Source organism: Rhinatrema bivittatum, chromosome 2 (assembly GCF_901001135.1).
Source record: "Rhinatrema bivittatum chromosome 2, aRhiBiv1.1, whole genome shotgun sequence".
Classification (NCBI taxonomy): domain Eukaryota; kingdom Metazoa; phylum Chordata; class Amphibia; order Gymnophiona; family Rhinatrematidae; genus Rhinatrema; species Rhinatrema bivittatum.
In genome coordinates, this window is record NC_042616.1 from 566,028,143 (window position 1) to 566,100,231 (window position 72,089).

Consider the following 72,089-nt stretch of genomic DNA (forward strand, 5'->3'; position numbering starts at 1 on the left):
TGCTAGCAACGTTAGGCTTATCTGGAGAACTGCATTGCTGGAGGGACACAGTGGCAGCATGTTGCTGAGAGATGGGAGGGGGTGTGGGGGGTTGCAGGACAGAGGCCTCTTTAGCCACCTCTCTGTAGATCATAACATGTACATTTGGCCCAGAGGGTGGCTCAGCAGGCCACATCATTTGACACATACTCACCATCTGTACACACTGGCAGGGTATGCTTCCCTGGAATCAGGCATATGTAGCTTAATTTTTTTACTCTGCAGACATAGAGGTGGTGGCATCTATCTGCTGTATAATGTAGGGGCCAGTTTTGGCTTTAAATCTTTGGCATTTAACTTTGCAAATAAGTCATCTTACCATTATGCACTGCTGTTTTGTTGCAGGCTGCTGGAACATAGTGCCATCTGCTATGTGACAACTGAGGAGGAGTAAGGGAGTTGTGTCGTGTAAAGAATGGCCACAGGCCAAGAGCAGATGGTCTAGAGTGCTGTAGATGCAGCTGTTTAGGACCAGACAGACTGGCACAGACTGGCTGCCAACCATGTATTGGTTTGTCATGTGAATCAGTCTAATCCCTGTTATCTCATCCTTAGCTAACAGGTATTAGAGAGATCCACAGGCAAGACCAGTACAGGGGTGGCAGCTGGTCTGTGCCAATCCGCCTAGTCCCAAACAGCAGCAGCTGCAGCCCTCTAGACCATCTGCTCTTCTTCTGTGCCCATTCTGTAAACGACATAACTTTCTCGCTCCTCCTCAGTTGTCACATGGCAGATGATACAGCCTGCAAACTGCTGACCTATTTGGTGTAGTGTGAACCATAAAAGAGTAGGGGACACATAGCATTTTTATTGTACTGAGGATACAAGGAGGGGTGTCCAAGGTAAACTTACACCACACAAGCTTGACATGCTCAGAATGTACTCTCTGGCCCTGGCCCCTGCAGCTGCACCTTTCAGCTTGCTACTGAAAAACCAAACCTCGGACCTCTGATAAAAAAAGAGATGTCATGAGAGCATTCAGGCCCAGAGCCAGAGAGAAGGCCTATCATTAGGTCATAGGTGATATATCTTGACAATGGAAGAAGGCACTTATTTGTTGAAGCTGCACTATGACAAGCATATTAGGGATGTGCAGAGGGATGCCATACGTTGCATTCGGGATTTGTAATGTCGGGGGGCAGATACATTGCATTCTGCAAGGGGGGCCCCCGATACATACATGCGTTAATTCTTATTTGTTTCCCAGCTAAAATTGAATTAAGTACAACCCCCCACCCTCCTGACCTCCCCCCAAGACTTACCATTGCCGGCACCATCCATCCATTGCTGGTGCCATCCATTGCTCCTACCATGTGACAGGGGCTGACCAATGGCACCGGTAGCCCCTGTGACATAGTAGGTCAAAGGCTATTGGCGCCATTTTGAATACCAGCAGCCGAGGGTGTGAGTGCAGGAGATGGCTCCTGGACCCCCCGCTAGACCACCAGGGAGTTTTGGTAAGTCTTGGGGGGGTCAGGAAAGTGGGGGGAGGGGTTGTTTAAATTGGCTCCTTTAGACGGCCGAATAATTCGGAGAAGATTCGTTGTATTCATGGGGAATCGAGATACGTTTCGCTTCCCCACGAATACAACGAATATGGCCCTATACGTTGCGGATTACAAATATGTAGGAAATGAATGCACACCCCTAAAGCATATAACTCCACCACTAATTGGGTCCCCACAGAGTGAAGACATAGCAACTGCACCTGTAGCCAAACATTTTGACACCAATTGTACCTGATGGTATATTGAGCTGATCGCTAGCTACCTAGAAGCCATTTCACATACAGGCCCATGTACCCAATACTTAGCTAACAGTATAAGTGAAGAAGGAAACAGGAGCCATGAGTGAAGTTCCACAGTAAGAAGCTTCAGGTTTAGCTCTTGCCATCTTCCTTGGGAACATACACTGAGCTTTGAGTTGTATGGTGAAGGCCTTATGTAATATGTAGTGCCTGTCAGATATGTGCCTACTTACATTGTGCAACGGCACATTAGTATGCAAGGTCATGTGGAGGCCACATCTTTGACCGCCTCAACCCTTAAGACAAAACCACACAATGACAAGACACAACCATAAAATATATATTTCTAACCTGTGACCAGATTATTACTGAACAAATCTAATCAACAAATTCAAAGCAAGTCAACATATTTGGTAATCACATTCTGCAAGGACAAGACAGTAAATAGCACATGACATTGTAAATTAAGTGAACAGTACATTGCATGTAGACCTGTACATACATTGGTAGATATGCATCATTACATATACAGGCTTTGCATCTTATCCTTTTTGCACAATCATGATTACAGCAAAGAACATAGAAAGCGGAAGTAGTACCCCAATAACTACAGTAAAGCTCGAATCTTAGTGCTAATAAAAGCACAACTATGTTCTGTTAAACCAAAGGCCCCAGACAGTCCATATTGAAATAGTGCACTCAAGGGGATAGCCTAAAGGCCAAGGCAGCAGAGTTCAAGTGAAGGCCCGTAAGTCCATGTTTAAAGAGTGCACTCAAGTGAATAGCCTAAGGACCAAGGCAGGAGAGCACAGCATGGAGGCAGACAACCAGGAACAAAGAGCACAGTAGTATGGAGGCAGGAGCCCCAAGAGAAGAACAGCAGCATGGAGGCAGGAACACCAGGGGAAGACCAGCAGCATGGACACATTAGACCCAGGAGAAGACACAGCATGAGGAAGTGGAAGCAGGCTGAGATGAGATGAGACACCAGCATCAGAAGCAGCATATGAGACATGATAAGGCAGCGGCAGCAGCTGAACCGTGACTGGAGATGGCATCAATTAGGCTAGAGTATGGGCAAAGCATAGAGGAGGGTAATAGAAATAAACTGCAGGACTATAGTAGCACGCATTAGACCATTGACATCATCTAGTTGCGAGAGGAACTCTGTAGTGAGGATGGGACCAGCAGTCTTCTTCCATCTAGTCGGTACATGAACTCTAATGCAGGCTTCTTCCATGAAGCTAGAACTGTAACTCTGTAGTGAGGATGGTCCCAGCAGTCTTCTTCTATCTAGCTGGCACTGGAACTGTGTAGTAAGGATGGGCCCAGCAATCTTCTTCCATATACCTGGCACAAGAACTCTTTACTGAGGCTTGGCCAGGCTTGTCTTTTGTCTTATTCTTCAGTCTTAGAGGCCAAGTGTTTGGGTGGGTTCATGGGCCTTTTCCAAGCCTTGGCTTGCCACTTGGGGGTGGCATGTTCTTGGGGGGCATCCCCCTCAGTCATCTCTCTGAATGAGGGCTGCTGCGTAGGGTTGAGTCATGTGAGGCAGGGAAAGGCACAGATGCTGCCTCTGGTATTCTTTGCAGAATCTGGGTCATGACAGCAGTGAGATTGTTTATTGATGGCACTGTAGTGAAACCCTGTGTCTGTATTGTCATCTGGGCACACATGGCTTGGGCTTTCCCATTAACAGCCCTCCTCTGGCGTACTAGCTCTGCCCATATTTGGTGTAGCTGCACACGGTGGCTCCTTTCTAGTAAAATGATGCTGCTATGCTGCTGCTCCTCCTCCTCCTCCTCACTAAACTGGGTCTCAACATTCATAACCAAGGGTGCAGTTAACATTGCAGCTATGCTGCTGGTCCCTGGGGCTTGACTGCTGGTCTCTGGGGCTTGATGGCTGGATTTTTCAAAGGCCTGGGCGAGAACTGTGGAAACAAAGAAGAAAACATAAGTGCCAAAGTTAAAAGGTGCACACACATGGAACATTTGTCATGACATGTACACTTAGCATCTCAAACAATGTGAGCACTCAGCACGTTATTGCAAATGATGTGCACAAATGTAGCAGCCTTACCATTAACAAGTGAAGTGAACTTACCGGCTCTGGCTTGAGTTGTGTCTAGCTGTTCAGCCATGCTCTCGAACATGTCTGGTCCCAGCCGCTGGTTGAGGCGGTCCTCCATGGGCTTGAGCACAATTGGGTATGGGGCTCCTCCACGGGCCTACCGGAAGTACTTGTTGTGGCTGCTGAACTTCATCTTTGTGCCTTTATGTCCTGGTACCTGTGGGTCACCTGTTCAGCACTGTACTGGACACCACTCCACCTGGATTTTGCCTGTGTAATGTTGTGCCATAATGGTTCTTCAATGCCTTTGAGGTCCTGGATGCATAGTTTTCAAAGAGGAAGGGATAATGTTCAAGAGCACCAGCAATAATCTTCTCATTGTCCTCGATGCTGAATTTGAGATCCCTCAGCTGATGGTGTCCTGTTGCCTGGCCGGCAGAATGGGGTGCGCCACTCCCCCTTCCGGAGAGGTGTCCTCCCTTTCCTTGCTATCATTCTCACTCCCATCTCCCCTTCCTTCCTCCCCCCTCCTATCCCTGGCCTGCAAACTCCCTTCCCCTCTGCCTCTCTCTCTCTATCCCTAGCCTGCCATCCTCCTCCCCTGCCTCCTCCTATCCCTTCTCTCTTGCCTATCTCTACACATGGCCCTGGCTCTACTCCTACTCCTACTCCTCCTTACCCTAGTACTCCTCATCCTCTTCTCTCTATTCCTACCTCCTCCCCTTCCTCTCCTCATGCCTCTTCTCTCCTCTCTACCCTTGCTTCTCACGTTTATCCTCTCCACAACCTCCACTCTTCCACTCACCTCCTCGGTCCTCCACTCCTCCTCCACACACCTCTTTATTCCTCCACTCACTTCATCCACACACTTTCTCACTCCTCCACTCCTCTTCCACATATCTCCTCACTCCTCCACTCACCTCCTCCACACACCACCTCTTGCCTCCACTACTCCTTCACTCACCTCTTCCACTCACTTCCTCACTCCTCCACTCTTCCTCCACACCTCCTCACTCCTTCACTTATCTACTCCACACACCACCTCACCACCACACCACCACTCCTCCACAGAAAAAGACAGACAAATGTGACAAACAATCAAAAACTTTCACACACAGATAAACAAAAGACAAAGGTCAAGGTAAACAAAAAGAAAAACAGTCAAGAACAGGACGACACCCTCAGAAATTGCTATAAGAACTCCTAATTTACTAAACCACAACTCACCTCTTCTCTAACCAATGCTTTTACACACCCACAAAGAGGCAGCTGCAAGAAGTGGGTATATATATAACAGAAATATTGCACAATTTGCATAACACAATGTGAGATGCTGCTAATAGCACATAACTTGGCTAATAACGTGTGACGTGCCAACACATCACAAAACACACTGACGTAGCACACGACACGAAAATATTGCTCTTGATGAAATAAATAGCTGTGTGATGCGGGAGCTGGGAAATTTCCCTATGCCCTTTTTTATTGTGGGTGCTATTTCTGCTATATGTATAGCATTTTGATAAATCTAGGGGTTACGTTTTTAGCCTGATAACTTTTGGGCAGGTAGTGGGTTTAATGGGGTGGTGCTACTTAGCCAGATAAGTTATCCAGCTAAGTAGCAATATTGAGACTTAGCCGGATAGGTTATCCATCTAAGTCAGACATGCTCAACAGCAAATCTAAACGTAGATGGATAAGCAGTGCAGCTGAATATCCTATGAAAGCTGGTTGAATCTATCTGGCTAACTTAGATAAACAGTTATGGCTCGAATATCTACCACCATGTGTATATGTGTAGGATGTCTATAAAAATATCCATTTTGGGATTTTTGTTGATTTGCTTATTATGTAAATCTATTTTTGAAATTGCAATTAAAACATTTTTGTGTTAGCATTGGAGGCAAGAATAACATGCTCTTTACCAGGAACATGCTATAGTTTCTTTTGCATGTGTCATCTTTTATTCACATGTGTAGTATCCTTTTTTTTTTTTGCATGGTCATGCTAATGTTTTCTAATCCTGGTTTACTGGTCATAGTAAAATTTTATTACATAGTAGAGATGTGAATCGTTTTCCATATCGTCTTAACGATAGAAATTGTGTGGCAGGAGAAGAAAATCGTGTTTGGCACGATTATTTCGTTGAAAAATCGTTAAAAATCGTTTTTTTCCGATTAGTGCGCACTAACTTGAGTTAGTGCGCACTAACTCCCCGTTAGTGCGCACTAACTCGAGTTAGTGCGCACTAACTCAAAATGATACAAATAGACACTTTCCAGGTCACTGAAGGTCAGTTAGGAATGAATATGTGTTCCTATTGGCTGGCAGCCCTCTTATCTATTGATGTTACCAAGGTTACCACTGAGGTGATGGTTGGGGGGATGGGAAATGGAACTGGAAACTCATGAACACCAACAGAAAATGAAACAAAGTGTTCACACTTCCCAGGTCAGTAAAGGTCACTTAGGAATGTATATGTATTCCTATTGGCTGGCTGTGCTCTTATCTATTGATGTTACCAAGGTTACCACTGAGGTAATGGTTGGGGGGATGTGAAATGGAAACAGTTGGAAGCTTGACATGTGATGATCAGCACTCACGTGACTAGAACTTCTTTGTTTATTATTTTTGTTAGCAGACACGTGCATGTTGAATTTGCCAATCACTGTGCATTTTAGAAAGGTGGTCCTGGCTGGAACTGTACACAATTCAAATATATGTAATTGATTGTTGGTAAGTGTATTTTTTAAGTAGCCACACTGGCACAAGTATGTTTACTTTTCCTCCTACTTAACTCAGTAGCTCAGCTTTGTAAGAAGGGCTTCTCTGCTTGAGTGAGGGTCAGGCAGCTCCCCCCTGTCTGTGAAGCCAGCCTCTCACTAGTAATGCAGGGAGGGAGCTGTCTCAGACTTCACCATCCTCCCCCCCCCCCCCCTCACCCACATACCATTCACTAGCTGGGACATGGGGGAAGTCAGGAGTGAGGGTCAGGCAGCTCCCCCCTGTCTGTGAAGCCAGCCTCTCACTAGTAATGCAGGGAGGGAGCTGTCTCAGACTTCACCATCCTCCTCCCCCCCCCCTCACCCACACACCATTCACTAGCTGGGACATGGGGGAAGTCAGGAGTGAGGGTCAGGCAGCTCCCCCCTGTCTGTGAAGCCAGCCTCTCACTAGTAATGCAGGGAGGGAGCTGTCTCAGACTTCACCATCCTCCCCCCCCCCCCTCACCCACACAGCATTCACTAGCTGGGACATGGGGGAAGTCAGGAGTGAGGGTCAGGCAGCTCCCCCCTGTCTGTGAAGCCAGCCTCTCACTAGTAATGCAGGGAGGGAGCTGTCTCAGACTTCACCATCCTCCCCCCCCCCCCTCACCCACCCACCATTCACTAGCTGGGACATGGGGGAAGTCAGGAGTGAGGGTCAGGCAGCTCCCCCCTGTCTGTGAAGCCAGCCTCTCACTAGTAATGCAGGGAGGGAGCTGTCTCAGACTTCACCATCCTCCTCCCCCCCCCCCTCACCCACACACCATTCACTAGCTGGGACATGGGGAAAGTCAGGAGTGAGGGTCAGGCAGCTCCCCCCTGTCTGTGAAGCCAGCCTCTCACTAGTAATGCAGGGAGGGAACTGTCTCAGACTTCACCATCCTCCCCCCCCCTCACCCACACACCATTCACTAGCTGGGACATGGGGGAAGTCAGGAGTGAGGGTCAGGCAGCTCCCCCCTGTCTGTGAAGCCAGCCTCTCACTAGTAATGCAGGGAGGGAGCTGTCTCAGACTTCACCATCCTCCCCCCCCCCCCCCCCCACCCACACACCATTCACTAGCTGGGACATGGGGGAAGTCAGGAGTGAGGGTCAGGCAGCTCCCCCCTGTCTGTGAAGCCAGCCTCTCACTAGTAATGCAGGGAGGGAGCTGTCTCAGACTGGTATCAGGGTTAGGGCACTGTGTGCAGGAAGATCACAACACTCCTGGTATTAATAGGGATAGGGCACTGTAAGAGATGACTGTAGTAGATTGAATAAAGATCTGATGTTTCTGCTCTCCTCACACCAAACAAAAACAACACACAAGCAGAGAAGCCCTTCTTACAAAGCTGAGCTAGTGAGTTAAGTAGGAGGAAAAGTAAACATACTTGTGCCAGTGTGGCTACTTAAAAAATACACTTACCAACAATCAATTACATATATTTGAACTGTGTACAGTTCCAGCCAGGACCACCTTTCTAAAATGCACAGTGATTGGCAAATTCAACATGCACTAGCATTTCAGGTGCCTGCTAACAAAAATAATAAACAAACAAGTTCTAGTCACGTGAGTGCTGATCATTACATTACTTTTTTTGTCAAGCTTCCAACTGTTTCCATTTCACATCCCCCCAACCATTACCTCAGTGTTAGCCTTGGTAACATCAATAGATAAGAGCACAGCCAGCCAATAGGAATACATACATACATATTCATTCCTAAGTGACCTTTACTGACCTGGGAAGTGTGAACACTTTGTTTCATTTTCTGTTGGTGTTCGTTAGTTTCCAGTTCCATTTCCCATCCCCCCAACCATCACCTCAGTGGTAACCTTGGTAACATCAATAGATAAGAGGGCAGCCAGCCAATAGGAACACATATTCATTCCTAACTGACCTTCAGTGACCTGGAAAGTGTTTATTTGTATCATTTTCAGTTAGTGCGCACTAAATCGAGTTAGTGCGCACTAACGGGGAGTTAGTGCGCTAACTCCCGTTAGTGCGCACTAACACGATTTAACGATTTTTAACGATAAATCATTAGAATTTCTATTGTATCGTGTTCTATAACGATTTAAGACGATATTAACATTATCGGACGATAATTTTAATCGTTGAAAAACGATTCACATCCCTATTACATAGCTTACTATTAGTGCATGCTGAATGAACTTAACATTACTCTCTTCTTATCCTGGTTTAGTAGTCATAGTAAAATATTAAGGCATAATTCACTATTTCAGCATGTGCTAAATGAACTTAACATTCATACTAAACTTTAGTGCATAAGCCCCAAAACTTCCAGCAATCATTTTTTGATTCTGAATACCAAAATATCTCATCTTAATTGGGTGCTTCAATTCTATGCGAATAAATATATCAGAATGGAATGCAATCATAGTAAAATAAATATAGTGCATGAAAATATAAATGAAAAAATTGCCATAATGAATTTGGATAAAGTTGGGATCATTTTGCTTAGATGAGCTGGAAATGTCAGTCTACTGGCTGTGACCCTTTAAATAAAAAAAAAGTACAGCAATAAGTCAGACCAAGGAACAAGATAAAAAGAAAACCTTGAGAGGCTTCAGTGGTCTTATTTGGGAGCAAGTTCAGTACATGAAAAAGAAGATCTGTAAAATTATAAATGCTTTTCATACTAATAACCTTGACATTTTGGGGTCCTTTACCCTATAATATTTTAATGACCCTTCTTCTCTGAAAATAACACCTTACTCTTATTTATGGTCTGAGCTGCTACATGCCATAGAGCTTGGATAGATATATGACAAACTGTGTAGATAACATGAATAAAAGATGTACTGTTTCCTGTTCTAAAGGTAAGAGAATCTTTGAAGAAAGATTACACAGTGAGAAATATTTTTCCCAAGTAGCTGAGTATCAAAACTTCAAAGCAATCTCTTTGAAGATCATGAAAGAAATGTGCCTTCCCTTGTTAATTCCTGCTGCTCACACAGGGTACATGTGGTTACATCTGCAATATACCTATGTTGCATTATAAAGTGATATGTGATATTTTAAAATGATATAGGAAAATTATACTTGATTCAAGAATTATATTGATTCTTTTTTTCAATATTCTATTATGGGTTTTTACTTGCATTTTCTTCAATGTTGTCTTTTGTGTCAGTATTTATTGTCATATAACACTGCTTTTTACTTTAGAGGGCAATGTTCAAAGCCATTTAACTGGGTAAACTGGCTACCTGAATATTTCCATCACTCAGTCCAGCTAATAGTAACCATAAGGTTCCATAGCACTTGTAGTATTATTTGGATTGCAGGGAGGGGTTTCTGGGAGTGTTTTGGGTGGGATTGAAAAATAATGCAAATGATCAAATATTGTATGATCAAATCTATGCCTGTTGTTTTCCATAGAAAGTTTATTGAAAGAAAAAGCAGGTATAAATTCCACAGGTCCATCGAAACCATGGATAAAAATTCTGTGCATATTTTCTCTTTGAAATTGGAGGTGTAATGCTTCTGGGTACTCTTGCACTTTGCCCTAGTTTGACAATATAAAAATTTTCCCCTTCATGCCATATAAATAAATGGAACTTAATATTGAAGAAACATATCTTACACAAGGAATATTTTTTTTTTCAATTACAATTGCTATAATTATCTTGCAGGTCATTCTCTATGTATTCATGGTATATTACTGCGTCTAAGCTAGTGAATTTATGCAATATATGTAATTATAATTATTTGTGCTAGATTAAAATATTGTAGGGTGAACACTTTGTAATAACACCTGCAAAAACTGAGATGACATTTATTTTTACTGCCTGGAATAATTTTGGCCAATACAACAATTAAATTGTCTGTAATCGTTGCTATTCATTGCTAATACTTAGGTCTTTCACAGTCAGTTATTATTGTGCAATAAATAGAGAAAAGTTGTTGGCAGACAGAGCAGTATCTGATCTTCCAGAGTATAGAAAGGATAGAGACAAAGACTACCTCCACCAAGAAAAGAAGAATAAAAAATCTTGGAACTACACTTCATTGGTACAGAAAGAAAAAAAAAGACATGAGCCGAAGAACATTCCTCAAAAGTCTGCACTGAAGTACACCTGGCACAAAATCCATATTCAGAGCCAATAATATCAGTGCTGATTTGAATGATGTTGACAAAAATGGTGCCATCAGCCTGAAACAATTGTGATGAAGCTGTCCACATCAAAACCATAGATGAGGATGCAGTCAACCGATGAGTATGGGACTGAAAAGTTTTTGTATCTAAGGACATCTGCACAGACGAATCATCTTGGTGCCCAAAAATAAGCTTGGCTTCTTCAAAAGGAGGTTTTCCAATGAATTCATCTTCTGAGAAAGACCACTCAGAGCTCCCTCTATCTCCTCTTCACGAATGCCATTATTTAATTTTAAAATTGTGGTCAGATAGTGTAAAATCATATTTTTCTAGTCTTTCTGCTCTATCTAAGCAGCATTCTCCTGAGCAACCCCTTCTAGAAAAACCTTATACACATATGGAAGGTGTTTCTCCCTTACCTCACTCTTAAAATGCTCAGGAATAGAAGTTGCTTGCTTCATCATTAACATTTTGTGAAATAAAAAGAACCCCAATTCCTCTGTCAGATTACAAAGAATTAATTGACTCTCACAGTTCATATTTGCATAGACAATATTTCCTATTTCGTCACGGTTCGGGGGGTCCCAGAAATGATAGGAAAACCCACAAAATTCCGTGTGGTTTTCTTATAGTTTTCAGGGGGGGGGGGGGAGAAAGGGCATATATATATATAAAAAAAACCCACCCCAACCCTTAGATTTAATTAATTACAATCCCTCAGCCTCCTGACCCCCCCAAAACTTGTCTAAAGTCCCTGGTGGTCCAGCAGGAGTCCCAGGAGCAATGTCCCCATCTTGGGCCATCAGCTGCCTCTAATCAAAATGGCACTGATGGCCCTTTGCCCTTACTATGTGACAGGGGCTATTGGTGCCATTGGCCGGCCCCTGTCACTTGGTAGGAGTAATGGATGGCCCATGCCATTTTTTAAGATGGCGCCGGCAATCCATTGCTCCTACCATGTGATAGAGGCCAGCCAATGGCACCGATAGCCCCTGTCACATAGTAAGGGCAAAGGGCCACCGGCACCATTTTGCTTACTGGCAGTTGACAGCCCGAGAGTGGGAGATCACTCCTGGGACCCCCGCTGGACCACCAGGGACTTTAGGCAAGTTTTTTGGGGGTCGGGAGGGCTGGGGATTGTAATTAATTAAATCTGAAGGGTTGGGGTGTTTTGTTTTGTTTTTTCAGTTTGAGACAGCCGGAAAAAATCGGCCCAAACCGCGGGAAATGAAATTTCCCATGGCGGTTCTCTATTAAATATGCCCTTTAAACTTGAAGAAGGTTCACAAGTTTCACAGAAATATCAAACAGTGTTGAATTATCAGGCAGTACTGATACATAAATAAATAAATAAATACAGGAGCTTCAATTAAAGATGTGAAAAACTCATCTGTCCATCTCTCCAGCAGCAAGGGGTATCAACCTTAAATAGAGAGTCCAACAATATCCAGACCATAGAAAGTTACATTTACCTCATGATTCACTAATAGTCAAATCTTCTATATGAAGAGTTAAGTGATCAAAATCTCATTCAAATGTACTTCCAGGCAAGGATCCAATGTTGTTGGACAACATAGGGAAAAAGTTATTCCAATCTGCTTCACAGACTGGAGTTGCAGTGCACCAACTGCAAATGGTTCAGTAATATACTCTGCAGATAAAAGGAAAATTCAGAGGATTGGCGTCAAGAGAAGAATTTAGATTTAGGTACATCGCTCCAAGAAGCAGATTAATGTACTAAACACTTGAGCAGATCAGTTTATGACTCCTTTGATACAACCTCAAAGACATTTTATAAAATCCTTCTACAGACATCAGAACTATTTCTCTCAAAGGAGATATCAGCTATGTGTATACTATAAGCAACAAAATCTCCCTCAGCAATTGCAACCACAGTCAAAACAATAACAGTCACAAAGCAGACCCAAGGCAAGAGACAAAATTCAACAGAAATAATCTCTGAAAATGCCCCAGAAACTGAAAATTAGTTTATGAATAACTAAAAATAAAAAATCCTTCACATCTAACAGATCTACCATTGAGGGGAGATTGATTCATTTTATCAGAATTGGTCCAGAATTACTACAGAGAAACGGGTTCTACAAATAATTCAAAAAGGTTATGGCTTAAAATTCCATTCATTCAGGGGCGGATTGGCCTATCGGGGGGGCGGGCATCCCCCGGTGGGCCGGGCATCCCCCGGTGGGCCGGGCATCCCCCGGTGGGCCATTCACGCTAGTCACGTGGTCTGATGAGCATGGCCGTGACAGAGCCATGCTCGGCAGACCACGTGGTATCTCCTGGGCCGGCCTGGGCGGCAAATCCCTGGGCTGGTTTTCATTGGGAATCCACCGCTGCATTCATTATCTCCACAAATGAATTCTAGGTTAGAGTGTCCGTCGAAGGAACAATTAAAATTCCTAAACAAAGAAATAATATCCTTGCTTTCCACAAAGGAAATCAAACGTGTCTGCAAGAGGAAATAGGAATAGGGTGTTATTCCAGATATTTCTTGATACTGAAGAAAGCAAGGGATCTACAGCCTATTTTGAATCTCAGGAGCCTAAATTAGTTTCTTTTTTTTTAACTTTGTATTTAACAATTCACATATAGTCACATTTACAAACCATCATGCATGAAGACTATGAACAGAGTTGCAGAAGCAGATTACTGATGAAAACCTTAGGCACATTACAATAAATTCTTCATGAAAGAACAGTAAGAAACTGTTGCTGCAGTTCTATGTATATACATATTCTCATTACTTTTGAGGTACAGTGTAAACTTCCAGTATTGTTCCCAAATAGAATCAAATTTAAATTTACAATCCTTAAGACCATAGCACAGCTTTTCTATGATAGTTATAGCCTGGGTTTGAGTTCATCAATTATCAAGACAAGGATATCTTTTCCACAATGATGCAATAGTGAACCGAGCTGCCAGGAGCAGTTTGGATATCAGAGCTTTAAATTTAACAGGAACTACAGACCCTGTCCATTTATCCAGCAATGACTGGGCACAAGAAAGATGAAATGGGCTACCAAGTGTTGCTCTGGAGGTGGATTCTTGGACTGAGGTGGGGTTGATGCAACCCGCAGGCAAGGGCCTACGGGTCCCCACCATCAGCAGGTGGAGTGGGCTGAAGATAGAGGCCACTAGAGCTTCACCTATACCAGCCCATGTTCCTCTTGGGTTGAGCTTTTGGGTGCAAGGACCGGCAAGACTTAGGAGGGCCTCAAGATTGGACATCAAAGGCAGGTAGTTCAGCCCAGAGACAGCAGCCAGCAGGTGGCGTAGTTCTAATCTGGATGGGTCCCAGTACAGGAACCCAAGCACCAAGGAATGAGGATTGACTGAAGGTGCTTGAGCAAAGAAAGGCCGGAGCCTTTGGAGACCACGTCCAGAGGATATGGACAGAGGCATCACTGTCAAATTTGAATGAGAGCTAGCGGTAATTGGAAGGTGTAGAAAGCAATGTAGAACTCTGGGCACAAAGGAGTCTATAGCATGGTCATCTGTAGCAATGGTCAAGGCATGGAAGAGGCAGGCATGGTCAGATGTAGCAGTGGTCAAAGCATGGAGAAGGCAGGCGAGGTCGGACTTAGCAGAGGTCAGGCTTGGAGAAGGCAGGCAAGGTCGGACATAGCAGAGGTCAGGCTTGGAGAAGGCAGGCAAGGTAGGACGTAGCAGAGGTTGGCACCAGGAGGTCTATCAAGGTACAGACGAGACGAATGAGGAATCAGGAACTTGGAGTCAATCAGGAACACGGAACAAGGAAGCACGGAGGCAACGAGTACTCAGAACCAAACAGGGAGCTGAGGAGACCTGTTGCAAAGGCAACATTATGGTGCAAGGCCTGAGCATTTATACGCTGAAGGATTTGATGTCAGCATCTGGGTCCATGGCCAAGTTCCCGTCGTGGGCCCTTTAAAAGGTTTACTAATGCTCACTCGCGCGCGCCTAGGGTGGGGCGCGGCGCTGCTGGCGTTTGCAGCTAAGACCTCTCCGATATTCGGGACTAATAAAGCTGATTTACCACAGTGGGATGATTTGATGATATCCTGAGCAGGCAGGATTACTCTGGTTAAAATGAATATCCTTCCTAGATGCATTTCCCTTGTAGAGTCCCAGTGATGTTCTTTGATGAATTACATAGTAAAGTGGCCAAATTTGTTTAGCAATCTCAATCCACTAGAAATAAAATTAGTACTTTGTGGCAACCAAAGTCACAAGGTGGTATGTTTCTCCCAAATTTATGTTACTATTACTGGGTCTCTAGGTTGCAGCACTTGAAAAATAGGTTTAGGTCAGGAACAGGACCAGCATGGGTATTCTGTGAAAGAGTACTAGTGCGTGATACGGGTCTCCACTCCTTTCTTGGTGCTGACAAACTTTTAACAGGGTATTTTGGCCCTACTTATTTACATAGGGCCAAAATACCCTGTTAAACGTTTGTCAGCATCTAGGGAGACTACTATTCCAGAGACAGCTTTATGTCCAGTTGACTACAAAATGGTGAAAAGCCTTCTTGTATTTGCTGTGGATAGCCTGTCCTTTATAAAGCCAGTTTGACCACTATGCACCAAAACCAGTATACATCCCTCCAAGCGAAGTTGCAAAATCTTTGCAAAATTTATGCCCAAATGTATCAAAGATATAGGTCAAACAAACTATATTCCATACTTTGTTTACCTTTCTTATGAATAAGGGAAATAGTTGCATCAGCGGACATACCATGGCAAAATCTTTCCTGCCTTTAACCATTAAATAAAGTTAGAAAAAATAGGGCTAGCTCCACCAAGAATGTCTTATAAAACTCACCATGGTATCCATTGTCTCTGGGCATTTCCCCTTGAGAAGTTCAGCCACTGCAGCCTGAATGTCCATTGCAGAAATAGGAGGCAGAAAGTTGTTCCACATTTTGGGGGTATAACTTGGACAAATCTCCAAAATCTACCTTGTAGCTAACATATCCACATTTCCAGGATCTCAGTATAATGCAGCAAAGTGCTGCATAAATGCCAGTTCAATATCTGGGAAGGAGTGTCTTAACCTGCCTTCCCCATCCTTAACAGAAGCAATAATATTGCTCCCTGCCTGTTTCTTTACTTCTCTCACCAGGAATGCTTCCACCTTATTCTCATGCATATAATATTTTAAGCAGGTAAACTTAAATGCCCGTTTTATTTTTCTATTTCTAGTAATTTCAGTTCTGCTCTAACTCTATCCAGCTCATGTAACAATCCTTTTTGTATTTGCATTCTAATTCTTCATTTTTACTTTTTAAAATGGTCTGCAGGACCATATGCTTCTTATGCAAAGAGCTGGCATATGCAAGAATTTGTCCCTGCAGGCAAACTTTCAAATCTTTCCACCAAAGTGTAAGGTCATAATCTGCTTCTGGATGAAATTTTACATACTCAGAAATATCTTCAACCATCATTTCTTTGAATCGCCTATCTCCCAAAAATGAAATATTGAGACACCAAGGGGTAGATTGTATAAAGTTGCGCACACGTGTACTTTTGCTCGTGCACCAGGCACGAACAAGAGTATGCGGGATTTCAATAGATATGCGCGTAGCCATGCATATCCATTAAAATCTGGGGTCAGCGCACGCAAGTCTGCCCAAAATCGGAAGCCTGCGCGTGCCGAGCCGTGTAGCCTGCCTCCGTTCCCTCCGAGGCCGCTCTGAAATCAGAGCGGCCTCAGAGGGAACTTTCCTTCGGCCACCCCCCACCTTCCCCTCCCATCTCCTACCTAACCTACCCCCTCAGCCCTATCTACACCCCCCCACCTTTGTCACGAAAGTTACGCCTGCTCGAGGCAGGCGTAACTTGTGTGCGCCGGGCCCGCTGCCGGCGCACCATGTTCCGGTCTGGGGGCTGGTCCGGAGGCTGCAGCCACGCCCCCAGAACACCCCAGGCCAGAACCATGCCCGCAGCCCCTCCCCTGGATGCACGCCGGCCTCATTATGCCCCAACATGCCCCCGATGATGCACCAGTCGCGACACGCCCCCTGGCATGCCCCCCCCTAGGAAAGCCCCGGGACTTACGCGAGTCTCGGGGCTTTGCACACACCGGAAGCCTATGCAAGATAGGCTCGGTGTGCGCAAAGGGGGTTTGGGGTAGGCTTTCAGGGGTTATGCGCGTAACCCTCTGAAAATCTACCCCCAACTGTGCGTATGGGAGCAAGCCCCAGCCAGATCTAATGAGAGCCATGTGGAATGATGATATGATAAATTACTGATAATATATCTGTTCTACTAACCAATAAGCTCATGTCAGATGTACACAATAAATAATCAAGCCTGCTATAAAACTTGTGTCTATGTGAGAAGTGAGTATTATCTTGTCCGGTAAGATTGTGACTTCTCCATACATCAACTAACATAAAGGTTTCAAGAAATACGACCCATATTTTTTATTATAGGTGCCCTATTGTAAACCGTTATGATGGTGAATAACTTAATGACTGTATATAAAAACTCAAAAATAAACAAACAAATAAATAAATAAATAATTTATACCCAAAGGGGTACATCTTTAAAAAATACGCGATTGCATACTTTTGTTCACGCACCAGGCGTGAACAAAAGTACGCTGGATTTTATAAGATACGCGCGTAGCCGCGCGTATCTTATAAAATCCGGGGTTGGCGCGCGCAAGGGGGTGCACATTTGTGCAACCTGCGCGTGCTGAGCCCAGCGCGCGCTGCCTGTTCCCTCTGAGGCCGCTACGATTTTGGAGCGGCCTCGGAGGGAACTTTCCTTCACCCTCCCCCCACCTTCTCCTCCCTTCCCCTACCTAACCCACTCCCCTGGCCCTATCTAAACCCCCCCTACCTTTGTCGGCAAAGTTACGCCTGCTGAAAGGTAGGTGTAACTTTCCCGGGGGCTGGTCCGGAGGCCTCGACCACGCCCCCGGGCCGGCACCACGCCCCCAGGCCTGCCCCCGAAACGCCGCGGCACGCCCCCTCCCGCCCCTTTTCGAAAGCCCCGGGACTTACACGCGTCCCGGGGCTTTACGCGCGCCGGCGGCCTATGCAAAATAGGCGCGCCGGCGTGCGAGGGCCCTGCGCGCGTAAATCTTTCCGGATTTACGCGCGCAGGCCTTTTAAAATTCGCCCCAAAGTTTTCAGAAAATGACCTGTGAGTTTGGATATCTTCAGAAGCAAAACTTCATATCACCATACTGGATAGTGTAAGAGGCACCAATGCAATGAATGTCTTTGAAACATGGATTAAAAGACCAACAGTCCAAATTCATATAAACAGCTAAGTAGTGATGTTTTATATATATAAGCAAAGGGGAGCAGGATCTGCAGTTCTATGCAAACATGCCTTTGGGATTCAATTAACAGTGATAAATATTTCAGGAAAAGATAGCATACTGGTAGGTAGATGTTCTAAGTTGTCATCTTCAACCTCATAAATGGTCTCTTCATTGCAGAATTCTAAATTATATTTTTCAATCTTGTGGAAATACAAGCTTAGGGGTAGATTTTTAAAAAAAGCGCGATCGCGTACTTTTGTTTGCGCAGCAGGCGCAAACAAAAGTACGCTGGATTTTATAAGATACGCGCATAGCTGCGCGTATCTTATAAAATCCTGGATCGGCACGCGCATGGCTGCCGATTTTGGGCAGCCTGCGAGCGCCGAGCCGCGCAGCCTGCCTCCGTTCCCTCACCTTCCCCTCCCTTCCCCTACCTAACCCACCCCCCCGGCCCTATCTAACCCTCCACCTTACCTTTGTCCCTAGATTTACGCCTGCTAGAAGCAGATGTAAATCTACGCGCGCCAGCATTCTGCTGGCGCGCCGTCATCCAACCCGGGGGCTGGTCTGGAGGCCTGGACCACGCCCCGGTCCCGCCCCCGAAACGCCACATCACTTGGCCCCACCCCCGACACGCCCCCTTCAAAAAACCCCGGGGCTCTGCGCGCGCCGGCAGCCTATGCAAAATAGGTGCGCCGGCGCACGAGGGCCCTTCTCGTGTAAATCCGGGCAGATTTACGCGAGCTGGGCTTTTAAAATCCGCCCGATAGATTTTATTTGCATCTCCCCTCAAGCATATACTTTCTCTGTATGGCTTCAAGATACCAGAACATGAGTCAATAACCCTGGATGCAATTGCAGTACCTTGGACAGAAGAGTCATGTATGCATTTCCATTAATTTATCTAATTACAAAGACATTACTAATGCTGAGAAAAGAAGAGGGAACAATTATTCTAATAGCTCCTTATTGGCCTCATCAGATATGATTCCAAGGCTTCAGAGACTACCTGCATTCCCCCAAGTTCATCTAAGGATATTTCCAAATCTTCTAACTCAGACCTATATTTACTAAGCTATGATATAGCTATAACACACATAGAATAGCATTTAACACATGATAAATGCTGTTTATCATGCTTTATAGCGCAATATTTTGACTCCAAACCCATCCCTATTCCAATCAGCTACTTTGAACGTATTTTGCATTCATAAATTTGGTAAATCTCTGCAAAGTAGCTCTTGCATAGATAATCCTATGCAAATAAAATAATGCAGCTGGCCTCCAAAACAGCCAGCTTCATTATTTTTGCACTTTTGAGAAGGTATAGATAAAACATCCTTGGGGATATAAGGACACTATTAAAAATCCCAATGGCCCTAGGATGCTTCTTAAAGGACCACAAGGCCTGGATCCCACCCCCAGTTGAAAGTGACAAGATCCTCACCCACTCCTCCCACACTGCCTGTATAAAAAACATTGAAAAAATAAATTAAAAACTCATATAGCAATGTCTCACCCCTATCCAAAATATTCTCCTTTGAAAGAATAAACCTTCCTGGGCTTTATTTATTTATTTTTAATTTTTATATACCGAAGTTCTTGTGGGAATTACAAATCACTCCGGTTTACATAAAACGATGAACTGCCCAACAGCGGATGGGGGCTTTACATAGAACTGTAGAACATAAGGAACAATAAAACCGGATGTCAATTTAACATAGTAATAATAAATATAATATAATATAATATGTACATACAATTTAACTATTTAACGTAGTAGAGATGACCTGTCAAATCTACCAATCAATCCCCCCTCTTCCTCCAATTCCCTCTGGATTCTCAAGACCCCCCCTGGCCCTCATATAAAGTAGACCTAGTCTTTTAAGTCTAGTGGCCCCCAATACAAACCTCCCTTCTATTAAATAAATCTCTGGTAGGCTAGAATGCCCCCCACCCTAGCCCACCCCTTTGTACCTTCCCATACCTTAACTTGAAATCCTTGGTGTGTCTAGAGATGGCCTGAAGCACTTTTTAACTCTGGGCTGGTTAATGCCATTTTGGAAAATAGCGCTGACCAGCCTTTGCCCTTATTGTAGATAAGATTACAAAAGTATAATAAATATATAAATTAAAAGTTTACCTGTTGGAGCAGGGCTTCAGAGGTTCTGAGGTTTCTTTTAGGGAAAGGAATACAACTGTTTCCTGTTTGCAGCAGCTGCTGCACTTGTTAAAAAAAAAAAAAAAGAACAGGGAAAGCAGTGCTGGTCTCAGTTTTTTTCTGAAGATTACTTGGACTATGAAATATTTACTGCACTTGCTGTGTTTGCACTATCGCTGCTGAGTGCAGTTACAGCTCATGTGTGTTTATCTCAGTTTAAACTGAGACGTGTTTGTTTGTTTTTTGTTTGTGGCCCAGCCATAGACTGAAGGGAAAGCCAGCAGAGTGGCTTCTGCATTAGTGCAGACAATAGAGATTTTTTTTACTTGTTTGTTTATGTTAAACGCCCTCTAGGTGGGTAGGAGGCAGGTTGCTCCTGAAATGCTGGAGAGCAGCACTGCCATGGAGAGCTGATTTTTTTTTTTTTTTAATTTTAGCTGCATTGTCTGCCTGATGCTGGGGTAAGCCTGGATGTTGGGGAGTGGAGATGAGTTGAGAGACCAGTGTGGGAGGAATTAGCTGACAGGCAGCGATCAGTAGGAGTGTGCATTCACTTGCAATGTATTGGCAATCCGCAAAGTATATGCCATATTTGTTGTATTTGTGGGGGTCACGAAACATATGGCGAACCCTACAATGTATCACTAATGAAAAAACCCCACCCTTCTGACCCCCCCCCCCCCAAGACTTTCCAAAAGTCCCTGGTGGTCCAGCGGGGGTCCTGGAGCGATCTCCTGCACTCGGGCCGTCGGCTGCCAGTATTCAAAATGGCGCCAATAGCCTTTGCCCTTAATATTTCACAGGGACTACCGGTGCCATTGGTCGGCCCCTCTTGTGCTCCTACCATGTGACAGGGGCCGACCAAAGGCACCGTGTGCATGCCTCCCTGCTGAATTTAAAGGGCCCGTGGCGGGAAAATCCCCATGGTCAGCCTTGATAACATCATCATCCAGTGACTATATAAGGCTGGTCCCTGTCTTTAACCTTTTCCTTGGCAATAGGTCTTCTCTCTCCAGAGCAGTGGTTGCCATTCCTGAGTTCCTGAGCTCCTGAGTTCCTTCCGTGTTCCTCGACTTTCTCCTTCATTCTTTCAGACTGCTCTTGGATTTGACTTTGGACTTGACATCGACCTTCACTTCTCACCATCTGCCTCAACCTTGCCTGGATCTTGACCACAAGTTTTGCTGCCTGCCTCAATTGCTGCCTGAATCTTAACCTCAATCTTCACAACCTGTTCCTGACCTCGGCCTAGTACCAGATTCATTTGTACACCAGGACTTCCATCATTGAGAGGCCCCACCTAAATCCAGCTGGTCCTGGCAAAAGAGGGCTCAACGTAAGGGGAATGTGGGCTGCTAGTGGTGAATCTCCAGCTGGACCTCTGTTTTCTATCAGCCTCGCGTACCAATGGTGGGGACCAGTGGAGCTTCTCCCCACTGGTAGTGTCGATTCAAGGGTCCACCATCATAACAGTGGCTTTGTAAATCTCCCAGTCTAAAGGGTGATTACATAGAAACATAGAAACATAGAAATGACGGCAGAAGAAGACCAAATGGGCCATCCAGTCTGCCCAGCAAGCTTTGCACTTTTGTTTTTTGTTTTTATTCTCATACTTATCTGTTTCTCTTGGCTCTTAGTAACATTTTGGTTCTATTTCCCTTCCACCCCCATCATTAATGTAGAGAGCAGTGTTGGAACTGCATCTAAGTGAAATATCTAGCTTAATTAGTTAGGGGTAGTAACCGCCGCAATAAGCAAGCTACACCCCATGCTTATTTGTTTACCCAGACTATGTAATTAAACCCTTGTTGGTTGTCTGTATATAGATCCACTTTTCTTCATTCCCCCTGCCATGGAAGCAGAGAGCTATGCTGGATATGCGTGAAGTGTCGGTCTTTCTTCCCTGCTGTTGAAGCAGAGAGCTATGCTGGATGTGCGTGAAGTATCTGTCTTTCTCCACTGCCATTGAAGCAGAGAGCTATGCTGGATATTTGTGAAGTATCAGGCTTTCTTCCCTGCCGTTGAAGCAGAGAGCTATGCTAGATATGCATTGAAAATGAAGTATCAGGCTTATTTGGTTTGGGGTAGTAACCGCCATAACTTATGTCCACAGAAATCATCCATTACAGGTAAGCAATCTTGCTTCCCTTAGTCAGTTTGTTTTACTCTTCTGGCACCCATAGAAATACCAGGCTATGCAAAGCCTTCAAACAACCCCAGCTTCTGTACTGTCTTTTTCCCTCAGGCAGTAAACAAGGGCTTTGTCTACAAATAGCTGTCACATATCTCTAGTTCCATTTGTTCTTTACAAGTGAAACACATTAAGATCCCCTCCAAGAAGATTATTTTAACTTGTCCATTTCTGAGTTAGTCTGATTCCTTATTAAGTCTTTGCTTAAGTGTTAATGAGTGCAATTTTCAAAGAGACTTATTTGGATAAAGTAATGTTTTACCTGTAAGAAAAGCCCTTTAGAAAATTGGGTCACAGATAATGCTCGCAAAATTAGGTGCATACTTATGGTATGCGCATACTTTTAGAATCAGGGACAATTTTAAAATAGTGAGGGTGAGTCCCTACAGTGCGTATCGGCATGCTAGTGAAGATATGCTGGAATTGTAAACTGTGCGGGCATCTGCATGCACATGTTTTAAAATACTCCAACCATACCTAAGTAAGCTCCTAATTTTAAGAGGTTACTTGTGCAAAGCTAATACATGTGTATGCCATAGAACTTTGTTGGCTTTTATACGTTTATATAAGTGCATTTCAAAGCATGCTCATGTGAGGCACATTCCCAGTTTTCCTATTAGTCCACCAGTTTGCCGAGTTAATATTTAGGTCTTTCAGACCCCCTCTGGTTCTTCATCCTGAAAGTTGCCCAGTTGACCCGGACCCCTCACTTTGTCCTATAAGCCCTAAAACTTGAGATCTACAGACTCGATGCTCCTGAGGAGAAGCAGTAAAGTTATGCAGATATCTAGCCTATGCATGCTATGGTTTTTGGTTGAAAAATATGAAGTTATGAGCGGAAGTGTGGGCCCTGCCCTGGAACACCCATGCCCCGCTCCTTTACCACCCCTTTATAAGTCCTAGGGCTTTGGGAAAGGGGTGGGGAGGGTGCTGGGTGGGGTGGGGCAGTCCGGGGGCAGGGCGGGGCCAGAGGCCTCCAGCACAGCGTCCATTTGCCACTGTATCAGAGGATTATGTGCCGGCTGGGTGGTGGGACGCACAACCTGCACCTGCCCCTAGGCAGGCGCAGCAGGTAAAATAATTTTTTTTTGGGGGGGGTTAGGACAGGGATAGGGGGTGGGTTGGTTAGGGGAAGGGGAGGGGAGGTTAGGGTATGGGGTTGGGAAGGAGCGACCTGGGAGAGAACTGGGGAAGGCTGCGGGCATCAGCATGCGCAGGGTGCACAATTGTGCACCTTCTTGCGCACACCGATCCCCGATTTTCTAACATGTGCGCGCACCATCGCGCACATGTTAGAAAATCGGGCGTCCATGTGCGCGCGCCGGGAAGTGCGTACACATGGAGCCGCTTACAACTTTATAAAACCTACCCCTAAATGTTAATTTCCATTATGTAATGACTATACAGTACACTTTAATCACTCACAACACATGAATGAACCAATAAGGTGAAAAACATGCCACAGTTAACTAAATATTTCACATCCTATAAATGACTTGACCTAAAAAAGAGAGACCAAGTTATTTATAATAGGTGAACTATTAAATGAACTGTAACATTGTAATTTTTACCTTATTGGTTCATTCATGTTTTGTGAGGATACTTTTCAAAGCAATAGTATTTGTATACTTAATCAGGGTATAATCTGTAGGAAAAAAAAATAAAAAGGCCCTGCAGAGTTTACACTGAATGGAAATGTCCTACTATGACGGCAATTGTCAAAAGTTATTGACTAGGTAAAATTATCTGTTTGCAAATTGTCCACCCTCAAAGTGGGTAAAGCTATACACGTTGTACTACAATGCACATTTTTTTACTTGCATTGTGAAGAGACATTTCCAAGTGTGGGGTTAGGTCAGAGTAGGGAAAAGCACATGTACATTTATATTTTCAAAACTAGGCACATTAATATTTTCCGTGGAAAAAGTAGTCACAGAAAATGCACGTGCAAATGTTAGCGAATACTTTTTCCCCAAATCCGTTTTTAAAAGGAAAGTTTGCTCATTCTTTCCCTTCGAGAACTGATGCAGATTACCTGCAGACTTTGTCACTACATCATACTTTTGAAAATTGTCTCCTAAAGATTTTATACGTTCACAATTTGTTGGATACTTGTTTCATTTTGGAGAATCAAAAATTAACTGGCTATAAGTGATTGATTTATAAGGACAATACATACCAAAAAAATCAAGCTTCTGGGATTACTAAGGACAACTCAGGCAGTATCTACTCATTAAGAGGCATTAGTGGTCCTAAAGGTTTATCCGTTAGTAATAGAGAGGAAATAGTAAAAAAAGACAAAGACATCACAGAACTAATGAAATGAATATGAAAAAGAAAAACAAGTAAGATAGTACTCAAAAATAAAACAACAAACTATAGTAAAGTTTGATAAAGGATATGATAGAGAGAACAATTTTCAAATGATTTGTGCAGGTTAAAAGTGTTTTGCCCACATTAATTAGCTCTCTGAACGTTGTACTCCATGATGATGTGAAGATCTTTAGTCTCATTGGAAAGAGGCATTCCCAGAGAATGGTTAAGACACAGGAAAAGAATACCCATACATGCTTTTTTGAAATCTTTGTGAATACTCTTTCAGCAAAAATCTATTCATAGAAAAAAGGAGGCACAAGTGATTGTGCGCACTGTATGCCCGTGATGAGTTTAAAAGTGGAAGCACATGCGTGCTTTTGCTTTGAAAATTGGTGTAAAGTCAGTGGGTAAAAAGTGCCACGTAGTCTTCCTTCCAATGTGGACAATGTAAAAATCTGTTCTTGACTGTTGAGAGCACACTATAGAATTCCAAAGCAGATAAACAATTTTAATCATATACCCAAAACAATATTTTCAGTTTCAACTAGAAACAACTTTATACAAAAACATTTTTAGAGTGAAACGAATACAGCATCCAAATACATGATACAGCTTTCCGAAATATTCTTGGGAGATGAGACTCTTCAATGAAACTTTGAACAGCTGCTTTATTATTTTTAAATTTTGAGATTTACTATCAATGCAAGCTGGAACGGTGGCAGCTAAAATGGCACGTGGGTGAACGTGTGCACGCGTTCATTGGCCCGTGCCTTGGGACGTGGCCACTTTATAACATACTTGCAAATATGCACGCATCTTATAAAACAGCCTGACTGCATGCACATGTGCATGCAAACGCCATTTCTACTGCGTAAGTGGGGGGATTTTAAAAGACGTGCACCAATGCCATTAGCAGTTTTCCCAGTTCTTCCAGATAAGGAATAGGACTTCCAACCCCCCCCCCCCCTAGTTTAATAGCCTCTCTTCTCACTTGTTCCCCAAACCTTAAAACCCTGCCAACCTGTCTATCTTTATTTTATAATCTGCACATCATCCATAGCAGAAGTAAAGTTATGATGTAGGAGACCCCTCCCTTCCCCCACACGCCTGAGCAGGTAAGCATTTTCCTACTAATTTCAAATTAAAATCCAAGAATGCCCATGCCCCACCCAGACCTCGCCCAAGTTGTCAGCTTTTCAAGAGGCTTTAAAAAGCCACTTGGTGCACGCCAGCCCGACCTGTGCGCATATCACCTGGTTTTGGCATACACTGGGGGGGTCATTTTCAAAGGAGTTACGCATGTAAATGTGACATACTATCGTAGCAATTTTCAAAAGCTATTTACTCAAGTAAAGTGCACTTACTTGAGTAAATCCTATGGACAATTCAATGGCATGTATTGTAGCAATTTTGAAAAGCCCACTTACTTGAGTAAAGTGTATTTACTCGAGCAAAAACCAGTTTTGCTCGAGTAAATGCTTTTTAAAATCAGGCCCTGGGTTTTTAGAATTCACATTATATTGTATGTTCTTTAGAACACTGTCAATGTCAGGTCATGGATTTAAGTAATATGTTTTGTTTGCAGAGTCTCTTTCAAAAATGTATTTTGCTATAAAGTTGTTTCTAAATAATAAGAGACCCTCCAGACTTATGCTAGTTGGAATTTTAGGGGTAAAGGAGGCAAATAAAGAGTTTTGTCTGTGGGTGAATAGGTGATTGTGGACAGGTATGTACTTGTAGGCTGCATTAAAAGTATTAAGGGAAAGTTTAAGATAGTTCATCTTCCTGTATGCATTTAATACATTTTCAGCCTATGCAGTTTTCTTTCTTTTTACAAAAGTCTTCTGATTACCACTTTATGATATTTGCTATTGGAAAAATTCTGAATATATCCAGATAGTCAGCCTCCAGGGGCTAAACATCTGCAGGGTGAATCAAGCTTTTTTTTTTAGGGGGGGGGGAGGGGGTGGAGGGGATTGTGTGTGTTGTTTTCTTTTTATTAGTTTAAGAAGATTAATCGATTTCCACTTGGATATAAAGGGAGACATTTCAAATAGTCACATAATTGCAACATATGCTAGTAAACTTAAGATCATAGGATTCTAATATTAAGTGAGAAATTCAGATGCTAAGTGAGAAATTCAGATCACACATTATCAGGCATTTAACTAGAGAGTGGAGGTGAAGAAGGTGGACAAAGAAGTTGCCATGTCACCCCCAAGCAATACAGGAATTGGGAGGAGAAAACAAAATCAATCAGTTCAAAATAGCAGAAAAGATGACTAGGAAGAGCAACAAAGTGAGAAAAGTTGGAAAGCTATGACAACAAATGTTCGTAGTCTGGGCAAAAAAAATCTCTGACCTATAGGCCTTAATGGTGGAAGTGGACTTGGACATAGTTGCTGTAGCAGAGACCTATTTCACTGATTCTCATGATTGGGGTGCAGCCATCTCTAGCTATAACTTGATAAGGAAGGCCAGAGAGGATAGAAAAGGGGAAGGAGTAACTCTTTGGGGTAGATTTTCAGACGAGCGCGAACAGCCTACTTTTGTTTGCGCTCCAGGCGCAAACAAAAGTACGCTGGATTTTAGTAGATACGCGCGTAGTCGCGCGTATCGGCTAAAATCCTGGATCGGCGCGCGCAAGGCTATCGATTTCGTATAGCCTGCGCGCGCCGAGCCGCGCAGCCTACCCCCGTTCCCTCCTAGGCCGCTCCGAAATCGGAGCGGCCTAGGAGGGAACTTTCCTTTGCCCTCCCCTCACCTTCCCCTCCCTTCCCCTACCTAACCCACCCGCCCGGCCCTGTCTAAACCCCCATCCTACCTTTGTCGGGGGATTTACGCCTCCCAGAGGGAGGCGTAAATCCCCGCGCGCCAGCGGGCCTCCTGCGCGCCGGGCCGCGACCTGGGGGCGGGTACGGAGGGCGCGGCCACGCCCCGGGCCGTAGCCACGCCCCCGTACCCGCCCCCAAAACGCTGCCGACACGCCCCCGCAATGCCGCACGCTCCGGCCCCGCCCCCCGACACGCCTCCCGACACGCCCACTCCGAAAACCCCGGGACTTACACGAGTCCCGGGGTTCTGCGCGCGCCGGTGAGCCTATGTAAAATAGGCTCACCGGCGCGCAGGGCCCTGCTCGCGTAAATCCGCCCAGTTTTGGGCGGATTTACGCGAGCAGGGCTCTGAAAATCTGCCCCTTTATGTCAAAAACAATATCCAAGCAACTGAAATATAAGGGAAGTGAAGCAGGGAAGAAGCAGTATGGGCTCCCAGAAAAACAGGATGGTTGGTTCCATTTACATTGGAGTAGTCTACAGACCAGTGACTCAAATAGAAGAACTGGACAACGATCTGGTCAAAAACATCCAAAATGTGGGAAAGAAACATAGAAACATATAGAAATGACAGCAGAAAAAGACCAATTGGCCCATCCAGTCTGCCCAGCAAGCTCCCACACTTATTTTCCCATACTTATCTGTTTCACTGACCACCAAGTTCAGGGCCCTTGTTGGTAACTATTTGATTCAAATTTCCTGCCACCCCCTGCCATTGATGCAGAGGGAAATGTTGGAGTTGCATCAAAGGTGAGCATAAGGCTTAATGGATGAGGGTAGTAACCGCTGCATCAAGCAAGTTACCCCGATGCTTGTTTACCCAGACTGCACAGATCCATGCCTTGTTGGATTTTGTCTGAATGTAAATCCTCTTTTCCACATTTCTCCCTGCTGTTGAAGCAGAGAGCAATGCTGTATATGCATTCAAAGTGAAGTATCAGGCTTAATTGGTTTAGAGTAGTAACCGCTGCAATAGGCAAGCTACCCCCATGCTTATTTGTTTACCCAGACTGTGTAGTTCAGTCCTTGTTGGTTGTTGTCTGAATGCAAATCCTCTTTTCCACATTTCCCCCTGCCATTGAAGCAGAGAGCAATGCTGTATATGCATTCAAAATGATGTATCAGGCTTAGGGGGTCATTTTCTAAAGGGAACCAATGTCAGGAAGTATTTCTTCATGGAGAGGGTTGTGGATGCCTGGAATGCCCTTCCGGAGGAAGTGGTGAGGACCAAATCTGTGAAGGATTTCAAAACGACGTGGGATGAACGCTGTGGATCCATAAAGTCTTGAGGATGTGAATGGAATGAAATGAAGAGAAGAGGCATGGGGGTGGCTTGCAGGAATGATGGCTACTACCCTTATTCAATAAACATACACAAGGTTAATGCGACACCAACATTGCTCTATGCTTCAACGGCAAGAGGAAATGTGGAAAAAAGATCTGCATTCACAAATAAGCATGGGAGTAGCTTGATTGCTGCGGCGGTTACTACCCCAAACCAAATTAGCCTAATGCTTCACTTTCATTGCATATCCAAGCAACTTTCTGCTTCAATGGCAGGGGGAACGAAGAAAAGAGGATTTATATTCAAATAACCAACAAGGACTAAATCGCACAGGCTAGAAAAACAAATAAACACGGGATAGCTTTCTTGTTGCTGCGGTTACTACCCTGAACCAATTAAGCCTGATACTTCACTTTGAATGCATATACAGCGCAGCTCACTGCTTCGGCATGAGGGAATGAAGAAAAGAGGATTTATATTGAGACAACAACCAACAAGGACTAAGTTGCACAGGCTTGGTAAACAAATAGGTGTGGGAGTAGCTTGCTTATTGTGGTGGTTACTACCCCTAACCATTTAGGCTTGATATTTCACATTGATGCAGCTCCAGCACTGCTCTCTACATCAATGGTGGAGGTGGAAGGAAATTAGAACCAAAAAGTTACCAATTAGGGCGCTGACCTCAGTGTTCAGAGTAACAGATAAGTATGAGAAAAATAAGTACGAAAGCTTGCTGGGCAGACTGGATGGGCCATTTCGTCTTCTTCTACCATCATTTCTATGTTTCTATATTTCTATGGGAGATAATGGGTAAGATGGAACAACAGTGAGCCAAATTAAAAGGAGCTATTACAAATGCAACAAATCCATATGTTAGACAAGTAAACAAAAGTAAGTAGAAAAAGAAACCAATCTCGTTTTTAAAGGAGATGGCTGAAAAAATAAAGGCAAAAAGAACAGCATTCAAGAAGTATAAAGGATCCCAAAAAGAGGAACAGAGGGAAGAATACCTGTTGAAACTGTGGGAGACAAAAAAAGAAATCAGGAAAGCAAAGGGTCAAGTGGAAAAAATAATTACTTGAGAGGTAAAGCGAGGTGACAAAATCTTTTTCATTTATATATCAGGAAAAGAAGGAATACCTAAAGTGGTATAGTGAAATTGAAAGGTGATAAGGAGTAATGTGTGGAGAGAGATGAATAAATGGTGGGAATATTAAACAAATACTTCAGTTTGGTGTTGACTTAAGAAGACTCTGGAGAAGGATCCTTGCTAGATGATAAGACCATAGATGAAGATGGGGTAGAGGAAACTATGTTTACAGAAGAGAAAGTATTGGAATTGTTAAGTAAATTGAAAGTGGATAAGGCCCTGAGGCTGGATGAGGTACATCCCAGGATACTGAGGGAGTTCAGAGATGTGCCGGTAGGTTCACTGAAGGACCTGTTCAATATATCCCTGGAAATGGGAAGGGTGCCACAGGACTGGAAAAGGGTGGTTGTGGTCTTGCTTCACAAGAGTGGTGGCATAGAGAAGGCTGGCAACTATAGGCTGGTTAGTCTCACCTTGGTGGCAGGAAAATTAATGAAGACACTGCTGAAGAAAAGGGTAGTGAACTATGTATAGTTGGGTGAGTTACTGGACCAGAGGCAACATGGATTTACCAGGGGAAGGTCCTGTCAGACATATCTAACAGATTTTTTTGATTGGGTGACTAGAGAATTGGATTGAGGAAGAGCGCTTGATGTGATCTACTTGGATTTCAGCAAAGCTTTTAATGTGGTCCCACATAGGAGGCTTATGAATAAAATAAGAAGCTTGGGAGTGAGGGCCAAGGTGGTAGCATGGATTATAAACTGGTTGTCTGATAGGAGACAGCATGTGATGGTAAATGAAACCTACTCTGAAGAGAGAACAGTATTGATTGGTGTGCCACAGGGATCAGTGTTAGAACCAGTTATATTCAATATCATTTTGAGTGACATTGCAGAAGGGATAATAGGTGAAGTTTGTCTATTTGCAGATGATACCAAGATTTTCAACAGAGTATACAAGCCTGAAGGAGTATAGAGAATGAAAAGTGATTTAAGAAAACTTGAAGATTAGTTGAAGATTTGGCAGCTAAGATTCAATGCCTAGAAGTGCTGAGTCATGTACCTAGGATGTGGTAATCCAAAAGAGCTGTGTGTGATGGGGGGTGAAAGACTGATGTGTACAGACCAAGAAAGGGACCTTGGGGTGATAATGTCTGGTGGCAAAGCAATGTGATAAGGCAATAGCTAAAGCCATAAGAATGCTGGGTGGCATAGAGAGAGGAATAACTAGAAAGAAAAAGGTGATAATGCCTTTGTACAGGTCCTTGGTGAGGTACCTGGCAGAATCCCAAAGGGTAGATAGATTCCATGCTGCTTATCTCAGGGATAAGAAGTGGATTCCTGCAACTCCACCTTAATAATGGTTTATGCACTTTTCTCCATGAATTTGACAAACCTTTTTTAACCACAGCTACACTAACAGCTTTCACAACATCCTTTGGCAATGAATTCCAGAGCTTAATTATGCATTAAGTAAAAAAATATTTTCTCTTATTAATTTTAAATGTACAGTTTAGTAATTTATTTGTGAGTCCCCTAGTCTTTGTTCATTCTGAAATAGTAAACAGCCATTTCACATTTACTCATTCTACTCCACTAATTGTATTTTAGCATCTATAGCTGGAGCTTATTTTGAATAAAATTAGCTAAAGAATACATGCTAAAAGGGCACTTTGTATCCACTATTTGAGTAGGAGGCTAGGGTGGGGGTTAAAACAGAGTCTGTACTTTTGAAAATCCCAAGGATGTGTGCTGCCTTCCTCACCTAGAAATGCCTCTCTTTGATGTGGCTCAAAGTATATCTGCACTGTGGATGCCTGCTCACACCTTCAGGTGTACAATGAAGGGCAATTTTCAGACAGGGCCAACATGCTGAAGTAACCCAGTATTTACCTGGGGAAACAGCTTTGAAAATTCCCTTCAAAACTGGTAAAAAAAACAAAGCTTCACTTTAATCCAGCTGCTTTTACAATGATGGGAGTGAAACTTGTCACTGCTATGTCTGCATCCTCTTTTGTAGCTGCATGTATTCCCATGCCACTTTTCAAGCTCTGGTTTTGATTCCAACTCACATAAGTTATTCAGCTGAGATGTACTTGTTCTGTAGCTGCTGATTGCTTTGTGCTGCTTTGATTACAGGAACCTATTTTCTGAGATCAAAACTCAACCTGATGTCAACCTAGTTTCAGTTTTCACCTTATGAGAATGGTCAAACAATAATGCTAACTTTTAACCTTTCTGTATAGTCAAGGGCATGCCAAAACTTTGAAAACTAGACTACATTACCTGAGCTTATTATTGCCTTATTCGCAGCTTCAAATTATTTGCTTTCATTTAATCACGGGAATAAACAGACAGTGCTGACTTGTGCAATAAAATTAGGAACATTATTATTGCATAATTTTAATAAAGATATTAATTTAGGTTTAATGAGCAACTTTCAGAGAAACAAAATTCTAAAGTGCATAAAACTTAACATTCCAGAAATATACATGCAATTCTGTTTGCTGGTGGTTTTATCAATATTGTACTATATTCATGTTTCAGTTCAAAATTATGTCATCAAATAGAAGCATTTTTCTTACAGTGTTTTTACTATATTGTTCAAACAATATGTACTAAATCTCATGCTACTTTTTTAATAAATGCACATTCAAAAACAGTTGTGTGAGTTTTAGTGCGGGCCTCAATATCACTTAAAGTTCAATAAACTTGAGAGTGGATTTTCAAAGGGATTATTTACATAAAAATAGCATATGTAATAGTTTTCAAAAGTCCATTTATGCATATAAAAGCTTTTGAAAATTCAGATCTACAGATGGGATTTTCAAAGGAGTTATGGGCCAGATTTTCAAAAGGTTACACATGTAAATCCGGAGGATTTACGCGCGTAACCGGCCTTATGCGCGCCGGGCCTATTTTCAAAAGGCCTGGTGATGCGCGTAAAGCCCCGGGATACGTGTAAGTCCCGGTGCTTTACAAAAGGGGTGGTCTGGGGCAGGGGCGGGGTGGGGGCATGGCCAGAGGCCTCTGCACAGCCACTGGGCCGGTGATCTCGTACTGGCAGTCGGCCGGCACGCGCAACTTACTTCAACCCCAGGACTGAAGTAAGTTTTGAAATAAAGACAAGAAATCATGAAAGGTAGGGGGGAAATGGTGGAGGAGGTAGGGGAAGGGAAGGGAAGGTGGGGGGCTAAGGAAGTTCTCTCTGAGGCTGCTCCAATTTCAGAGCAGTCTGGGAAGGAATGGGGAAGGCAGCGCGGCTCGGAGCGGGCTTGGCGCGTCCAAAGGGGCATAATTGTGCACCCTCTTGTGTGCGCCGACCCCGGATTTTATAACATGCGTGCGCCTGTGCACGCATGTTATAAAATCGGGTGTACGTGTGTGCATGCTGGGTAGTGCGCGTACAGGTAGGCCGCGCATGCATGTTATAAAATCTCCCCCTATAAGCGTAAAAGTAGTTTTCAAAAAACATTTTTAAGTAATTTTTTTTTAAATTGCCTCCTAAATCTTTCGGTGTACATGTGAAAAAATAGTCTTAATAGTTTAAGCATGCTGTTAACATGCTTGTTAATCCAAAAATTATAGGGTCTCTGAGCTACATGATCATGATTGCTATACAAATCAGTTTGCACATACTAAACTTAGCATTTGCAATCTTCTTTTCCTCATGGCTCATTTCATTTTTGCAAACTTATATAGAGATAAATCTGGTATAGAGAGGTGTTTGGGAATGCAGAGGCAGAATAAGGAGAGTATGTGGACCCCAAGTGAGTTGCTGGTTGAAGAAGGGAAGAGACTTCCACAGAAAGTAAAACAGACCAAAAATATGTTCACCTAATTCTTGCCAAAGAGGCTGAGGATGTAGTGGAGGAAATAATATGGGCATCAGAATAGGGAGGAAAAGGCATCATCCTAGAGGCTATGTAACACATATCCAGGATGCTTTACTCATACCGTCATACAACTCTGGCTAGAAGAATCTGAAAGGAATAGAAAGTCTGATATCTGCCTTGGCCAGCTCTGAAACATCCATTCCATTGACACTAGCAAAGCATATCTGCCCGACCTGAATGCACAGAGTGCTGGAATCTGACCAGCCCTCTTTTACAAAAGATACATATCAACTTAGTAATATGGAAGGGCATTCTGAAGAGACAAAATAGAAATTAGTCGAAATTTCCTATTTCATTTAATTTTGTTATCAAAGCAAAATGATTGAAAATTGAATCAAATTTCATTGGCTTTCATGTTTCTTTTTAAAACAAAATTGATCAATCAGACTGAAACCTAGGCAAGCACATAATACTGGGGCCTGCGACTAGGCCTAAGCCCAAGGCTGGGACCTCACCTAGGTATAGATTGCAGCCTGAAACACGAACCATGGCCTAGGCAGGAGTGCGATTCCAGGGTCATGGCCCAGGCCTAATGCCGGGGCCTTGACCGAGACCTAAAAAATGTAAAAAACGTACTTGCTCAAGGGATACAGTGTAGCAGTCCAGGCCCAGGCTTTGGAGCCTAGGCCTCGAAGCACTCTTCTTCCATCTACTTTTCATTGGCTCTTGAAGCCAAATGACACCATCCTCTGGGATTACACTAGAGTTAATTAACTCTGGCACATTCACCTCAATGGACAGTGCCATTTTGATGTATGGCCTGGGTCTGGGCCTAGGCCCTGGTGACAGGACCCGGTATACAGAATGGGTTGCAGTGTTGGACTTGGGCCTGGACCCCGGCTTAGGCCAAGACCCAGGTGTCAGGTCCTAAAGCCTGGGTCTTACATAAGGTATAGGCTAATGTCAATACAACCTACCCTGGCCTAGGCCTATGCAAGGCTGAGGCTTCAGCCTGGACCTAAGTATCGGCATCAGAGTTCCCCTAGACAGGTTAAGTGGGGGCCAGGGAGGATCCTTGCCCTGGCATTTTTTCGGGTGGAGGGATAGTTAGGGGGCTTGAGAAGCCTCTGGAGGCCCCATTTCCTTTTTTGTTTTCATTTTTGTTAGGTTTTTTTTTGTTTGTTTAAATATTTATTTCATTTTTAAAACAAATAAATGTAATAAAGATTTGCCGAAACAAAATTCATGGAATATCAAACCCCCTAAAGTGAACGAAAAACAAAAAGAAAAATTTGCTTCTACCCACCCCTACATAGAAATGATTTGGCAGATAAATGCCAAATGGTCCACGCAGTCTGCCCAGCAAGTTGCTTATGGTAGTAACTTCCACTTTATGCAATTACCTCCATGCCTTCTGTTAAAGTTAGTAATTGTTGTTTTGTCTCCAATCATTGCTCTTTGTTACCTTTAAATTTCAGTATACCACCTTGGGCCTTCCTCCTTTCTCTGTTATATCTAAAACATGTTTTTTCACCTTGCTTTACCTCTTTGGCAACCCTTTCTTTCCCTTGACATTTTGCTTTTCTGATTTCTTTCCTTGTCTCCTTCAGCATCACCAGATATTCTTATTTATTTATTTATCAGGTTTTATATACCGTCATTTGGATTCATAATTATAAATCAATCATAACGATTTACAACAAATATGAAGGTTACAATGTTAAAGGGGATAAACAGGGTTTCAAAAAGTTTCAAATTGTTGATAAACATAGGGGTATCAAATGCTAGTTATTTAGTGATCTGTTTACATTTAATTTCTTAGTTATAGTCCATAGTTGTGATAAGTTCATTTATTCATTTAATCTTCAGGTTGAAGTGGAGGGTGAAGTTGTTGTGTTGTTCATTGGGTGAGTTGGCATGCTTTGTTAAACAATCATGTTTTTAGATCTTTTTTGAATGTTTTTAGGCTTTCTTGAGTTCTTAGTTCAGTTGGTAGGGAGTTCCATAGTTTTGGGCTACCTAGAGATATTGTTCTCTTTTGGGTTGAGGTGAGTTGATTGGAATGCGTAGGTGGTATTTTTAGAAGTCCCTTGTTTGCTGATCTGAGGTTTCTATTTGAGGTATGTAGTTTTATAGATGAGCTTAGCCTATTTTCTTGTTTTTCATATATAATTTTATGAAGGATGGATAGTACTTTGTATTCAATCCTGAATCTTATTGGAAGCCAGTGTAGTGAAATCAGTATCAGAGTGATGTGGTCGTGTTTTTTGGATTCTTGCAGCTGCGTTCTGTAGGATCTGTAGTGGGCAAATAGTGTTTAGAGGTAAGTTGAAAAGGAGTAAGTTACAGTAATCTATGTTGGAGAAAAGCAAGTTTGTTTACCGTAAACGATGAATTAGCCATGCTGTCATGGGATCTGTCAATCAGGCCCAGGAGGCGGAACTTGTCAAAGCAGAGAACAGAGCTTTGCTCTCTGCTGCTGCGTGTGTGTTCCCATGCAGGAAAGTAACAGAATCTCCTCAGTCTGTGATTAAGCCTTAGTGTCGTCGAAGACTTGGTGACTGCCAGGGAGGAGGGTGGGTCAGCATGGCTAATTCATCCTGCTATCTATGGAAACATCATTTACGGTAAGCAAACTTGCTTTTTCCCCGTCGATAGCAGGGCTGAATTAGCCATGCTGTCATGGGAGTCCCAAGCTCCCGATCACGTTGTGTATGATATATCTGTTGTACATGATCTTTGACAGTGTGGCAGTCACCGTGGACATGAGAATAGAGATTGCAGTATTGCTTGCCCTATCTTCGCATCAGTGGCTGCTTGTTGATCAAGGCAGTAGTGAGATGTGAAGGTATGAAGCGATGACCATGTAGCTGCCTTGCAAATGTCTATGCGTTGTACATTATTAAGATGTGCCAAGGAGGCTGCTACTGCTCTGACTTGGTGAGCTTTAGGAGTAGAATGTAATTGTAAATTTTGTTTATCATAGCAGAATTTGATGCACTGTACTACCCAACTGGAGATGGTGCGTTTAGCCACTGGTAATCCAGGTACCTTCGGGTCAAAGGAGACAAAGAGTTGAGAAACACGGGAGTCCGAGTTTGTTCTTTCTTTGTAGTGTGCTAAAGCTCTTTTACAATCTAGTGTGTGCAGTAGTTTTTCCCTATCATTTGCATGAGGTGTAGGGAAAAAGGTGGGTAATTCCATGGTCTGATTGAGATGGAATTGGGAAACCACTTTTGGTCGGAAGGATGGGTGAGTTCGGAGAACTATCTTTTAGTGATGAAATTGCAAATATTGAGGATAATGGACAAAGGCCTGCAACTCACTAACTCTTCGTGCTGATGTTACTGTAACCAGGAATACCACTTTCCATGTGAGGTATTTTATGTGCGCCGAGTCCATGGGTTCAATGGGGACAGCATGAGCTGTTCCAGAACTATGTTGAGGTTCCATGGAACTGGAGGTTTAGATACCGGAGGACGAATGTGAGTTAACCTTTTCATGAAACGAGACAGTAATTGGTGATTGGATATAGGAATATCGTTGATTGGTCTATGATAGGCAGCTATGACACTGAGGTGAACTCTGATGGATGATGTTGCCTGACCAGCTATATATAGTGTATGAAGATAATCAATGAGCAACTCCGGCGAGCAGTCCAATGGTGGTACACCCTTGGAAGTGCACCAGGCAGAGTAACATTTCCATTTATAGCTATAATTTTTCCTGGTTGAGAGTTTCCTGGATTCTAGCAAAATGAATTGTGCTGAAGTGGAAATTCCTTGTTCTGTCAGAAGGAGCCTCTCAATCTCCACGCTGTCAAGTGTAGAGATGAGTGTAGCGGGTGTAGAAGTGTCCCTTGCTCTTGACAGAGAAGATCTTGTCGATTCGGTAATCGAATTGGATCCATGATGGACAGTCGAAGAAGGAAACTGTACCATGGTTGTCTTGGCCAGGCCAGGGCGATGAGTATCAGTTGAGCTTTGTCCGCTATGCACTTCTGAATTTTTCTTGTTATGAGTGGTATGGGAGGAAAGGCGTACAGGAGGCCTGTCATCCATGGAATGAGGAAGGCATTTTGAGCGATCCTGAATTGGCTTGGTCTTATCGAGCAGAATTTGGGAACTTGAGCATTGATCTCTGTTGCAACAGAACTTGCAAATAAATTTACTGGAGCTCAGATCGATTTGCAATGCATTACGAGTATTCCAAGACCACCTGAAAGGACGCAGGATCATGATCTACACGGACAACCAAGTGGCAAAGTTTTACATCAACAAACAAGGAGGGTCCAGTTCAATGTCCCTTTGCAAGGAGACCCTGATAATTTTCAAACACGCTCACCGGAATTCCATACATCTCCAAGCAACTTACCTACCAGGAGTTGCAAACACAAGAGCGGACAAGCTAAGCTGCATATTTCATCCTCACGAATGGCACTCAATACAGAAATAGCCCAGGACATATTCATGCAGTGGGGGACACCTTCGATAGATCTCTTTGCAACAGAGATCAATGCTCAAGTTCCCAAATTCTGCTCGATAAGACCAAGCCAATTCAGGATCTCTCAAAATGCCTTCCTCATTCCATGGATGACAGGCCTCCTGTACACCTTTCCTCCCATACCACTCATAACAAGAAAAATTCAGAGATTGTCCATACCACTCATAACAAGAAAAATTCAGATATTGTCCTTAAGCCTTGTGTTTCGTAAATCTCTAGGTGTGCACCCCAGCCCTTGTGAGATGCATCTGTGGTTAAGACTGTGTTGTGAGGAGGGGGACTGAACAATGCTCCTTTGGACAGGGTGGAGTCTAGGAGCCACCATGCTATGTCCTTTTTCATTTCGGCGGTCAGTTAAATCTTCTGTGTCAATGGTTGTGAATGTTGTTTCCATTGATGTTTTAGTCTCATGTGTAGCCTGGTGTTGGGAACCGTTAAAATTGCCGCCACCATGTGGCCCAGGACTACCAACACCTGTCTCGCTGATGGTCTCTGAGTAGAGTTCAATGTGTGTAGAAGGTGATGGAAGTGCGATATTCTGTCGCTTGGTAAGTATGTTCTGCTGTGAGTAGTGTCCAGGCATGCTCCTATGAACTGCAACTGTTGTGTTGGTTGTAGGTGTGATTTCGGAAAATTGATCACTAAGCCTAGTTCCTGTACAAAGTGTATCACCCGATTGAGGTGATCTAGTAAGATGTTGGGAGTTGGGCCGATTATGAGCCAATCGTCCAGATATGGAAAGATGATTATACCTTGTTGTTTGAGATGAACCACCACTATCATGCATTTGGTGAATAAGCTGGGTGCAGCCGATAGTCCAAAGGGGAGAACTTTGTACTGGTAGTGTTGATGCCTGTAGCGAAAGCATAGGTAACACCACGAGGATATATGAATTGGAATGTGTGTGTTGGCATCTTTCAGGTTGATGGAACACATCCAATCATTGGTTTGAATGAGAGGAAGGATTGACTTCAACGATACCATTTTGAATTTCTCCTTGGTGAGAAATTTGTTCAATTCCCTTAGGTCAAGTATGGGGCGAAGGCCCCCCGACTTCTTGGGTATGAGGAAGTATGGGGAATAAAATGCTGCTGATTTGGAGCCTGGGCGAATTTGTTGAATTGCTTTGTGTTTGCGAAGCAAAGCTATTTCCTCCCCCAGTTGTGTTTGAGGGTTGTGAAACTTGAGTGTGGAAAGATGAGGCAATATGGGTTTTGTGGAAAATTGGAATTGGTAACCGTGACGTGCTATCTCCAAAACCCATTGATCTGATGTTATTCTTTCCCAAGCTGTCAGGCAGGAATGAAGCCTGCCTGGTGGAGCTTGATGTTGTGGTGGTGGCTCAGTAACTAAAAAGATGAAGCCGGATTTGCTGCAGAAGTCGGCTGTTGTGCCTGTTGTCTCTGGTTACATGGTTTACCTCTATGTTGATTTGAGGTATTCTGTTGTAGAGCAGGACGCTGGTGAGAAGGGTAAGTCTGTGTACGAAAAGACTGGTAAGATCTGTAGGGTCTCCTGGCATAGGATTGCCTACAAGTAGATCCAATAATACAACGTGTTATAGCTAGAAGCTAGAGCTTCTTCCTTCAGTTTACCTACTGTGTCCTGGAATCTCTCTCTGAACAGGTTATCTCCTGTACATGGGAGGTTTGTTAATTTCTCGTGCAAATCTTCACATATTGAGCTTGAACGTAACCATGCTAGTCTGCGGGCTGCAATGGTTGTTGCTTATGCCCTGGATGATGTTTCATGTGCTTCATAGATCGAACTCAAAAGGTGTCAAGAGCACTCTTCTATGTTGTGAAGAGGTGGAGGTATCTGATCCGCCATCGAGGAAAGCATACCCTTCATAGCTTGCATGCACTCATATAGGTATTGTACCATGTAGAATTGATGGTGCATAATTCGGGCAGTCAACATTGAGTTATGGTATATTTTCCTGCCAAACTTATCTAAATATTTGTTGTCTTTCCCTGGTGGGAATGAGGAATGAGATTTTGTTTTCTTAAATCTTTGCATCGCCGATTCCACCACAATCGAAGTATGAGGTAATTGTGGTAGAGTGTACGGTGATGTTTTTCTCATACAAAATTTTATTCTGTTTTCCTGGAAACGGCTGCAATTGCATAAGGTGCATCCCAGGACTTCTGTAAGACTGAATGCAGGAGTTCTTGTGGTGGAAGAGATGTTGGTTCCCCTGAAGTATCAAAAATCTTTAGGAGGCCAAGGGTTTCTGCTCTAGAGTCTGCTTCTTTTTGGACCTCTAGATGCAGTATTGTACCCAATTTTTCTAGGAATTTTGGATATGTAAGGTCTTCCAGAGGGGAGTACGGTTCCTGAGGTTGTTCATGTGGGTCTGATGGAAATCCCGTAGATGATGATGGGGATGTTTGCAGTGAAGGAGAATCAAAGAATGTATCCTGTGTATGAGTTGGCGAGGCTGGTCGATTTATTACGGGAGATGTCGGCAGTTCTACCGACGGTTCTCTAGTAAGCTGTGCTTTGTGTTCCGGAGAACTGTCATCAGCAATATTAGTCATTTTGAATGATGACTGAAGCGTTTCATAAAAACCTGCTAAAGATTGAGATAATTGATAAAATGCCTCTTTTATATGAGGGGGCATTGTCATACGACCATCTGGTTCTCGTGAGACACCTGCTTTAGGGTACATTGAGTTATTCTGAGGTGAAGTATTAGGTACCTTTCTGTCGTTTTGTATTTTATTGACTAATATGTTCCTCGAATCTTCTGAATCTGTGGAAGGGTTAGAGGAAACAACCTGTATTACCTCTCTTTGTGAGAAGGTATTGAAAGGCGGTCTATGAGATGATTTAGAAGCCGAAGGGCTTATTTCCCATGTAGCATTCCTCTTTGCCAATTTTTTATGGTGAGAGTATCGTGAGTGCTTATGATAATAGTTAGACGATGAGTCTGTATGACTTCTACGTGAAGAAGGTGATCGTTTCCTCCATTGTTTTGTAACTTCTCTGGTATCAGCTCTGGAAGAAAAGGAAATACCTGAATGAGCTGAAGTTATTGGTGAAGAAGCTGAAGAAGAGCTTCGTGAAGGGTAACGTCGTCGTTCCAACTCATTCTGTAGTACCTGAGATGAGTAATTATGTCTCTTATGCGCAGATTTAGATCTATGCGCGTATTTATGTTTATGCACAGGTGTAGATTTATGCGCGGATGTAGATTTATGCGCGGATGTAGATTTGTGCGCGTATCCTTCTATTTCCGTGCGTGCAAGGGTCATCGGCGCCAATGTCTTCGGCGCCGTGTGCATAGATCCCAATGGAGTTGGCGCCATACATGTAGTTGTCGACGTGCGCGCATTTGTCCTATGCCCCGCCTTCTTTTGCGCCTTGTGTGCCCGTTTCTTCGTGTTGTGCACTGATTCCTCTCCAGGCGCTGAACTAATGCGCGCCGATACTTTTTCTTGCACATACGGCGCCTTAGGCGCAGAAGGTGTCGGCACCGAGGTTTCTGGCGGCAATATGGTTTGTTGCGGCTCTTCAGGCTCTGTGGATTTCTTAGAATCCATTGGCCTTTGTCATTTTGCGTTCTCCTTACCTCCAAGAGTGGAGGATTGAGTATCCGAAGAAAATGTTCTCTTTTTCGATGGAGCCGATGAAGTCAGTGGGCCAGGTGATGAATGAGCCTCCGATGGTTCCCTTGAGGCAAAAAGTTCCTGAAGCCGGTAGGCCCTTTGTTTTAGTGCTCGAGGTGACATCCTGGAGCAAAAATCTTCCCGATTGTGATCTGGTCCTAGGCATCTGTAACATCGGTCATGGCCATCCGTGACCGACATTACTTTGCCACAACGACAGGGTTTAAACCCCAATTTTGACATTAACACTGAGGAGAAGAACAGCTCTGTGTGCGATCCCGCTCGCAGAAAAAACAGACTGAGGAGATTCTGTTACTTTCCTGCACGGGAACACATGTGCAGCCGCAGAGAGCAAAGCTCTGTTCTCTGCTTTGACAAGCTCCGCCTCCCGGGCCTAATTGACAGATCCCATGACAGCATGGCTAATTCAGCCCTGCTATTGACGGTCTGAGCCTCGGGAACCCGACATGATCAATGCACCTGACAGGTCATTCAATGGAGGATGAAACCTCCAACCCAGCTAGGAGGATGCATCTGAAGGTGTCCCAAAGTTGGACTGAAGATGGACCACAAGGAGAATCTCCGGAACCCGGAACATGATGAAGATCATATGTAAGAGTCAAGAACAACTTGAACAAGGCAAGTCAGATGAGGGACGAGATGACTCCTTGGCACCATCAGATGGAAAGGCCCACCAGCACCCTACGCACCCCAGCCGGGCTGGTCGCGGACCACGTGGGATGGGTCAGAGTGGAGCTGAGGACATCTGCACGAAGACATCAGACTGGAACGGAACATTAATGGAGAACATCTGGACAACTTGGAAACTTGGACATCAAGGACACATCAAAGATATCAGTGCAGAGACCGGAACACAGAACAAAGAGGGATCCCATGAAGATCTGGAACGCCAGGCAGTAACGAGAAATGGAGATCCTCAGGAGACCAGCTCCAGGAAGAACTTTCTCCTTGCGAAGGCAAGGAAAGGCTGATAGAGGAGCCCTTTTGTAGGGTGAAGCAGGAATCACCCAGGAAGGAGTCAGAGGAGAACCACACCTACCCTGGTCCTTTATGAAGGGCAGAGAGGCACGGCCCCACACCTATGGAAGAAGAACCAGGATTGCAGTACCACAGACAGCAGCCCTGCTGAAACAGCTGAGATGCTGAAGCAGGGGAGGAGCCGGAGAAGGGCCGTGCAGGCCCCGACGTTGGAGGTGGCATCAGCCGCAAGGAAGAGGTCCGGGAACGGCTCCAAGCCGCACGTGAGTCTGGGGACTTTGGCCTATGGGCCATGGAGTGTCGGAGGATGACATCGCCGGCGGCCTCCGGGCCACGAAACAGAGCTGAAGTCCACAGCTCTGTGCCACGGTAAGGATGACGTTGGGAGCGGCCTCCTGCCACACAAGGAACCCTGGCATGACTCCTGCTTTGCAGGTAAGATGGCGGCCTCTGGTCATGGAGGTGAACCTTGGCACACTCCTGCCACACCGGCATGATGGTGTTCCCAGGCTGCGGGAACCAGGATGTCCGCGGCTCCTGCTGCAAGGTAAGAGGCCTCCCGTGGCACCAGCCACGGGAGGAATTGCAACACTTCCTAGGCCCTTATCACCCAGGCATGCCCAGGGCTTTTCAAGGACCCTCCAATCTACCAACCTCTACCATATTCTTAAGGCATGGGTCTGTTCAGCTGGGCTGTGATAAGCCCTGCTGGAGCCTCTCTGTGTCTCTCCAATACACCTGAAAAATCAGCTGGGGTTGAGGACCTTCCCGGCCTGCTCACCCCTTCCATGTTGGTCCTACAAAGAGAAAGTGGCAGGAATGATGCCCACTAGGGATGTGCATTTGGATTGACCGCATATGGAAAACGCAACTCAAATTTTTTTTTTTACTTAAAAAAAAGATGGGGCGTATACGAGCAGATTTCCGACATAAATGAACATAGATATGTCGGATACGGCGAATCGCCATGCGCGCGCTTTCTCGCCGCCATTACCTGCGACTCGAGCTCGGAGCCCCGGATTACCTGAAAATGGCGGCGCCCCTGCGGTAACCATGCCAACCTGTCTGACCCTGTCCTGTGAGTCTCAGTGACTCACAGGAAAGGGTGGGACAGGTCGGCATGGATACCGGAACGCAGCGAATCTGCGTTCACCTTTTCAGAGAAGCACTGAATGCAGCGAATCGCGCTGTCATTCCGTGCTTCTCTGAGGATTTCCTGACGAGCCAGCAGCACTATAAAAGCAGCAGTAGCACGAGGACTGACGGACATTGTCAGCGATTCAGTGGGGAGGTGGGATCGGGATCGTGCAGGGTGGGCTTAGGCAGGCTGAGGCAGAGAAGATAGCAGAACCCGATTTGATAGACAACACAGAACAGAACCAGATTTGATAGACAACACAGAACAGATTCTTTGTTAGGGAAAAAAAAAAAAGAACATTCTTATTGAGTGAGTCTGTACATTTTATCCTGGGCAGTGCCAGGCAGGGCTGGCAGTACTCTGCCTCATATTTGCTATTTTTAAACAGACTTAAAAGCATTCTCCTTGAGTGGTTCAGTGCTGGCTGGGCAGCAGTTCCAGGGCTGGGAGTACTCTGCCTCATATCTACTTTAGTTCTATGTGCACTGCAGTGCACACAGACAGACACATTCCGTGCATTGCCAGGCAGACAGTGAGGCAGTGGGCATTGTAAACAGAGTGAACATTGCCCTTCAGCAAGTCTGTTACATTTGCTATTTTTAAACAGACTTAAAAGCATTCTCCTTGAGTGGTTCAGTGCTGGGTGGGCACTGGGCAGCAGTTCCAGGGCTGGGAATACCCTGCCTCATATATACTTTAGTTCTATGTGCACTGCAGTGCACACAGACAGACACATTCCGTGCATTGCCAGGCAGGCAGTGAGGCAGTGGGCATTGTAAACAGAGTGAACATTGCCCTTCAGCGAGTCTGTTACATTTGCTATTTTTAAACAGACTTAAAAGCATTCTCCTTGAGTGGTTCAGTGCTGGGTGGGCACTGGGCAGCAGTTCCAGGGCTGGGAATACCCTGCCTCATATATACTTTAGTTCTATGTGCACTGCAGTGCACACAGACAGACACATTCCGTGCATTGCCAGGCAGGCAGTGAGGCAGTGGGCATTGTAAACAGAGTGAACATTGCCCTTCAGCGAGTCTGTTACATTTGCTATTTTTAAACAGACTTAAAAGCATTCTCCTTGAGTGGTTCAGTGCTGGGTGGGCAGTGCCAGGGCTGGCACTGGCAGTACTCTGCCTCATATCTACTGAAAAGGAAGCTTGTTCTCTGTGCACTCACTGCACACACACAGACACATTCCGTGCATTGCCAGGCAGGCAGTGAGGCAGTGGGCATTGTAAACAGAGTGAACACATTCTCCTTCAGTGGTTCAGTGCTGGGTGGGCAGCAGTTCCAGTGCTGGGAGTACCCTGCCTCATATCTACTTTAGTTCTATGTGCACTGCAGTGCACACAGACAGACACATTCCGTGCATTGCCAGGCAGGCAGTGAGGCAGTGGGCATTGTAAACAGAGTGAACATTGCCCTTCAGCGAGTCTGTTACATTTGCTATTTTTAAACAGACTTAACCGCATTGTCCTTGAGTGGTTCAGTGCTGGGTGGGCAGCAGTTCCAGGGCTGGGAGTACCCTGCCTCATATCTACTGAAAAGGAAGCTTGTTCTCTGTGCACTCACTGCACACACACAGACAGACACATTCCGTGCATTGCCAGGCAGGCAGTGGGCATTGTAAACAGAGTGAAGATTGGCCTTCAGCGAGTCTGTTCAATTTGTTATTTTTAAACAGACGTAACCGCATTGTCCTTGAGTGGTTCAGTGCTGGGTGGGCAGCAGTTCCAGGGCTGGGAGTACCCTGCCTCATATCTACTGAAAAGGAAGCTTGTTCTCTGTGCACTCACTGCACACACACAGACAGACACATTCCGTGCATTGCCAGGCAGGCAGTGGGCATTGTAAACAGAGTGAAGATTGGCCATCAGCGAGTCTGTTCAATTTGTTATTTTTAAACAGACGTAACCGCATTGTCCTTGAGTGGTTCAGTGCTGGGTGGGCAGCAGTTCCAGGGCTGGGAGTACCCTGCCTCATATCTACTGAAAAGGAAGCTTGTTCTCTGTGCACTCACTGCACACACACAGACAGACACATTCCGTGCATTGCCAGGCAGGCAGTGAGGCAGTGGGCATTGTAAACAGAGTGAACATTGCCCTTCAGCGAGTCTGTTACATTTGCTATTTTTAAACAGACTTAAAAGCATTCTCCTTGAGTGGTTCAGTGCTGGGTGGGCACTGGGCAGCAGTTCCAGGGCTGGGAATACCCTGCCTCATATATACTTTAGTTCTATGTGCACTGCAGTGCACACAGACAGACACATTCCGTGCATTGCCAGGCAGGCAGTGAGGCAGTGGGCATTGTAAACAGAGTGAACATTGCCCTTCAGCGAGTCTGTTACATTTGCTATTTTTAAACAGACTTAAAAGCATTCTCCTTGAGTGGTTCAGTGCTGGGTGGGCAGTGCCAGGGCTGGCACTGGCAGTACTCTGCCTCATATCTACTGAAAAGGAAGCTTGTTCTCTGTGCACTCACTGCACACACACAGACACATTCCGTGCATTGCCAGGCAGGCAGTGAGGCAGTGGGCATTGTAAACAGAGTGAACACATTCTCCTTCAGTGGTTCAGTGCTGGGTGGGCAGCAGTTCCAGTGCTGGGAGTACCCTGCCTCATATCTACTTTAGTTCTATGTGAACTGCAGTGCACACAGACAGACACATTCCGTGCATTGCCAGGCAGGCAGTGAGGCAGTGGGCATTGTAAACAGAGTGAACATTGCCCTTCAGCGAGTCTGTTACATTTGCTATTTTTAAACAGACTTAACCGCATTGTCCTTGAGTGGTTCAGTGCTGGGTGGGCAGCAGTTCCAGGGCTGGGAGTACCCTGCCTCATATCTACTGAAAAGGAAGCTTGTTCTCTGTGCACTCACTGCACACACACAGACAGACACATTCCGTGCATTGCCAGGCAGGCAGTGGGCATTGTAAACAGAGTGAAGATTGGCCTTCAGCGAGTCTGTTACATTTGCTATTTTTAAACAGACTTAACCGCATTGTCCTTGAGTGGTTCAGTGCTGGGTGGGCAGCAGTTCCAGGGCTGGGAGTACCCTGCCTCATATCTACTGAAAAGGAAGCTTGTTCTCTGTGCACTCACTGCACACACACAGACAGACACATTCCGTGCATTGCCAGGCAGGCAGTGGGCATAAACAGAGTGAAGATTGGCCTTAAGCGAGTCTGTTCAATTTGTTATTTTTAAACAGACGTAACCGCATTGTCCTTGAGTGGTTCAGTGCTGGGTGGGCAGCAGTTCCAGGGCTGGGAGTACTCTGCCTCATATCTACTTTAGTTCTATGTGCACTGCAGTGCACACAGACAGACACATTCCGTGCATTGCCAGGCAGGCAGTGAGGCAGTGGGCATTGTAAACAGAGTGAACATTGCCCTTCAGCGAGTCTGTTACATTTGCTATTTTTAAACAGACTTAACCGCATTGTCCTTGAGTGGTTCAGTGCTGGGTGGGCAGCAGTTCCAGGGCTGGGAGTACTCTGCCTCATATCTACTTTAGTTCTATGTGCACCTGCACACACACAGACAGACACATTCCGTGCATTGCCAGGCAGGCAGTGAGGCAGTGGGCATTGTAAACAGAGTGAACATTGCCCTTCAGCGAGTCTGTTACATTTGCTATTTTTAAACAGACTTAACCGCATTGTCCTTGAGTGGTTCAGTGCTGGGTGGGCAGCAGTTCCAGGGCTGGGAGTACCCTGCCTCATATCTACTGAAAAGGAAGCTTGTTCTCTGTGCACTCACTGCACACACACAGACAGACACATTCCGTGCATTGCCAGGCAGGCAGTGAGGCAGTGGGCATTGTAAACAGAGTGAAGATTGGCCTTCAGCGAGTCTGTTCAATCTGCTATTTTTAAACAGACTTAACCGCATTGTCCTTGACTTGGTCCGTTCATTTTGTTATTTTAAACAGACTGAGCATTCTTCTTGAGTGGGTCTGTTAATTTAGTTATTTTAAACTGACCGAACATTATTATTGTGGGACAGTGGGCAGTGTTACCACTAGTACTCATTGACATTAAATCCATAATGTCAGGGAAAGGGAGATGCAAGCGACTTAGTGGGAATGGCAGCGGAGGCACCGCAAAAGACACCAGCGCAACACCACCAGTACAGGTAAAAAGGCAACTGTCGCAATCAAACGTCTTTGTAGGGGATGGCAGTTCCATGGCAAAAAAAAAGAAATCAGACCATGAAACTTTGCAATCGCCAGCACCTGTTTCTGGCACTGTAGTTTTGGAGGAGAGTGAAGAGGAGGCAGAGTCTAGCCAGACAAAAGTTACACACCCAAGAGCAGCCAGGGGACAGAAGTGTCCTGCAAAACTTTGCGGTGACAAGGTAGCGCTGGCACTGTTAGCTTCTGATTCAGAAGAAGAATCTTCTTGGATGGGATTCTCATCAGAAACGGAAGATGTTATACCTGAGCAATCTTCGGTAGAATTGTCAGTTAGTCCTGTTTTAGCCTCCACCTCCAGAAATCTGCGGCAGGGGAGACATTCCACTGATATCGAGGAGGAGGAAGAGCTGTCAGAAGGGAGACAGAGGGTGACTGTTGCCCCCGCTGGCATTGCTTCGCCGGGTGCAGTGGGTGCACCACCCACACCCAGTAGTACCTCAACTCCAGTGCCACCATCCACCCCCAGGGCGGGAAAGAGAGGAGGATCACAAAAGAAATCTGCGATCTGGGCACATTTTAAAGTGACAGAAGACCCGCGTTATGCTCGGTGTAATTACTGTGCCAGGGATATTAGCAGAGGCAAGCAACTGGGACATCTGTCAAATTTTGGCATGGAGTATCATGTTAAGAGGCAACACCCAACAAGATTACTGCCATCTGGGGATGGTAGCATTTTCCGTCAGGGGACCCCTTCCCCTTCCAACCAGGGTGCAGTGGTAGGAAAGCAGCAGAGTCAGCCCACGCCCTCATACCCTTCTAGCAGTCAGGCGGCAGGCCAGAAACCCACTGACATGTGGGAGAAGCGACAATGCACCATGGAGGAAATGGGGTGGAGTGCGGTAACGCTATCCCGGGGTAGGAGGCAGGCAGCCGCAAAAGTAGTAACCAGGAGCATTGGGGAAATGATTGCCCTTGATGACCAGCCCCTGCAGTTAGTTGAGAATGTGGGTTTCAAACGTTTCTTGAAGGTCGTACTTCCAAATTACAAAGTCCCCTCCAGAACCACATTTAGTAGAAAGGTCATCCCCAGCCTGTACAAGCACTGTGTCAGTCGCGTGCAAGCACTGCTAGGTAAGGCAGACGGAAGAGTGCATTTCACCTGCGATATCTGGACCGCCATGAATGCTGCACACTCTTACCTCTCTCTGACAGCACACTGGTGGGACATGGCAGAGGCAGGGGCAGCCAGCAGCTCTATTACTGAACAAGCATCAGGGTGGAGGTGGGCTTTACTGAACACCCACCTGACGGACCATGCCCATACCGCTGCCAATATTCTAGCATGCATCAGAAAGATGCTGGCGAGCTGGAAAGTACACCAGCGAGACAGTAAAACGCGGGCAGGCTTTTTTGTCACAGACAACGGTGCAAACATGGTTAAGGCAATAAGCGATGGGCGGTTTAAGAACATCCGATGTTTTGCACACACTCTGCATCTGGTAGTGAAGTCAGGTTTGGGCTTGGAGTCCAAGGACAAGGAGACTGAATACCTGCGTAGGTTAATACAGAAGTGCAGGAACATAGCAGCACACTTCCACAGAAGTGTCAGGGCGGGGCAGGTTCTCCGAGAAAATCAGACTGCTTTGGATATGCCCGAGAAGCGTCTCATTCAAGACGTTCCCACCCGGTGGAATTCCACCTTTATGATGCTGGAGAGGTTATTGGAGCTGCAGACACCCCTTCATGAACTTTCTGGTACAATAGACATAGGTGTACAGAATCCCCTAGGGCATCACGATTGGTTAGTCATGAGTCAGCTGGTAAAAATCCTGCAGCCCTTCAAGGACGTCACGGAGGAGCTGAGTTCCAGAAGTTCCACCTTGGCTGACATCATCCCTATAGTGAAATTCCTGGATGACCATTTGGAAGGCATTAAACGGCAAGAGGGAATGACTGCTGAGGTGCTGCAGTGTGTGGACGTTTTGCAGCAGCAGGTGAAAGACAGATTAAGGCCTTTAACAGAGGACAGCACATACATGCTCGCCTCTGTCTGTGATCCCCGTGTGAAAGGTAAAATCGCCCTACAGACCAATTGTCTGTCATTTGTGAAGGAGCTGTTGTTAGCACAGGTCCGTGAACAGGAGCACCATAGGCGGAGACAGATTAGGCTTGAAGCACAGGTGGAAACAGCAGGCACGTCACAGAGTTGTGCTGCTGCTATCCCTGGCAGGAGAAGGACTGTGTCAGTGACAGATACTATTACTAGTGCCTCCACCTCAACGTCAGAACGCCCAAGGCATGTTGGCCATAAAGATACATCAGTAGTGCAACAGGCGAGAGAGAAAGTAACTGGATTGAGTGACTCTCAGCCCTCCCAAGCACAGGAGGAGACAGCAGCAGAGCTGTCAGTGAAACGGTATCTCTCAGAGCCGATAGAGAATACGCAGACAGATCCGCTGGCATATTGGGCACACAAGTCCACTGTCTGGCCACACCTAGCCAAAGTGGCTGAAGGATATCTGTCATGTCCACCAACAAGTGTGCCCAGTGAACGTGTTTTTTCAATGACAGGGGATATCATGAGCCCTCACCGCTCAAGGCTTTCACCGGTCTTGATGGAAATGCTAGTGTTTTTGAAAGTAAACCTGCCAGTGCTTGGCTTTCCCGATTTTCCTTGTGAATGGCAAGATGAATAAAAGCTATTGAAAGGAGCCTTGCAGCAGTTCCAATTGCCTCCTATGCTCAAGATAATGTAAGCAGTAAGCACTGCAGCACATGTTCTTGACATGAATCGCTGTGTCTGACCGGCATCTACTGTGCAGCCCTAGTGTTCCCACAAGTGTTTTAACTCCGTTGCTGTTCCTGCCTGTACCTCCAGGCCTTGTGTCCCTAGCTGGGCAGTTCCATTTTGTTATTTTAAACAGACTGAGCATTGTCCTTCAGAGTGGGTCTGTTGATATTGCTATTTTAAACAGACTGAGCATTGACCTTCAGAGTGGGTCCGTTAATTGTGTTCTTTTAAACAGACTGAGCATAGTCCTTGAGTGGGTCCGTTAATTTTGTTCTTTTAAACAGACTGAGCATTGACCTTCAGAGTGGGTCCGTTAATTTTCTTATTTTAAACAGACTGAGCATATTCCTTGAGTGGGTCCGTTAATTTTGTTCTTTTAAACAGACTGAGCATTCTTCTTCAAGGCCGAAGTGGAGAAGGGTTCCATGTGAACAGCAGTTCAACATGGGTCAGCCGGTCCTAACAGATAGGCGAGCGCCGTTCGGAAGGGACGGGCGATGGCCTCCGTCGTCCTCGGCCGATCGAAAGGGAGTCGGGTTCAGATCCCCGAACCCGGAGTGGCGGAGATTCGGCGCTGGGCTCTTCCCTCTTCACTCGCCGTTACTGAGGGAATCCTGGTTAGTTTCTTTTCCTACGCTGCTTGTGTCCCTAGCTGGGATTGACATCTGTCCTCAAATGATGTGCCTGTTCATCCAGACCTTGTGTTCCCACGCGTATTCTTATTTCTGAGAGATTTTCCGATTCCTTTGTCATCAGCTAAAGTGCATAAGATGCGTTGATGAATAGTTTTGAAGATGACACATATGGCTTTATAGATGATACGGAAGTGGACGGGTAGCCAATGTAACTCTTTCAGAATGGGAGATATGTGGTCTCTCTTTCTTGCGCCTGTTAGTAATCGGGCTGCTGAATTTTGAACCATCTGTAGTGGTTTGGAATAGGATGAGGGCAGACCTAGCAATAGGGAACTGCAGTAGTCTAATTTCGCAAAAATGACTGCTTGGATGATCGTTCTGAAGTCTTGAGCATGGAAAAGAGGTCTTATCCTCTTCCGAACCTGGAGTTTATAGAAGCAGTCTTTGGTTGTTTTGTTGATATGTGCCTTGAAGTTTAGCCGGTTGTCTATTATCACTCCTAAGTCTGTAACTTGTGTGGTAGGTAGGTTGGTGGGAAGAGTAGTGTTGGAGATATTGTTTTCAGGAGAGATGAGTAGGATTTCTGTCTTGGATGAGTTTAAGATGAGGTGTAGGTTGTTTACTACTTGTTTGATTTTCTGGTGGCATGTTTCCCAGTAGTCAAGAGTTTTAGAGTATGTGTCTTTGATATGGATGATGATTTCAATATCATCTGCGTAAAGGAAGTACTTTAGATTGAGGTCGGTAAGAAGTTGGCAGAGAGGAAGAAGATAGATATTAAATAGGGTCGGAGATAATCAAGAACCTTGAGGGACTCCTATGACAGAGTCAAATCTTGAGGATTCCTTGTTTTGGAGTTTAACTTTGTAACCTCTGTTATCGAGAAACGTTTTGAACCAGGATCGGACGGTGCCGCTGATTCCTATGGACGAAAGCTGGTTTAGGAGGATGGCGTGGTTGACCGTGTCGAACGCTGCGGAAAGGTCTAACAAGATCAATAGGAAAGAGTTTCCTTTGTCGAGGCCAATTAAGATATAATATTATATCTTACAGTTGTGGTTTGGATCATATTCTTTAGGTCAAGACGGTTGTCTATAATTACTCCCAGGTCTCTCACATGGTTGTGGGTGAGAAGGTGTTTGTGATGGATCTGAGATGGGAGGTTTTCTTGCTTGTAGGAAATGAAGAGGAGTTTAGTTTTAGAGGCATTGAGGACCAGGTTTAGACTGTTGAGGAGATTAGTGGTGGCTTCGGCTTGTAAGCTGTTGTTCCAAAGTGCAATGGCTTTCTTAATAGATTCTGTTATGGGAATAAGAATCTGAACATCGTCTGCATAGATGTAGTGAATGAGGTTAAGACTACTTAACAGTTGGCAAAGGGGAAGGAGGAAACGGCGGGGGTAACGGCAAAGCTGCTGCCAGGGGGGGCTATAACACGCGCCGCCGGAGCGGCAGGCCACCTGCCCCCCCTGGGCCTTCCCAGCCGACACGGAGCCGGTTGCGGCGCTCCGCCGCGGAGGAAATGCGCCCTGCGGCCGTCCGGGAGGCGTTCCCCGCCCCCCCCCCCGCGAAAGGGGTGGGGGATGCGCCGAAAGCCCCCCCGGTCCCACCGAACCCGCCGCCGGGTTGAATCCTCCAGGCGGACTGCACGCACCCCACCCGTTTACCTCTTAACGGTTTCCCGCCCTTTTGAACTCGCTCTTGAAAGTTGTTTTCAACTTTCCCTTACGTACTTATTGATTTTACTGCTTTACTTTATTTTTTTTATTCCTGGACGGGGCCGGGGCCGTCCGGGAGGCGTTCCCCGCCCCCCCGCGAAAGGGGTGGGGGATGCGCCGAAACCACCCCCGGTCCCACCGAACCCGCCGGGTTGAATCCTCCAGGCGGACTGCACGCACCCCACCCGTTTACCTCTTAACGGTTTCCCGCCCTTTTGAACTCGCTCTTGAAAGTTGTTTTCAACTTTCCCTTACGTACTTATTGATTTTATATATTTACTTTATTTTTTTATTCCTGGACGGGGCCGGGGCCGTCCGGGAGGCGTTCCCCACCCCCCCGCGAAAGGGGTGGGGGATGCGCCTAAACCACCCCCGGTCCCACCGAACCCGCCGGGTTCAATCCTCCAGGCGGACTGCACGCACCTCACCCGTTTAACTCTTAACGGTTTCCCGCCCTTTTGAACTCGCTCTTGAAAGTTGTTTTCAACTTTCCCTTACGTACTTATTGATTTTATATATTTACTTTATTTTTTTATTCCTGGACGGGGCCGGGGCCGTCCGGGAGGCGTTCCCCGCCCCCCCGCGAAAGGGGTGGGGGATGCGCCTAAACCACCCCCGGTCCCACCGAACCCGCCGGGTTCAATCCTCCAGGCGGACTGCACGCACCTCACCCGTTTAACTCTTAACGGTTTCCCGCCCTTTTGAACTCGCTCTTGAAAGTTGTTTTCAACTTTCCCTTACGTACTTATTGATTTTATATATTTACTTTATTTTTTTATTCCTGGACGGGGCCGGGGCCGTCCGGGAGGCGTTCCCCGCCCCCCCGCGAAAGGGGTGGGGGATGCGCCTAAACCACCCCCGGTCCCACCGAACCCGCCGGGTTCAATCCTCCAGGCGGACTGCACGCACCTCACCCGTTTAACTCTTAACGGTTTCCCGCCCTTTTGAACTCGCTCTTGAAAGTTGTTTTCAACTTTCCCTTACGTACTTATTGATTTTATATATTTACTTTATTTTTTTATTCCTGGACGGGGCCGGGGCCGTCCGGGAGGCGTTCCCCGCCCCCCCGCGAAAGGGGTGGGGGATGCGCCTAAACCACCCCCGGTCCCACCGAACCCGCCGGGTTCAATCCTCCAGGCGGACTGCACGCACCTCACCCGTTTAACTCTTAACGGTTTCCCGCCCTTTTGAACTCGCTCTTGAAAGTTGTTTTCAACTTTCCCTTACGTACTTATTGATTTTATATATTTACTTTATTTTTTTATTCCTGGACGGGGCCGGGGCCGTCCGGGAGGCGTTCCCCGCCCCCCCGCGAAAGGGGTGGGGGATGCGCCTAAACCACCCCCGGTCCCACCGAACCCGCCGGGTTCAATCCTCCAGGCGGACTGCACGCACCTCACCCGTTTAACTCTTAACGGTTTCCCGCCCTTTTGAACTCGCTCTTGAAAGTTGTTTTCAACTTTTCCTTACGTACTTATTGATTTTATATATTTACTTTATTTTTTTATTCCTGGACGGGGCCGGGGCCGTCCGGGAGGCGTTCCCCGCCCCCCCCGCGAAAGGGGTGGGGGATGCGCCTAAACCACCCCCGGTCCCACCGAACCCGCCGGGTTCAATCCTCCAGGCGGACTGCACGCACCTCACCCGTTTAACTCTTAACGGTTTCCCGCCCTTTTGAACTCGCTCTTGAAAGTTGTTTTCAACTTTCCCTTACGTACTTATTGATTTTATATATTTACTTTATTTTTTTTATTCCTGGACGGGGCCGGGGCCGTCCGGGAGGCGTTCCCCGCCCCCCCGCGAAAGGGGTGGGGGATGCGCCGAAACCCCCCCCCGGTCCCACCGAACCCGCCGCCGGGTTGAATCCTCCAGGCGGACTGCACGCACCTCACCCGTTTAACTCTTAACGGTTTCCCGCCCTTTTGAACTCGCTCTTGAAAGTTGTTTTCAACTTTCCCTTACGTACTTATTGATTTTATTTATTTATTTTATTTATTTATACCGGCATTGCATCCGCTGTAGGCTTCCCTGGTCGGTCTTGTGCATTTGAATAAACGGAGAGGAATTTGTAGGTCGATAATGGTGTGTTGGTGAATGATTTTTTATATCAAGGTGATGGATTTGTAAATGACTCTGAACTGAATTGGTAACCAGTGGAGGTCTTTTAGGACTGGGGAAATGTGGCCTCCTTTCCTAGTGTTTGTTAGTAGACGGGCTGCTGCGTTTTCAACCATTTGGAGTGGTTTCGTGTATGAGGAAGGGAGTCCAAGTAATGTAGAGTTGCAGTAGTAGAAAATGAGGGCTTGGAGGATGGTTCTGAAGTGTTTGGCGTGGAAGAGTGGTCTTATCCTTTTTTAAACTTGCAGTTTATAGAAGCAGTCTTTGGTGGTTTTATTGGGGGGCCACTACCGGCCTAACACCGTCCGCCGGCTGATCCTCCATCAGAAGGACTTGGGCCCCCGAGCGGCGCTGGGGAGCCGGTCTTCCGTATGCCACATTTCCCGCGCCCGCCGGACAGGCGGGGATTCGGCGCTGGGCTCTTCCCTCTTCACTCGCCGTTACTGAGGGAATCCTGGTTAGTTTCTTTTCCTCCACAGCTTGTGTCCCTAGGTGGACCCTGCGGGTCGGTACGGCAAGAGCGGTATTCAAACAGCAAGCAATGGGGTATGAAAATACAGACCCCTGTGTACTTACTTGGTATAGGTTTTGCTAGGAGTAAGAATTTGTTGAGGATAATGTCAGTTTCTTAATAAGATCTCATGCTTTGACTGTTGAGGAGATTAGTGATGGCTTGTAAGCTGTTGTTCCAAAGTGCGATGGCTTTGTTAATAGATTCTGTTATGGGAATAAGAATCTGAACATCGTCTGCATAGATGTAGTGAATGAGGTTGACTACTTAACAGTTGGCAAAGGGGAAGGAGGAAACGGCGGGGGAAACGGCGAAGCTGCTGCCGGGGGGGGGGGGGGGGGGCAATAACACGCGCCGGAAATGGTATTTAACCTTAGATGGAGTTTACCACCCACTTTGGCCTGCATTCCCAAACAAACAGACTACGAGAAAACCCGGTCCCGGAGCGCCGGGGGCCGCTACCGGCCTAACACCGTCCGCGGGCTGAGGCTTGATGAGAAGGACTTGGGGCCCCGAGCGGCGCCAGAGAGGCGATCTTCCGTACGCCACATTTTCCGCGCCCGCCGGACGAGCGGGGATTCGGCGCTGGGCTCTTCCCTCTTCACTCGCCGTTACGGAGGGAATCCTGGTTAGTTTCTTTTCCTCCGCGGCTTGTGTCCATAGGTGGGATTGACCTCTGTCCTAGAATGATGTGCCTCTTCATCCAGGCCTAGTGTTCCTACTGGTGTTTTAAGTCCATTGCTGTGCCTGCCTGTTCATCCAGACCTTGTGTTCCCACACGTATTATTATTTCTGAGAGATCTTCCAATTCCTTTGTCATTTTCTGAAGTGCATAAGTAGGGTAGCTAAATGAGGAGAATATTGGAGGGGCGAAGTTCCATATTGAAAGCTGAGTAGCTTTACTTATCTAGTGAAAGTTTGAAGGATCAGGGAAGGCTTGTAAGAATAGCCAAGTTTGTTAATAGATTCTGTTATGGGAATAAGAATCTGAACATCGTCTGCATAGATGTAGTGAATGAGGTTAAGACAAGTTAACAGTTGCCAAAGGGGAAGGAGGAAACGCCGGGAGGGGGGGCTATAACACGCGCCGCTGGAGCAGCGGGCCACCTGCCCCCCCTGGGCCTTCCCAGCCGAACCGTAGCCGGTCGCGGCGCACCGCCGCAGAGGAAATGCGCCCTGCGGGGGCCGGGGCCGTCCGGGAGGCGTTCCCCGCCCCTCCCCCACCCCCCGCGAAAGGGGTGGGGGTGGGGGATCCGCCGAAACCCCGGTCCGACCGAACCCGCCGGGTTGAATCCTGCGGGCGGACTGCACGGACCCCACCCATTTACCTCTTTACAATTTCACGCCCTCTTGAACTCCCTCTTCAAAGTTGTTTTCAACTTTCCCTTGCGGTACTTACTTATTTATTTTATTTATTTAAGGTTTTTTTATACCAGCATTCATGAAATCGTTCACATGATGTCGCTTTACAGAAAACAGGGGTGCAAAGAAAACAACCTATAACATAAATACACGTGGTGAAGAGATGCAGTTACAATTAACTGGGGCTATGAACTGGGAGTGTAAGAAATAAAGAGGGATAGAGGAGGTTAATTATATACATGTGTAGAATATAAAAATATACAAGAGTACATTACAAATATGGCGTCCAATATATACAGCTTCTGAGCTGAGAATTTATTGATGGTGTGTGTTAGGTGCAGTTCGGGAAGGCTTGCCTGAAAAGCCATGTCTTGAGTCTTTTCCGAAAGGTTAGGAGGCAAGGTTCATTTCTGAGATCTGGGGGGATGGAGTTCCATAACGGTGGACCTGCTGTGGAAAGGGCTCAATCTCTAAAGGTGCTGTGATAAGTGGTTTTGGAGGGTGGAACAAGGAGGCATCCTCTGTAGGCTTCCCTGGTCGGTCTTGTGCATTTGTATAAACGGAGAGGAATTTGTAGGTCGATTATGGTGTGTTGGTGAAAGATTTTGTATATCAAGGTGATGGATTTGTAAATGACTCTGAACTGAATTGGTAACCAGTGGAGGTCTTTTAGGACTGGGGAAATGTGGTCTCTTTTCCTAGTGTTTGTTAGTAGACGGGCTGCTGCGTTTTGAACCATTTGGAGTGGTTTTGTGTATGAGGAAGGGAGTCCAAGAAATGTAGAGTTGCAGTAGTCTAATTTGGAGAAAATGAGGGCTTGGAGGATCCTGGTTAGTGTCTTTTCCTCCGTGGCTTGTGTCCCTAGCTGTGATTGAACTCTGTCCTCGAATGATGTGCCTCTTCATCCAGGCCTTGTGTCCCTAGCTGGGATCGACCTCTGTGCTCGACTGCTGCGCCTCTTCATCCCGGCCTTGTGTTCCCACAGGTGTTTTAACTCAGTTGCTGTACCCATTCTTCCGGGCCTTGTGTTCCCACAGGTGTTTTAACTCAGTGGCGGTGCCTGTTCATCCAGGCCTTGTGTTCCCACAGGTGTTTTAACTCAGTGGCTGTGCCTGTTCATCCAGGCCTTGTGTTCCCACAAGTGTTTTAACCTGGTTGCTGTGCCTGTTCATGCAGGCCTTGTGTCCCTAGCTGGAATTGACCTCTGTCCTCGAATGATGTACCTGTTCATCCAGGCCTTGTGTTCCCACACGTATTCTTATTTGTGAGAGATCCTAGGCTCCAATTCGTTTGTCATCAGCTGAAGTGCGTAAGTACAGTCTGAATTCACTAGACGCCAACGGAATTCACTAGACGCCAACGATATTCACTGGACGCCAATGTAAACACCGGGTACACACAACTCTAGGGGTGGACCCGTTCCAGGGAGTCCTTCCCTGAACAAGCATGAGGGTGGAGGTGGGCTTTACTGCACACCCACCTGACGGACCATGCCCATACCGCTGCCAATATTCTAGCATGCATCAGAAAGATGCTGGCGAGCTACCAGTGTTTTAACCTAGTTCCTGTGCCTGTTCATGCAGGCCTTGTGTCCCTAGCTGGGATTGACCTCTGTCCTCGAATGAAGTGCCTGTTCATCCAGGCCTTGTGTTCCTACTGCTGTTTTAACTCCATTGATGTGCCTGCCTGTTCATCCAGACCTTGTATTCCCACACGTATTCTTATTTCTGAGAGATCCTCCAATTCCTTTGTCATCTGCTGAAGTGCGTAAGTACCGTCTGAATTCACTAGACGCCAACGGAATTCACTAGACGCCAACGATATTCACTGGACGCCAATGTAAACACCGGGTACACACAACTCTAGGGGTGGACCCTTTCCAGGGAGTACTTCCCTGCACAAAGGAAAGGGAACTCTCTCCTGGGCCAATTGATAAGAAAACCACAATTCTGCAGCCAAAAATAGGCTGGAAATCCTTCCCCCATTGACTTTAATGGGCGACATATGTACATATACCCAACTCATTAGATTTTTTTTATGTCCATATTGGCCGCAAGTGGGACCCACTTTCGGACATAAGAAATATGAACATAAAATTTTGCTCTGCACATCCCTAATGCCCACTCATTCCTGGCTCTAATGTATTACTTTAAAAATTGGTGAAGCCTTGAGAACAGTCTCAGGGCCAGCTGATACCATTTTCTTGTATGGATGCTTTTTTTGGGGAACAGAAGGGGGGGGGGGGGGGTCAGAGGACTTGGCTAAGCTCAGCTGGCTATGCCCAAGTCCCAGAATCTTGGTGGAAGTGGGAAGGGCTTATAGAGGCCTCGGCTGGTCTTAGCTCAGCCCTGCCAAGTAGATCAAGCTCACCTCAGTTTTGACAAGGCCATATTTTTTAAATTTCTTGGGAAATAGTGCATACTATTTGCTAAATGCATGCATTATTTCCTAAATTGAAAACACCTGAAAATGTTCAGGGTTTTCTGAAGGATGGCCCATTCATTTTGGATAATTCAAATCTAAACACAAATGGGCTATTTTTGGTTCAGATTACCCATTCATTTGTAACAAATGCATATCCCTAATGTCCCACCATAGAAGATTCAACGTGTAATTTCCAAATAAAACTGCAATGTTTGAATATGCCAGCTCTGATCATTCACATGGATTTTCCAACATATAGGAGAGGACTTGGACAAATAATTACATATGCAATGCTAGATAACAGTCTGAGGAAAAATTAAGAGGGTGCTTCTTACAAGAATGAGGATGTGTAGAAACTTTCAAAGTCAAAGAAAATGCACAGGTACTACAATGACCACAGGAATACAGTCCCAAAGACTGATTTGAATCATCTCTAGCATTAATGGTTAACTGTTTATGAACCAGAGAGTGTGCTGCCATTGCTGATCAACAAAAACCTGTCCTGGATTTTGATTACATGCCTGCAATACAAGAGAGAAGGTAGTGCTGGAAAGGAAATAAACTTCATCTGAGAACTTTTGTGCTGTCTGGTAATCTTTGTGTCACACAGCACAAATGATTTGATTAGCATCTCTTTGCCTCTTGGAATAGTATCAAACTAAACTGCCATTGTGACCTTTAATTTTTTATTATTTATTTTTTTTTTTTTTACAATGGATTTAATCAAGAAAAAATAGCATTGTTCTCTTTTTTTGTATTGTCACTAAAGTTTGAATTTATTTTACTCTTTTTTAATTATAATTTATTGGAAGCTGTTTACAATTATCAGCATTAGGTAGCAGAGAAATCTTTGTTAGAAATGCTTTTCTGCAATATGAAAGCCGTGTCTTATTCTGCTTTAGAATGGGTAAGGCAAAGGCAAAGCCTCCAATCTGTTCTTGAATTCACTGGAAATGTCCTGGATAAAGTCTAATAAATGTTATCTGGAAATCCCAGCAGTGGGTCTTTTAAGATTTAGAAGCATTGTTTTTCTAAGAAACTCTATTTTCCAAGTTAAGCGCATGAACCTTCAAAATAAAATAACTGATAGAATTTTATGTGAACTGAAGACAGAACTTGGGAGAAATGAAAGAACTTAAGAAAAAAACAACATTTAGATGGCTGAAGTTGGAGGACTGATGTGCATTCTTTAGGAGTGTACTAGAATGTGGGCTAATAGATAAAAGCCAAAATAAAAAGTGTTGACAAACACAAAAACACTTTGAGAATTTCTAACCTTGCAACATATACTAGAGATGTGCATTTGTTTGAAATAAATGGAGAAAATTAGCAAATGAGCCCATACTAATTTCATTTTTGGTCCCCCAAAACAAATGGAGGGGTCAAATGTATAAAACAAATAATCTTATCTCGTTTAGTTATTTTCCCATTCATTTTAATGACCCACTGAAGTCTATGGCTCTGTTCTAAGTAAAAGAAGGTACATGTAACTGACCAACCTGCTCTTGAATTTATGACCTCACTGCCTTGTCAGAACCTGGTTACAGCCAAGGCAGAATAAGTTGGAAAAAGGACTAGCCAGAGGATAAATTATGGTGCAGCATCTATTAATGTAGCCTATAGCTGCTATCTGGATAAAATGATGCTGAACCACTCCCAAGGATCAAATGATGCTGAACCACTCCCACTGTAAGTTCTGAGCATCTGCAAGAAGCAGTCTGTATTTTATCTCTAGCTCTTCAAAGAGAAAGACATGCTAGTCAAATCTCTCACAAAGTTTAAAAAAAGCTTAACTTTTGGATTTGGCACTGCAGGAAGGACATCAGTCAAGGGAATCAAGTGAGGTACCTCACAAATATTGGTATGCAGCATCAGCTGCATAAGCAGCACTGCAAACATTTGCCTCAGTTGAGGATGGCAATACTAGCCTGGGGACAACTTCTATCAGTCCAAGTAAAAGCTAGAGGAAGGGGGGTTGAAAAAGGGAAGACTTTGTCCAAGCTGATCCCACAGTCCCTTCCAGCAGTCAGGTGGCATGTCAGCAGTCCAGGAAGGATTTAGAATTTTGCTACCCCTAGGCACTTTTGGTGTTTTTACCCCCCAATTTCCTAGAAAGGCCTGTTACAGAGTAAAGAATGCTGTTGTCTCCTGAATGAGAATCAGCAGAGCTAGAAGGAAGCAAATATTATCTAGCCTGCTTCCCCCTAAATGTTTGCCGCCCTAGGCAGAGGTATAATGAGTACCTATTGACAAATATAGGGCTGTGCAGCAGTCTCCAGTCATGTGTCTCAAGTGGCAACCCCCTATTAAGTTCACTTAGGGGTAGATTTTCAGAGCCCTGCTCGCCTAAATCCACCCAAAACCGGGCGGATTTAGGCGAGCAGGGCCCTGCGCGCCGGGAAGCCTATTTTACATAGGCCTCCCGGCGCGCGCAGAGCCCCGGGACTCGCGTAAGTCCCGGGGTTCTCGGAGGGGGGCGTGTCGGGGGCGTGTCAGGGGGCGGGCCCGGTCGTCGCGGCGTTCCGGGGGCGTGTCGGCAGCGTTTTGGGGGCGGGGACGGGGCGTGGCTACGGCCCGGGGGCGTGGCCGCGCCCTCCGTACCCGCCCCCAGGTCGCGGCCCGGCGCGCAGCAGGCCCGCTGGCGCGCGGGGATTTACGTCTCCCTCCGGGAGGCGTAAATCCCCCGACAAAGGTAAGGGGGGGGTGTAGACAGGGCCGGGTGGGTGGGTTAGGTAGGGGAAGGGAGGGTAAGGTGAGGGGAGGGCAAAGGAAAGTTCCCTCCGAGGCCGCTCCGATTTCGGAGCGGCCTTGGAGGGAACGGGGGGAGGCAGCGCGGCTCGGCGCGCGCAGGCTATACAAAATCGATAGCCTTGCGCGCGCCGATCCAGGATTTTAGTGGATACGCGCGGCTCCGCGCGTATCTACTAAAATCCAGCGTACTTTTGCTTGAGTCTGATGCGCAAGCAAAAGTAGGCTGATCGCGCTTCTTTTAAAATCTACCCCTTAGAGAATAGCCACTGCTATTAGCAATGGTAACATGGAATAGACTTAGTTCTTGGGTACTTGCCAGGTTCTTATGGCCTGGATTGGCCACTGTTGGAAACAGGATGCTGTGCTTGATGGACCCTTGGTCTGACCCAGTATGGCATTTTCTTATGTTCTTATGTTCTTATAGAGGAAATGTGTGGTGAGCCATTGAACTGTCCTAGGCCAAGAGTGAGGCAGCATATAAAATAGTAACAAAGAGCAGCATGGAAATGATTGTCCTTAATGACTATTTTATTTATTTATTTATTTATTTAGAGGTTTCTTATATACCGAGGCACGTTTGCAAAACATCACCTCGGTTCACAATGTAACATAAATTAGCAACAGGCTTTACAATAATAACATTAACAGGTAGGGATTAACAAGGGCAGGGGAGAATAATACGAGAAATATATACAAATGTACAAGTTGATATTAACAAGTAGGTTAAATAAGCAATAAGGATGATTGGGGGGGAAGAAGAGGAGGGAACCTAGAGTAAAGAAGGGGGGGAAGGAGAGGGTGGGGGGTGTAGAATGGGCGAGGGTCAGAAGGGTGGGGAGAGGGGCAGATGGGGTAGGGAGAGAAAAAAGAAGGTGAGAGGGTCAAATGAGCGGTCGGTAGGTGGTCAAATGGACGGTGATGTCGAATCTATGTGGGGAGTCAGTTTATTAGTCAGGATACGCTAGTTTGAACAGCCATGTTTTAAGATTGTGCTTAAATGTTTTGTGGCAAGGTTCCTGGCGTAGTTGGGAAGGCATTTTGTTCCAGTGGGAGGTTCCTGATATGATAAAGGATCGCTCTCTAAAGGTGATATGTTTCAAGCACTTAGGAGAGGGTATTTGGAGTTTGGCTAGGTGATGTGTTCTTGTGGGTCTTGTCGGAGTGTGAAGCAGGAGATGTTCTGGGAACCATTGCATGTCCTGATTATGAATTGCTTTGTGTATTAGCGTGAGTACTTTATATATTATCCTGGAGGTTACAGGGAGCCAATGTAAAGATTGAAGGACTGGTGTGATGTGGTCATGACGGTGTGTGTTGGTAAGGATGCGTGCCGCAGCATTTTGTAATAACTGTAGAGGTTGTAGGGTACTTTTTGGTAAGCCAAGGAGGATAGCGTTACAATAATCAAGTTTGGACAGGATCATAGCTTGCAGAACTGTGCGGAAGTCGGAGGTATGAAGAAGAGGTTTGATTCTCTTCAGTGTGTGGAGTTTGAAGAATCCGCTTTTTATAGTGGCTGAAATGAATTTTTTAAGGTTAAATTGGTCATCTATTATAATGCCAAGGTTGCGGACTTGTAGTGTAGGAGGGCGATCAGGTAGTTGGGATGTGGGGGAGAGATAGCGTGAGGGGTTGTTAGGAGGGGAGAGAAGGAGTAGCTCTGTTTTGTTAGTATTGAGTGCTAGGAAGTTATCGGAGAGCAAATTATTTATCTCAGATAGCACAGAGTTCCAGATCTTCAATGCGTTTGTAATGGAATCCTTAATAGGGATGAGTATCTGCACGTCGTCCGCATATATAAAGTGCTGGATACCCAGTTTAGAGAGGAGATGGCAGAGGGGGATGAGGTATATATTAAAGAGAGTAGAAGAGAGGGATGAACCCTGTGGTACTCCTTGAGATAGTTTTACGGGGTTGGACTTGTTACAACCAATTTTTACACTGTAGCTTCTGTCACTAAGGTATGATTGGAACCATAGTAGGGCTGAGCCAGCAATGCCAATTTCCATGAGGCGTTTGATTAGTGTGAGGTGGTTGACAGTGTCAAACGCCGCAGAGATATCTAATAGTGCGAGTATGTGTGATTGTCCGTTGTCCATGGCTTTAAGTATGGATTCTGAGAGGGTGATGAGAAGAGTTTCCGTACTATGGTGTTTGCGAAAACCATATTGGGATGTGGAGAGTATGTTGTGTTCATCAATGTATTCTGTGAGTTGTTTGTTGATAATCTTTTCCAGTATTTTGGAGAGGAATGGGACTAGCCTTTGCAGGAAGTGGAGAATATGGAATAGCCTTTGCAGGAAGTGGAATATGGAATAGCCTTTGCAGGAAGTGGAGAATATGGAATTTAAGTGTCCATTGCAGGAGTTAGCCCCCAATTACAAAGTGTCCTTTAGCACCCTCCTTCTCTCACATACATGCATACCTACAGACAGATGCACCCTCCTCCTCTTACACACACACAGACAGATGCACCCTCCTCCTCTTACACATACACAGACAGATCCATGTTATGAGTTAATAGTCATATACGTTTCATGCTTTTACTGTTCCTTTTTAATTATGAGTTTAGATATTTTTAGTTGCACTTTTCTTTTTCTTTTCTTTTCATTGAATGGTTTTATGTAATTTTTATTCCAATTTAATATTTTATTTGTATTTTTAACCTGTAAACCATGGAGATAGAAACCTGTTTTCTGTATAACGGTATAGAAAAGTTGTACAAATTAATAAATAAATAAATACACTCCTTCTCACACACACAAGCATGCCTACAGACTGAAGTACCCTTCTTCTCAAACACACATGCATGCCCACAGACAGAAGCACCCACCTTCTCCCACATGTTGCATGTGCCGGTCATGGCGGGCCCGCGGCCCAGGCCTCTCACCGTCCTTTGCCAAATCCAGCATCTAGTTCCACGTCTCTTGTGGTGGTGGGCCTCTGACTCCATCTTCAGGCCACCCCTGGTGCTCCAGCTACTGCAACAGGCCTCTGTGCTCCGCGATGGGTCTCTCCGTCAGGCCCGCAGAGAGATGCCGCCATTCAGCACTGTACTCCTTCCTAGGTGCACGCATGTGCATCACTGTTGCTTATGAAGGGCCCGCGGCGGGAACTTGGCCCGGCCCCAGATGATGATGTCACTGAAGCTCCTGTATATAAGACGGGCTCAGCTCCTGATAGTTGCCTTTGCAACAGGTCTCCATGCTGGTCATGTATTTTGTTGCCTCCTGGTGATTCTCCTGCGCTCCTGGTTCCTGATCCCTGTGAGTTCCTGTTCCTGTTCACCTTCGCTCCTTCTGATTGACTTCCTGGACATGACCTCTGCTTCATCTGACTATGCCATTGATCTTCTCCTGGACCCGACATCTGCTTTGTCTGACCATGCCATTGATCTTCTCCTGAACCCCACCATTGCTTCGTCTGACCACACCATTGATGTTCTCCTGGACACGACCATTGCTTCATCTGAATACGCCATTGATATTCTCCTGTACCCGACCTCTGCTTTATCTGATCACGTCATTGATCTTCTCCTAGACTCGACCTCCGCTTTGCCTGGCTACGCTGATGATCTTCTCCTAGCCCAGACCTCTGCTTTGCCTGAATATGCTATTGACCTTCTCCTAGATCAGACTTCAGCCTTGCCTTGCCACTTCTCCTTGATTGCCATCGGCCCTGACTCCAGCTTGCTCTATGATGCCTCTACAATCTATGTCCTGGACTTGGCCTATTCAGGCTTTGGCCTGTTCTTGCTCAGGTGCCCCCTGTCTGACTTTGGTTCCATTTGGCACTCGGGTCTTTAGGACTCCACCTCATCCAGTACAGACTTCCTATCTTTGTTGTTGCTGCCTCTGGGCTGACCTCTCTACCCTTCCATTGACAACAACATACGGAGGCCCACCTAAGCCCAGTCTGCCCCGGTACCCAAAGGCTCAACCCATGGGGAATAAGGGCTGGTACTGGTAAAGCGCCAGCTGGCCTCCGTCCATCAGCCCACTCTGCCTGCCGATGGTGGGGACCCATAGGATCCTTCCTATGCGTACGTCAACCCCACCTCGCCCCAAGGGTCCACCTCCGGCGCAACAACATACACATGCATACCCACAGACAGAAGCACCCTCCTTCTCTCACATACATGCATACTAAAAGACCGAAGCACCTCTTTCTCTCATACACATGCATACCCACAGACATAAGCACCTTCTGTCTCTCACACACATGCATACCTACAGACAGAAGCACCATTACTCTCTCACACACCCATGCATATCCAAAGACAGAAGCACTTCCTTCTCTCACACATGCATATACACAGAGAGAAACAGCCTCCTCCTCTCACACACATGCATACCCACAGAGAGAAGTACCCTCTTTCTCACACACACATGCTTACCAGACAGAAGCACCCTCCTTCTCTCACACACATGCATACCCATAGACAGAAGCACCATCATTCTCTCACACACATGTGTACCCAGAGATCAAAGCATCTCCTACTCTCACACACATGCATACCCACAGAGAGAAGCACTTTCCTTCTCACATAAATATGCATACTTACAGACAGAAGCACCCTCCTTCTCTCACACACATGTGTACCCAGAGACCAAAGCACATCCTTCTCTCACACACATGCATACACACAGACAGAAGCACCATCATTCTCTCACACAAATGTGTACCCAGAGACCGAAGCACCTCCTACTCTCACACACATGCATACCTACAGACAGAAGCACCATCATTCTCTCACACACATGAGTACCCAGAGACCGAAGCACCTCCTACTCTCACACACATGCATACCCACAGACAGAAGCACCCACATTCTCTCACACACATGTGTACCCATAGACCAAAGCACCTCCTTCTCTCACACACATGCATACTCACAGTCAGAAGCACCATTATTCTCTCACACACATGTGTACCCAGACACCAAAGCACCTCCTACTCTGACACACATGCATACCCACAGACAGAAGCACCATCATTCTCTCACACACATGTGTACTCAGACAATGAAGCTTCTCCTACTCTTACACACATGCATACCCACAGACAGAAGCACTCTCCTTCTCACACACACATGCATACCCACAGACAGAAGTACCCTCCTTCTCTCACACAGATACATACCAACAGACAGAAGCACCCTCCTTCTCTCACACATGCATACCTCAGACAGAAGCATACTCCTTCTCACACATGCATACCCACAGATAGAAGCCCCCTCCTCCTCTTACACACATACATTCCCACAGATGGAAGCACTCTCCTTCTCTCACACACATGCATACCCACAGACACAAGCACCCTCCTTCTCTGTCACACACACACACACACACACACACACACACAGAAACAGATCTCACACTCATAATTGTGCCCTTCCTTTTTCTTTGTCCCCATCAGCCTAAGCTCTGGCCCCAGTCTGTGGCTCTCTTTATTAGCTCCTGTGATGGCCTATTTCTCCCTTCTTTGGTGGCGCCTGCCTGAGCTCTGGTGGCAGCCTTTGGCTCCCTTCTTCTGCACTGCCAGTCTGAGCTCCTGCAGCAACCCACGGCTTTTTTATTTGGCTCTGCCAGTGGCCTGCGGCTCTCTTCTTCAGCGATGGCCTGATTCTTTCTTCTTCAGCCCCATCAGCCTGAGCTTCAGTGGTGGCCAGTGGCTCCCTTCTTCTGCCCCACCATCCTGTGTGGCAGCAGCAGGAGTTGTGTTTATCCCAATGTCATCTTCTCATGCTAGGAGCCAGTCTTGTGATAAAAGTTGTGAGACTGGACCTGCACCAGCAGGAGATGATATTGGTATAAATGCAACTCCTACTGCCCGGGGTTAGGGACATTTGTGGCTACTGAGTGGATCAGGCAGGAGTTTGGTTTATCCCTGCCCAATTAGATGTTTGACTCTGGAAGCAGGGTAAGGTAGAGGTGTTTTGAAGGGGCACTTTTTGCTGCTTCAAAATTCTGCCGGATGAAGCGGCCACCTCACCCTGCCTCATGATAGAACACCCTTGTATATTAGGCACACAAGTCCGTAGTTTGGCCAGACCTTTCCAAGGTGGTTCAGCATTTTCTTTTTTACTCTCCAACCAGCATGCCAGTGAAGATGTCTTCTCAATGGCAGGGATATCATGAGCTCTCACTCAAGGCTGGAACCAGAGCTAAGGGAAAAGCTGTTCTTTTTGCAAATAAATCTGCCTTTTCTTTGGTTTTCAGAATATCCATGTGACCGGCAAAATTATTAAAAGATACTTGAAGACCTAGCTGCTCTGCCTACTTTCCATACCACAGATATACAACCTTAGGGGTCTTGCTGCTTTATGCCTATCTGTCTTGCTCCTTATATAACACCTTAAGGGTCATGCTGTTAATACACCTATCTGTTATTTCTATTATGTACCACCATGGGAATTTTGATGCCTCCTTCTTGTTTGCTATCGGGATCTCAGCCTATTTCACCTACCGTCTTTATTTGATTATATTGGAAAATGTTGTCCCCCAGAAAAAAATGAGAAAAAGTAGAAAAACATACAAGTTTCTCCTCCCTCATCACCTATTTTTTGGCTATTTATTTTGTTCTATTGCAACACCAGAAAATAACAATAAGAAGAGACTGTATTCAGTTACATAATATAGTAAAAGCTTTCTTTATAAAGCAAACCTCAAAAATTACCAGAAAAAGCAACAGTGATGAGATACGAATGCAATGTTCTAATAGTGACAAACATTTAAATCGGAAACTGATCGTAACTGTGCTGTTTGTATGTATGATTGAGCATGTAAAACTACTCCCCAAATCCCACCCCAACTCACATACCTCATGCTGAGTTCATAATGCCCCCTTTTAACAGATGCGCAGATGTGCTCTCTCTCTCTCTCTTGAACTGTCATTTGCAATAAATACTGTTTCAGCCGGTAACGCCGACATAATGCACAGAAAAAAGGCGTAGTTAGAACCTGTTTTACTTTATTGCATGCCACATTAACTGACCCTCATTTCCATTTATTCTGCCCAAACTCCTCCCACTTGAATACTAATTTTAAATTTGCATACGTATTTCGTGATGCGGTATTTATCGTGTGCGTTATCACGTGTGTAGGGTCCTAATGCGCCAATAATGCCCTAACGCATTTTGATAAATGACCCTGTTGGTTTGTTGAGTCTACTTTTTTTCTGCTTTGTACCTTTATCAGTGCCTTGGAGGTTTTCATGCCACCTTTTACGCATTATTCCCTCTTAAGTGCCTTAAGATGATGATGCCACAGTTAGTGCCACTTTGACTTTCGTGTTGCCTTTGAGATTTCATGCAACTATTGTTTGTGACTTATATTGAATCCTTGACATATTCATGACACTCTTGACCCTACTTTACTCCTCGGATGGTGCTTTGGAGAACTTCTACCACTGCTGGTACTCCTTTGCTCCTTTACAGTACCTTAGGCTATTCATGCCAGTTTTGGTGCCACTATGCCACAGTCTAGGTCAGAGCTTTCCAAAGTGTGTGTCGGGACACATTAGTGTGTCGCCTGTAGTGTGGAGGTGTGTCGCCCGGTCCACAGTGCCGGCAGAAGCAGGGAACTATAGCTGGAAGATCGGCGGGCAGTGGTGGAGCTTACATCACCACGGCCCGAAGAAGAGGGTCACGTTCACTCCTCCTCCTCCTTCCTGCCTGTGCAGCCCTGGAAGAAAAACTTTGCCGAAGCCGCGTGGGCAGGAAGGAGGAGGAGCATCTGCTGCGTACAGAAAAAGAGCAGCATTAATGGGCCGTTGCGGATCCCACGTCGCGACGGCCCGAGAAGAGGAGGAAACCCGATAGCAGGGCTGCTGCGGATCCCACGTCGCAGCAGCCCGAGAAGAGGAGGAAACCCGATAGCAGGGCCGCTGCAGATCCCATGTCACGGCCAGGGAAGATCAGAGCCTCTGAAGAGCCCATCCTTCGGCAACCCGTGCAGAGGGACAGCATGTGCCAGTGAGAGCCTGTGCTTGAGCAGGAGAGCATTGTAGGAGTGAGAGAGCCTGTGTGTGTGAGAGTGAGACAGCATGTGCACGAGAGAGACAGTATGTATGTATGAGAGAGAGGCATGTGAGAGTGAGAGCTGTGGATGTGTGAGATTGCATGTGAGTGAGAGCCTGTGTGTGTGAGAATGTGTGAGATAGACAGCGTGTGAGAATGAGAACATGATTGTGTGTTTGAGGGAAGAAGACAGATGGAGAGAAAAGAAATAGAAAAAAAGAACTTGTAAAAGGAATTGGCAAAAAAAAGAAAGGAAAGGTGGAAAAAAAAGCCTGTGACCAACCGATTAGAAAACTAAGATCAGACAGCAAAGGTAAAAAAAAAAAATTACTTTTTAGTGATTGGCACATGTAATCTTTGGGAATGTGCAAGAGTAGCATTTTCTCTATGCCGATCTCACAATGTACGAGATCAGCATGGAGGAAGTGGAAGCCTGCAAATATTTATTATGAGAGGTTGTGTTGTGAAACATTTTATGTATATATTTAAGGAAACATACATAAATTGTTGAAATACATTTTGTTCGTTTAACCTTTAACTTCTGGTTTGCTGGTAGACTGAATTACTGTGTCACAAAATTATATTTGTCTAAAAAGTGTGTCACTAACATGAGAAGTTTGGAAAGCTCTGGTCTAGGTACCTTGGGGTTCTTTCCCCCTTCTGATAATGACTTGAAACATTTGATTAGAATTGATGAGAAAACCCCGATTTTGGAGCCCAAAATATGCTACAGTGCTTCCCCCTTTGACTTAAATGGAAAACAGATGAACAAATGAAGCAAAAATCTTGTTTTTTTATTTGTTTGAAACTAATGAACTGAATGCAGGTACCCTACAAAATGAATGAACAAAGCAGAACAGAAATTTTGCCTCGGCACATCCCTAATTAACAGTGTTCCTATGTAGATGGAAGCAACTCTAGCATAATTTCTTGAACTGCACTGCTTTATTTTATAGCAAGCATTTAGGGGTAGATTTTATAAATTTGCGCGAGGGCGTACTTTTGTTCGCACACCAGGCGCGAACAAAAGTACGCTGGATTTTATAATATACACGCATAGCCGCGCATATCTTATAAAATCCGGGGTCAACGTGCGCAAGGGGGTGCACATTTGTGCAACCTGCGTGCGCCGAGCCCGGCGCGCGTTGCCTGTTCCCTCCGAGGCCGCTCCGAAATTGGAGCGGCCTCGGAGGGAACTTTCCTTCGCCCTCCCTTACCTAACCCACCCCCCTGGCCCTATCTACCCCCCCCCCCACCTTTGTTGCCAGATTTACGCCTGCTTTTAAATCTGCGGGTGCCAGCGGGCTGCTGGCGCGCCATCACCCGACCCGGAAGCTGGTCTGGAGGCCTCGACCACGCCCCCGGGCCGGCGCCACGACCCCGGCCCCGCCCCAATCAGCCCACTGACCCCGGTCCCGCCAAGGACACGCCCCCTCCCCGCCCCTTTTACGAATCCCCGGGACTTCTGTGCATCCTGGGGCTGTGCGCGCACCGGCGGCCTATGCAAAATAGGCACGCCGGTGCGCGAGGGCCCTGCGCACGTAAATCCGGCCGGATTTACGCTCGCAGGGCATTTAAAATCCGGCCCTTAATGTTTATTAAAACTAAAGCCACTAAATTGTATTTATGTGTCAACGTGAATTGAGAAAACGTTCCTATTTGT